Source organism: Ambystoma mexicanum, chromosome 10 (assembly GCF_040938575.1).
Source record: "Ambystoma mexicanum isolate Mex_15411 chromosome 10, UKY_AmexF1_1, whole genome shotgun sequence".
NCBI classification, from domain to species: Eukaryota; Metazoa; Chordata; class Amphibia; order Caudata; family Ambystomatidae; genus Ambystoma; species Ambystoma mexicanum.
The window spans coordinates 548,614,650-548,686,738 of record NC_090932.1 but is presented as its reverse complement, the minus strand read 5'-3'; positions in this window follow the sequence as shown (position 1 = coordinate 548,686,738).

Sequence of the window (72,089 nt, the reverse complement as noted above, 5' to 3'; positions counted from 1 at the left end):
TCGTGACAAAGCCCCAGGGAGTGACAGACTCCCCCCCGGAATTTTATAAGGCTTATAGCACCACTTTGGCTCCCTTGCGCTATGAGGTGTTTGTGTTGAGGCTAATGATAAAGGCAAGCTCCCGGCTAGCATGAGAGACACCCTGATCGTGCCTATCCCCAAATCTGGCAAACCTATGGACAAGTGTAACTCATACCGCCCCCTGGCTATGTTAAATTAGCATGTTAAAATCCTTACCACTGTGTTAGCAGCTCGCCTGCGCAAATGAATTGCCTCCCTGATGCACTCAGAACAAATCGGGTTCGTCCTAGAATGCAGCACTGCCCTAAATCTCCATAGGCTACAGCACATCATTGACCAGACCGATTACTGCAGTGAGAGCTAAGTAGTGCATCATTAGACGCAATTAAAGCCTTCAACTCGGTCTATTGGGAATGGCTGCTTGCCTCACTGCAGAGCTTCGGGTTGGAGGAGAGCTTCATTCGCTGTGTTAGGCTGTTATATACCTCTCCAAATGCATGGGTAAAATTAGGTAGACAGATTTCCAGAGTAGGGGACATACGTTGTGCGAGCCGCCAGTGGTGCCTGTTGTCACCCATGCTATATATATTAGCACTTGAACCTCTCGCAGTATACTTGCGCCATTATTTATTTGCGCGCACTTGACAAAATAAGTAAAAGCAGCGATAATGTAATTAAATGCTAAAAGTTCTGCAGTAGTACGGCCTCTCTTGGAAGCCACGTGTTTTGGAAAGCTGTACAATCTTAACCCTGCATTGTAGTAACTGCTGTGTGAAACTCCTCTCCAGATACTGCTTATTCGTACTAGTACTGAAAAGTCCAAGGTATAATGAGACCGAGCTTCGGCGCTCGCCTCAATTTCATAAGTTGGCAGCTTTCGGAGAGTTTAATCTATAGGCCAAGCGTATTTTATGCAAACACTGTTTTGTCAATGTTGAACGCTACTCGACAACAGAGCGTTTATTGGCTGTACATGGTGTCGCAACACTGCAGTTAAAGCTCATCCTATTGCCAATGCCAAGAGGTTCCATGTTGTTCGGGAGACTTGTACAAACATTGCGTTTTTGTTAGCATAACTTTGCAGTCTAAGGCTTGGCTTTTTATTTTTTTGGGGGTGTGGTGGCAGACCTCGCCACCCTTACGTCGTGCGCTGTGTTGTGGGTGGCGCTTGGCACATGCCCTGCAGTGTCATGGCCCTGGATGGATGTCCCAACTGGGAGTGGTGTGACGCCTGAAGTCACCTTGCGAGCCTTCCTAGAGCCTGTACCTTGTTTGTAAACCGTTGTAAACCTGTCGGCATACTTCGGGCAAGAGCGTTGAGACCAGCTAGAGATGGCGTGGTGCAATGTAAAATGTCTTATTTTCTGGCAAAGATGCAAATAAGGAGTATGGTGCTGCCCCTTTAAGGGACTAGTACGCGGCGGAGGGACATTGCACTCTGCTGCGTGCCCTATTAATAAAAGGGGCGTTCCCGGCTGCGGCAGTGCGACCGGGGAGCCCGAGCCTGACGCATGTCTCTGGGTGAGTCTTTGGTACTGCGGGGGACCGGGGCTCATGGAACAACGCAGTGGGGGCCAGGGATTCCCCCACAACAGTGGCGACGAGGCCAGTGACATGCCCGGACACGTCAGTGATTTTCTTGAATAATTTTTCGATCGAATGAGGGAAGGATCTCTCGTTCCACGCTTGGGGTAGGGACAGCCCACGCGGCAGTGGCCATTTTTTCCCTCATACACTGACGCTTCACAGAGCTCCGGAGGGGCCTGTGAGTGCCATCCAGGCACAATATTTGGATACATGGATAGCGGACCGCTATCCCTACATGGACATACCTGGAATTTCCATTTTAGTGTGATTTTCGAGGTATAAATCACAGAGTGAAGGTGAGGCACTGGGGGAGACTGGCTGTTCTGGAACCTCTACCCTAGGCCTCACTGGCTCAATTCTTTGGACACTCCTAAATACTGGACAATCTGGTGACTGGCCACTGGACTACTGCTAATGCTGGAAATTGGTGAGTGCTGTGTGCACTGGTGTAGGACTGGTTCAGGAGTTTTGAAGATCACAGAGGCCTGGAGGCCTGTGATCCTGGTTGGGAAGGTGGAAAATCAAGGTGGCTGTGAGGAGAAGAATCAAGCTGGGTGAGTTGTGCCCCCTACACAATACTGAAGGGGTGCTTGATCCAGCAAACCAGGACGGGCGCAGGCTGTCCCACAACAGCAAGGAGTACCCCCACCTCCAACAATGGCCCAGATGAGGGCCCGGCGGCTCTCCCCCATACCCGAGTTTGGCGTGTCTGGCACTCCATCTAGTCTGGGGCCCAGGTGGAGGCGGTGGGTTGATCGCCTTGACATGTACTTTTGGGCAACTATGGAGACCAGTGATGACAGCAAGCTGGCCACGTTGCTGTATGCCGCAGGACCACCTGTACATGAGATTTTTGACTCTCTCCAGCCCACAGACACCACGTATGCCGCAGCAAAGACAGCCCTGCACAACTACTACCTTCCACTGGCTAATGCGGACTACGAGAGGTTCGTCATGATGTCCACTAAACAGAAAGAGGATGAGACTCTCGACATATTTCATGGTCGGCTCAGGAGACGCTCAGTGGCATGCGCATGGGACAACGCCGATGACATGGTCAGAAATCAGCTCATCCAAGGGTGCTCCGCAGGCAAGTTGAGGAGACAGGTGCTGAGAGAACCCGAGATCACCCTTCCTCGCATCTTGGAGCTGGGCCGCTGCCAGGAGATTTCAGAGGTATGTGCATCAAGGTTGGAAGTGTGGTCCCGCGCTGCCAAGTCAGAAGAGGTCTGCTCTGTGGGTCGTGGCAGCAGGGGTGCCCGGAGACCGGCTGGCAATTTCCGTGACAGGGGCAGTAAGCAGGGAGAGGCATGCCAGAAGTGTGGGTATGACCAAGGGATTGGTCGCCTGGCTGGAGATCCAGTGAGACTTCACATCGATGAGTCGGTGCAGCCAATTGCCCTCAAACACAGTAGGGTGCCATTACATCTGAGGGAGTTGGTGGACAAAGAGCTGGATAACTTGGTAAACCTTGACATCATCAAGGAGATTGAAGGTCCAACGCCCTGGGTGTCCCCGATTGTGGTTGCCAAGAAACCCAAGCAACCCGATTCGGTAAGAATCTGTGTGGACATGAGGCTTCCCAACAAAGCGATCAGGAGGGAACGCCACCTCACACCAATTATTGATGATATCATTGCAGAGCTGCAGGGAGTTTGCTTCTTTTCGAAGCTCGATCTCAGGGCTGGATATCACCAGGTCCTGCTGCATCCAGAGATGTGATATATTACGACTTTCACGACCCACAGGGGTCTGTATCGATGCAAGCGACTCAGCTTCAGGGTTTCCTCCATAGCTGAGGTATTTCAAAACGTTATCAGAGGGGCTCTGGCGGACCTAGAGGGTATGCTGAACATCAGTGATGACATCCTGGTGTTCGCCAAGTCAGAAGTGGACCACCTGCAGAGACTGGCGAAAACTTTTGAGAGGCTTCAATCATTGGGCCTGACACTCCACCGCGAGAAATGTGAGTTCCTAAGGACGAACGTAGTGTTCTTTGGATTCATATTGCCAGTAAATGTGGGCTCGCTATTAGACTATGTGCACTATTTACCACTCTAAAAGCTTTAGAAATGGGTCGGCAGCAAGTGATATCTTGCCCTCAAACTTCCCACAAAGTTCTGTTCTGTAATAAAGCAACGTCAATCCAAGGAGTCCATCAGTGTAATGATTCACGTTCAACGAGGGTGGGGTGTCTCCAGACCCCAGGAAAGTAAAAGACATCAAGGAAGCGAAACCCCTAGAAAATGTGTCCGAAGTGAGAAGTTTCCTGGGAATGGTCACCTATTGTGGCCGCTTTATCAAAAATCTGGCATCAAGGTCTGAGCCACTACGAGCCCTCACCAAAAAAGTGACTGTGTGGCAGTGGGGACCGTTAGAACCGGCTGCTTTCGAGGACATTAAAAGCCCCCTCACAGAGGAAGACACAATGGCCTTCTTCAACCCAGCTCTGCAGTCTGAAATCGTCATGACGCCAGCCCATTTGGCCTGGGAGCAGTACGAACACAAGTGGGGCAAGACTCCAGCGTCCGCCCCGTGGGCTACGCCAGCAAGGCTCTGTCAGAGACAGAGCAACAGTATTCTCAGCTAGAGCGAGCGGCGCTGGCCGTTCTCTGGGGGTGCAGGCATTTCCGCCTGTACATCCTGGGAAGGCCAGTGACTGTTTTGACGGACCACAAGTCCCTGCTGCCGATCCTGGCTCGCTCATCCTCAAAACCACCAGCGAGGATTGAGAGGTGGATGCTGGCCCTGTTGGAGTATGGGGTCTCGTTGGTGTATCGCCCTGGTGCCAACAATGCAGCCGACTCGCCATCCAAGAAGTCGCCAAGACTGGGACACTGACGGCTGTGCGGAAGAGGCCAGTGATCACATACAGCTGATGGTTGAGGCGGCCACCCCGAATGCACTGCCACTCGAAGAACTGGAAGTGGCGGCTGCCAACGACAAGTGCTTCTACATCCTCAGAGCGGCACTGCAGCAAGGGTCGTGGAAGAGTTTCTTGGAGTCGCTGGCTGGGCGTACACAGGAAGCGAAGATAGTGCTCGAGCAGCTGTGGAGAGTGCAGGTGGAGCTGTCGTTCTCAGAGAAGGGATTAGTGCTGAGAGGTGATTGGATCGTGGTCCCGCAGACCACAGTCCAGGAGGTGATCGGCCTGGCACACCAAGGCCATCAAGGGGCTGCAAAGACCAAATCCCGGCTACGCTTAAAGGTGTGGTTCCCCGAACTCGAGAAACGGGTGGATGAATATGTAAACTCATGTGTGTGGTGCCAGGCAGCGTCGCCCGCCCAGAGGGAACCTGCCATCGAAGCAATGCCCCGCGGCACGCGTCCCTGGGAGGTTGTCCACGCTGACTTTGGGTCCACGTCACAGGGAACGCACTTCCTGGTGGTGGTGGATGAGTACTCCAGATACCCGGAGGTGGAGTTCATCCAGTCAGTGGCCTTTGAACACGACGATGGAAAAGGTGTTTGCGGCTCATGGTCTCCCCACAGTACTCTGCTCTGACAATGGGGCTCCATTCCAAGGAGAACGGTTTGGTGCCCTGATGGAAGGCTATGGTGTGCATCATAGGAAGATCACCCCCCTGTGGCCAAGAGCCAATGGAGAGGCCCAAAGGATGATGTGCACGTTAAACAATGTCTTCCGGATTGCGCAAGGTCAAGGACATTGCTTGGAGAGGGCCCTCTACCAGTTCTTGCGGGTCTATCGAACAACCCTGCACACCTCAACGGGGGTGGCCCTGGCCCTAGCCCTTTTCAAGCGGTGCCCGAGAGGGTTGCTGCCGGATGTGGGGGAGAAGGAGCCGGGAGTCATCGACACTCAACAAGTGGAGATGGTGCGGCAACTACAGACTGAGCAAGAGAACGAAAGGAGGGGTCTCCGTCCTCAACAACTTGTGCCCGGGGACGAGGTGCTAATAAGAAACAGACACCCCCGGGGGAAACTGTTGCTAACATATGAACCAGAGCCGCTGGACGTGATAACAGTCAAGGGTTCCATGGTGACTACGTCAGACGGCCGAGCTTCGGTTACAAGGAACGTCAGTTTCTTCAAGAAACTGGGGGAGCCCAGGACCGAGGCGCCCATGGACCAGGACCTTGCGGACATACCCGATGAGGGTGGGGGTTCAGAGCCCCTCCCTTAGTCTCCCATGATGGCAGGACTCCCACCCCCAAGGCTTGCAGGAGCTAGCCCCTGAGGACAGGGCGAGGGAAACCTGCTTGTTTCAGTAACTTTGTTTTGGAGCCATAACGGAGTCTGACCCGGACAGGTCTGCCCAGTGGAGGAGGGGGTGGCTGTGAATAAAGGGGCTCATTGGGGAACTAGTTGTTTGGGTTAAGGGTGTTAGTGTGTTGTAGAGTTTAACCGTAGTCATGCCAAGTGTTGTTTTATTTGTTGTCCTCATGGAAAAGGGGGAGTGAGGTGCTGCGCCTTTAAGGGACTAGCATGCGGCGGAGTGATGTTGCACTCCGCCGCGTGTCCTATAAATAAAAGAGGCATTCCCAGCCGCAGCAGTGTGACCGGGGAGCCCGAGTCTGACGCATGTCTCCGTGCAAGTCTTTGGTACTGCGGGAGCCCGGGGCTCTCGGAACAATGCAGTGGGGGTCAGGGATTCACCCACAACAAGGAGTGTATATATGGGCATATGTTTATTTATCTGAAGGTAATTGTTCAGGTTTTCTTTGTAAACTGCACTGGTCACCTGGCTACCCCATGATCTCGGGCCCAGGTCCCTTCCGCACTGTCCCCCCATCCCCGCAACCCTTGCATTTTGGGTCTGTAGCTGTAACCCGTTCCCCTACCTGCACTTTGGACACCTGCTGTATGTATTTACCCTTACACCTGCCGGCCGCACTTTTTGATATTGTTCTCATGTACTGCACTTTTCCCCCACCCCTCTCCACTGCACTTTCGCGATCTCAATGTCACTTGGCCTAGTAAAATCGTTGTCTCTGTCCTCCCTCTGTTCCCCCTCCCTTGCCTCGTCGCCTTGAAACACTTGTGTATAGGCGCATTATAAATCCCATATTATATCATATCAATAATGATCCTCTCGCTGCACCCATCCTCTCGCTGCACCCATCACGAGCTGCACTCCGGGATGACAGGCGACCTGGTGCCTCGCTCCGATGCAGGCAGCAGTGTCACGCCTAGCCTAGGTATCTATTGTTGACACCAAAATGAAGGCCCTGGGCTTTTACGCACAAAATGTACAGTCCACTTGAGCTCCTTATGAATGGTGCAAATAGTATACAGCCTCTGGCCCAGGCAACCACATCTGTTTATTGATAGAGCAGGAGGCTTAGGCGAGTAATATGTAGTTCATAATTGACTGCAGCTCCATCAACTGACCAATCATCTCAGACCCACCGACCTGCAGACTTCTGTTAACGAATGTGTGCCACACCCGTAAATTCGATTTTTAAAACACCACGGTGGTACTCTGAAACTGCTGGCAAACTTCACTGGTGCACAAGAGCAAGCGCCTATATGTAGTCTGGCTCTGACATTTGGTGCAACGTTTATTCCAAACGTGCAAAGTAGCACTGGCTGAGGCTCTGTCCCATATAAGTGCGCTCAGATTAGCCCAAAATATGGCATTGCACGTTCACCACACATATTATTTTCAAAGTAAGATCCTAGAGGCCCTGGCCTAAAAATGAGAACAATGTGCTACATAATACATAAAACACCATCACATAAAACTGCACGTGCATTAAGTGGCACTTTGCTGCGTGTGCAATAGCAACAGTTGTGTTAGCCAAAAAAAACGTGTGCATAGAGGACTCAAACCACTGTGTGCCCTTCGGTGGCACGGCGCCAAGTGTCGTGTTCACTGAGCATCCACCCAGCCCAGCCAGCACAGAGCGCACAATATGGGAAAAATGGAAATTCACCCCAGGATCAAGTCAGAGAACGTATGATTCTGGCTCAAACAGTTGCACAAAACCTTTCTCGGTCATTTTGGAAAGTTACACACGTTCACATTCCTCAACCCATGTGTGCCCTTCCCCATCCATCCCACTACTAGCCTGTGCCAGCAGTTGCTGCAGCGGCAAACGTGACATGGAGAAGCAGCTGTGTGATGGGCTGGTTGTGGGCCGATCTAGGTCTAGAACTGAAAATGGAAATTCACCCCAGGATCAAGTCAGAGAACGTATGATTCTGGCTCAAACAGTTGCACAAAACCTTTCTCGGTCATTTTGGAAAGTTACACACGTTCACATTCCTCAACCCATGTGTGCCCTTCCCCATCCATCCCACTACTAGCCTGTGCCAGCAGTTGCTGCAGCGGCAAACGTGACATGGAGAAGGAGATGTGTGATGGGCTGGTTGTGGGCTGATCTAGGTCTAGAACTGAACTGGCCCAGGCCGCCCACACTGCGGGCGGCTCCCGCCGGCCCCGGGGCCGGCATTATGGGACCAAGATTTATTGGGCCCTGGTACTTATTTTTTTACAAACTAAGCACTGAGGACAGGAGGTTTTGGAACCTAGATAACCTAAACCAGCGAACGGGCTGCCTAAGGGACAATTCCTGGGCTACCTAAAAGTTAAAAGAATTGCAGGTGTCAGTTAGCAAGGGTGGCCGGCCGAGCCAGAAGAGACAGAACTCCTGCTTGAAGATGGCTGGAGGCCTGTCTCCAGACTGTATGGCTGCCTACTAAATGGGTCAAACACACACAACCCGAACCTGAAGACGCTATGGGAATCAGATATAGGTGCCATGATTACTGACCATCAATGGGCACTTGTATTGCATTTTCCTAAGAAAGTCTTCCGGTATGCCAGATTTAGAATGCTCCAGATCAACGTGCTCCATCGCACGTACATGACCCCCAATAGAGCGTCCAAATTTAACACAGATAGGTATTCGTCCTCTCCATGGTGCAAACCTGATGAGGCAGACCTAATCCACATGTTATTGAAATGTTCCAAAGTGCAAGCTTTCTGGTCCCGTATCGAACACGCCTGTAGGGCGGCCGGTATTGCAAGATATAGCTGGAGTCTGATGGAGTGCCTGCTTGGAGCATACTCCTGAAGAAGGGAAATCAGACATATCACCAGGTTCATGGATTTAGCCTGCATCCTTGCTAAGCAACGCATCGCCATGTCCTGGAAACAAACAAAAGGGCCGCAATACAAACTGTGGTATCTTGAACTTGAGACTTGGTGCAACGCTGCGAAAAAAGCATGGGCTGGTTCATTACAAGGCCTTGATGAACTTCAAGCGGGAATTTATGATTCTTGGAAAGCACTTGTCTTTGATATGTTCCACCCCTCTGACGGCAAACCGTGATGAACACCTACCGAATGTTATGTTTCTCTTGTTGATAGGATTGAGAGCGGCCTCTACCCCTCCAAACCCCTTTTGTATCATTAACTCGTACTCCCTGATCACCCACTCTTATGTGCCCGCACCACGCCTCTGCTTCCACTTTAGCGTCATTTTTGTTTCATCCTGAATGAGAGCCCAGTTGTTAAGCACAGAAAGTCTGACTTATGTTTGGTTTGCTCCTCCTTCCCTATATCCCCTTGGTACCATAAGTACTGATCGGTTATCTAGCAATGTTTATCTATATGTACACTGAAATTTTCATCCATCAATGTTAACCACTGATTTTCTATCAGTTACATCAAATGCCAATCAATAAACAAAGTTTAAAATAAATAAACTATAATGTCCCCCACTCGTAGCAGCATGGTGCGACTGCTTGGCACCAGTTGGGTTAGTTTGGTTGGAAGTGGGACAGGGGGTGGGGTGAACATAGTCAACGTTCAGGTGAATGTGAAGGAAGCGGTGGGGGGTTAAGGGAGGAGATGGGGAGAAAATGTTATAAAATGCACATTGTGAAGGGAACATAATTTGAGGTTGCATGGAGGGACACGCTAACAGAGGTAGACAAGGCAATAGATACAGGATGACACTCACCTGGACAGGCGGCTCCACTATTAAGATACTAAGCTGGAACATTCAGGCCTGGGGTCCCCAATAAAGGTTCAGAAGGTCATTTCATATGTTAACAGGCTGGGGGTAAAGATTGTATACCTTCAAGAAACCCATATGCTTTGTCACCAGGTCCATCACGTGGCTCCAGGTTGGCGTGATCAGAAGTACTATGTGTCATACTCCACTAGAGCGTGCAGAGTGATGATACTAATACATTGCACCATTTCATTTTTGCACCACTAAACTAAGTGATTGTTATGCTTGAACTAAAATGGCGCTAGTGCGCAGTGCATTCTGGGAGCGCTCGGAGCCATGATGGATATTTACTTCATGCCGCAGTGAAAAGCTGCACACATTTTGCTGAGTGTTAGATTCACGGTGCTGAGGAAAACATGCTTTCCAAACCTGGTATGTGGTCAAGGACATTTCTGCTGGGAAAGCTAACTTTGTTATGGTTTGTTATGAGTGTGTTTTTTAGAGGAGGGAGGCACTCTGCTCCTTGAGGGTGGCTGTCGATTGACCCAGCTGGCAACCAACGGCTGCTCATCAATGCGCAAGTGCCATTTCCAGAAGGTTCGAGAATCGCCACCCCTTTTCGGAGTGTGCATATATGCGGGGCCCCGGGGGTGGTCAGGTGAGACTTCAGCCGAAGGAGGACGCTTACGTCCGGCATTCCTGTGAGCTGTGGTGCTCTCGGCCTGGCTGTTCCCGGAGTCTTCCAGCCGCTTCTGGGCGAGATGAGGAATCCAGTTACGCTCACGGTGATGTATTTCCTTTTGAATTCTTTGCTTCTTCTGTGATTTATGTCTATATTACTTCTGTGAGTTATTTCTATGTTATTACTCGTTGCTTTTAAACTTTGAATAAATAGCCATATAAATGCTGATTATCTTCTAAGAGTGTGTGGTTGCGAATTATTGCGTCTTTCTGCGTTCAAAGTATTGGCTCTATATTTGCATTGGTGATTTATGAGTTTCCGTGCACTTTGGGGAGAGCAATACAGTGATGAACAAGGCAGGTTCGTATATGTGCACAGGAACTTGGGTAACCATGAGGTTCTCTTGCTCAACGTATATGGATCCAACACAGATGACCCAGATTTTTACACAGCTATGTTTAGTAAGTGTGTCAAATACCCAACAGCACTGGTGCTCTGTGGGGGGGATTTTAATACTATATTGGAGCCGCTGCTAGATCACACTTCTTCAGCGGCCAGGTCTATGACCAATGCAGCTCGCACTATTCAGGCACAAACTGAGGAACTGGGACTTGAAGATGTGTGGCTTGCATTGAACGCAGCACACCGTGGGTACACATTCTACTCCTCGGTACATGACATGCACTCACGCATTGCTCTATGGCTTGTGACACACAGGATGCGGAACTGGGTTTTGGATTGTCAGATATTCCCCAGAACATTGTCAGACCATTCCCTGATGTTGTTAACCATACATGTGCCCGGGCATGCAGAGATGAGAACACGATGGCGATTAAACCAACCGCCATAGAAGATAGGGTAGTCAGGTTAAATATGAAGGAAAACATCACATCCTACTTTGAAAATAATTAGGGTTCAGTCACTACACAGGCTGCGTTATGGCAAGCATTTAAGGTGTATATCAGGGGCATTGCCATCTCTACAGAGCATGGGGTGTTACGGGATAGTAGAAGAGAATTGAAGAGGTGTGAGTCCACACTATCACAACTGCAGCAGAAATATGCAGCTGACCCATCCCTGTCGACCAGACTAGACATTAAGACAACCCTAGATAAACACTGCGACATAGCGAACAGTGAATTGCACTATTTTGATAGGCCAGCAGCCGCATGAAGGTATGGGAGGCAGATAGACCGGGTAAACTGTTAGCACGTACAGTAAGGTACACAGGGGTAGTCCTTATATCCCTTGTATGATGCAACCTGATGGCTCTGCGGCAAATCTAGACACTGGCGTAAATGCAGTGTTCTATGATTTCTACGCAGCACTATACACCCCGAAAGGGGAGACTATAGCCACAGAAATCGATGACTATCTGGCAGGGATCCCCACGACTCTCTTATCAGCTGATGTGCAAATGTCACTGGAAGAACCCATCAATATAAGTCAGGTTAAAAAAACCTATTAAAGATCTTCCGAAGGGGAAGGCACCGGGATCGGACTGGCTAGGCACCGAATTCTACAAAGAATTAATGGACGAACTCGCCCCCCGCCTGCTGCAGGTCTGGGTGGAAGCAAAGGAAACTGGGACTCTACCTGAGTCGATCCGCAAAGCCATCATTATTTTGCTACTTAAACCGTACAAGGCTGCAAATGATTGCGGGTCATACAGGCCCTTGTCATTAATAAACAAACATCAACGTTAAAATATTTGCGAAAATCCTAGCTTCGCGACTAACCGCATTGATGCCACACATGGTGCATGAGGATCAGGCAGGCTTTATACCCGGGAGGTCAACGGCGTTAAATATATGCCGGATGTATGATATCATAGCACAAATACCACAGGACAGCCAGGGTGTGGCAGTGGCCCTGGACATGCAAAAAGCATTTGATATAGTATCCTGGCCCTTCCTATTCAGGGTACTAAACAACTACGGATTTGGGCCTAATTTCAGGAAATGGGTGAGAGTGTTGTATTCGGAACCATATGCAAGAGTATATGCTAATAGCGTGCTATTCTCCATATTGCAGCTGAAGCAGGGCACCAGACAGGGGTGCCCACTGTCACCCTACTGTTCGCCTTAATCATAGCACCATTAGCAGACCTGATCTGAGCTCATTTTAGTAAGGCTGGCATTCATATAAACAGCCGACCTGAACTCATCACATTATATGCAGATGATATAATGCTATACGTGAGGGACCTGGAACGCCATACGCAAAGCATACTAGCTACGGTGATAGACTTAGGTAGACATTCTGGCCTACACCTAAACAGCAGTAAATTGGAAATATTTCCATTGACAGAAGGCACACAGGAACAGATGGACACTTTGGCCTTTATTGGTCACCCTCGAGCATTAGATACCTGGGGATAGAAATAACACATACCCCTGCTTCGACCAGAACCCTCAATTACGATAGCCATATGACAAAAATAGCTACCAAACTGGAAAGGTGGACGCGAGAGATTATAGAATTTTCAGGAGGGATTTAACCCATGACACGCAATTTGAAAACACAAATTGAGACGATATTCATAAAAAACAAGGCTATTGCCTGGATTTGAAAAAGGCATAAGAATATGCCGAAACACATGTCATCATAAAGGGCGAGAACATTGTAATACTAACACAAAATTATACTTCGAGCAAGGCTCAACTAATCTGCAGTTTCAGTGATCTTTCTTGTGTAATGTCTTTGTGTGAAGAAACCCCACTTTGTAATGTGGTGGTGCAGCGGTAATGGAATTACTGCTGCATTCCGATGTTTTTACCCACACCGCTGTACTTTTAATGAGCGCATCTCTCTCTTCTGGAGGGAGTTGGTTAAGCGCTGCCAAGGTCATACATTTCAAATGGTCTATACAAGTCGATAGGATGACTGCAAACTGAGTTTGGTAGTAGTTTGCCATCATTTCTCTTTCCTTCTTCTTTACTGCATAGGAGGCAAACAGCGGGGCTCCCCCTTGTCCACGAGGCAGCAGTAGCACCGGAAGACATCACTGCTGCAATGGGCACACAGCATACAGAGCGGTAAGCTCATTTGGGTTTGTTATAATCGGGCAGGGCTTCCCAGCAGAAACAAAGCAAAAAATGGCCATAGCATTCATCGAGATATGCTTTTACATTTACAGCGAGAGGCGCTCACTGTTTCCCTGCGCGGCCTATCTGGCCATGCTTGTTCTTGGGCCCATCCACTATACCAAGATGGTCACCTGAAACACAAGCACTTGAGTGCATTGGGTATCCAGGCAACCAGTCCAGTGATTTGCTGCAGCGCTCATCTAGTTGGCCTGCTGGGGAGCTGGCGGGCAAATGCCGGCTCCCTCCAAAGGCCCTCGCCCAAGGCCCCTGTTTGGACCTGTCCGTAGCTGAGGGAGCACCCCCGCCGGCGCTCAAGCACCACACCCACAGCCCATCCCTCTTTCAGCCACCTCAATGGCACTATCCATCACCCCAATCTTTTCTAACTGTTACTCTATCAACTACCCCTCCTCTCTCACAAAGTCTGAAAGAAAAAAGTTTTAAAAAGATCTCTTGGTCTCTAATCCTGGCCTACCTATTGCTGACACCTACGTTAGTGCTACTTCCATGCAAACTATCACCGATATCCTCTTCTCTGTCCCTTCCCCTGACCTATGAAGCTCTCATCTGATCACTACCCTCTCCCCCTTCTCCTCTTCAACCATTAATGGTGGGGCCAGATGGGAAATACTCTTGGCGTACTTCTCATCCTTTAGGTGCATCATTAAAGTCTATCACAATGGCACTGTCATGACCCAGGGTTCTCAACCCAATCTTTTTCTCTTCTGCCGGCTCTCATCAAGTTACTACCTTCTCTGGCTACTCCCCCTTCCTCTCTCTCTCTGCACTTCCGAGACTTCATCAATTGCAAGACAAGTCATGTTGTTTATGCAGTCATTTGTACCTGTGGCAAGCACCATCCGTCAATTGAGGATTAGAATTAGGGAACATCTTGCCAGCCTTAGAATGACTGAGCCCAAATCACCATTGGCTCTCCATTGGCAACTTGAACACCAACTTGATAATAAATCAACTTAAGATTCATTGGGCTTATGAAAGCCTCCAGAGGCACTAGAGGAGGCAATTTGCAATTAAGACTCAGACAAGTGGAAGCTAAACTCATATGCCTCCTTCGATGTACCACACAGGGTCTCAATATGTATCATGACATTCATTTGTTTCTTTAATACAAATTTGTGGCCATTGCGGATTTGATCACCCTGTTTTCTCACATGCAACAAACGCAGTTCCAATTGTGTTACTTGGCATTTCTTGTTCAGGACACTCTTTATGTAATTATTTTGAGGATACAAGTACATATCGATTATGCTCCACTCTATAGTTCTATTTATGGCAGCATCTGCCATATTACATTCATAAATATAATTATTTCTACCTATCTCTTATAGATCTCTATTTTGATCAGTGTGCATTCCAATTATTGGATTATTATTATTAGTACAATGAGTACTTTTAACTTTCCGTCTGCAACTATGGGTTAACATCACGCAATATTATTTAGTTCATTGCACTGATTTCAATTGCAACAGCGGTAACATAAACCCTGCATTATTGACATGACGCATTACACGTAGTACACATGACGTCATCATGTCACCAACGTCACTTCCGTGAAGCACGGTCCCTCTGAAATTTACTATTCGTGCCCAGACGAGTTTGGCAAGCATGTTTTGTCGCTGGGATGTAAAACATCTTTCACCCCATTAAGGGTAAGTCTCAATTCTTAATACTATAATCAGCCTCCTCTCACATGAGGCATCAGGGATTGGCCCATTTATATTTCAATTTCTTTTCAGGTAATTGACTTGTTCTATATTTAACTGAAGTCCAGTGCTCATTACGGAAAACAATCTGCTACGATACCGTTCTGGGAATTCCTCATTCTCCACCACAGGGCATAAGGTACTTTACACACCTTTCATTTCCATATTGGGGGGTTACTCTCATATTTACTAAACAGCCCTACTCACTCTAGACTTTCAATTTTTTTATTTTTCGTACAGAATTGCCTGTGATCTTAGGAATACGTTGACTTCGCCCCTTGCAATTTAACAATTTATTTGTCAAGTATATGTCCAGAACACCCAGGTACCTATCTGGTCAACACACTTCTCTTTCCTTATCTTACACTTATGGATTTTTTGATTTTTTCTTTTTACTTGTGGAAGAATATTAGTTCAACAATAATTTTTGACCAATTTCTGTTTGTATTATCTTCCAGTCTATCACCCCATTATAGGGATTACTGGCCACGGTAAGACAGGCTATCTTTTCTTCTTTTTTCTTTACCACCTCATCACTAAAATGTGTTGAGCTCATCACTTGCTCCAATCTGCCAATCACGTTGGGTGTGATACTTTAACTTTGTACATGATCTTTTCTTCTTCCTTATGTTTACTTAATTTACCACGATTCAATGTTGCATCTCACAGTACCTGGGTGTACTCTGCGGGATAACAGGGTGTTCTTTTCAGTAATATTCTGCCCCTCTATCTGATTGATATGCTCACCCATATATTTGACCATGACATTGCAGTATCATAATTTCGCCATCATTTTTTCTAAATAATTGCTTTCTTTTTCATGCAACATTGCCCTGAATCGAATCACAATCAATTTGTGCTCCAATCGAATCTCTGGTATGGTTGTTTTTTGGTGTTGTTTTGTACTTTTTATATTATCTGCGTTTGTGGGGATATCTCCACCTTACTGTTCTGATTTACCAATGAATTTATTGACAATTATTGATAGTTTTTGATTACATTGGTTATATTTGTTTTCTGATTCCTTGTATCTTGTTTATTTACAACAATTGCTCAATGATTGCATGTTCTTCTGTGATGGTTTTAACATGTTGTGCATGACATACAGCCTTGAGAACGACCATAGTGTCGAAACAAGTGTCGGCTGTCCTTTACTTTGATTAAAAAACTGTTTTTCATGCCAATTCATTTTGTACTCTCATTTGAAATTCTATACCAAACATAATAATTGATTGAGCGCAACTGATCATCCCTCCCCCATTTTCAATTTACAGTTCCCAATTATCCAACCCATGTGGATGGGCTGGAGGGAACCTATTATCAAATCCACCAATTCTGCCGGTTATTCAGTCTTGGTGCACCTCCAATGATGTCTATCTTAATGCCAGTAAGACAGAGAACCTGCCTATCGGGAGACCTGCTCCCTGTTTCCCTCATGCACTCTGGCCGCCCTCTATGGGCTCACCTCCCACTCCTTCCACAGAGACCAGAAACCTCAGGGTCATCTTCGACTCCTCTTTCTCCTTTATTCCTCACATCTTGGACCTTGCCAAGAAGCTCCACTTTCAATTTACCTCCTTATAGGCATTCTTCCTTTCCTCACCTTCCCCAGCAGCGTAATGTCTCTAAAGCCCTGGTTCTCTCCAGGCTAGATTACTGTAACAACCTCTTCCTCAACCTGCCTCTTTTCTCTCTCAGTCCTCTTCAACTAATCCAGAATAGGGCTGTGTGACACATCCTTGGCATCAAGCCCTGGGACCATATCTCTCCAGCTCTAAAAATCTCTCCACTGGCTTTCGGTTGATGCAAGGATCAAATTCAAGACCCTCTGCATCATCCACAAGGCTGTCTGGTGCCTGGGTCCATGATACTTGCAACTCTCTCTTACTAAATACTCTTCTTCCAGATATCCTTCGATCCTCTGGCTCCAACTCTCTGCTGATCAAATGCTTCTCCAAGCAGAGAGCTGAGGGCAGATCTCTCTCCTCAGCTGGCTTCCTCCTGTGGAACAGTCTCTCTCTTTCTTTCCATCTTGAACCAGACCACCTCAAGTTCTGCTAACAACTCAAGACATTTCTCTTCTCCTTCCCCCTCCCATGCTAACCATCCCCTCGGTCACAGAGATTGGCGGCCTGGTCCCTTAAGAACCAAATAGGGTCCTAGGATTCTGCCCAATTGCCCCCAGCAACCGCCTGCACTGCCCACAAGGCCCACACCCGCCCGTCAGGTGGTTTTGCCTGTGCCCCGCACCTACCTGTTGGCTGGTAGACCTCCCCCTTCTCCTGGGATGTATCTGCCCATACACTTGCCTGTTGCCTCCCCAACATGCACCTCTGGCACTTCCCACTCTAGGGGACTCTAATAGCACTTACCTGCATTCCCCAGCTTTTTTTTCCTTTTTCCTTTCACTGCACTTGCACGCTATGAATGTCACAAGGCCTAGTAGGACGGCTGTTTCTTCCTATTTTTTCATTGTTATTTCCATTGTTTATTTTTCTCCCTTGATCCCTTCCCTTGTGCCTAGTGGTGCTTTGAAACCCTGCCTTGTATAAGCACCTTATAAATGTCCAATAAATGGTAATCATGCCTTTATCCCCTTTGGATCCTGCTACCCTGATCATTCCTGCAGCATTTTACAAAATTCCAAGATGTTAATGGTCACAATTTAGCCGCTAATAAGTTGTTTGCTTCATTACCTTTGGAGTAATATATTTGCTTTGTGTATAGGAAGACTGTGGCTGTAGTGTCTGTTAGATAGGATTCTAGTGGGATCTGACCCAAGTCTCTTCTGGTACTGTTGTCTTTTATGTTCTGGGTCACATTTTGTAACCACCTCCTCCACAATCCTCCACTGTCGCCCCCTAGCTTTGTTAAGGATTGCTGCCCTATTAGTAATTTCACCCTTTAGAGCTGTCTTCACTGCATCCCATAGGACCTCTAGTCACAATTCAGTGCGATCATTCTCAGTAAAGTAATTATTCATAGTCTTCACAATATGGAGCCTCATCTCAGGACCTCTAAGGACAAAGTCGCTAACTCGCCATTGTGTATTTTTTGGCTTGCAATAGATATTGATTTCTAAATCCAATATTACTGGTGCATGTTCGATCAGCAAGGTTTTTGGAATCAGCGTAGAAGATATCATGAACATTTCAATTCTAGAGAAGCCCTTGCGGACTGCAGAACTGTGATGAAAAAACAATTAAATTTGCCAGCCAATATGATTTCTCCTTCGCAAACTGCCCCAGCTTCGGAATTAGGCCATCAAAAAAGCTTCCTGATTTCCATTTGGCGCATACATGACTATGAGGGTGACCCATTGATCTCCAAACCACCCTTTCAACATCAACAATCTGCCCTCCTGTCCTTCATAGGTTACCAGTTTTTGGAAGGGAATCCTTTTCCTTACGATTATAACTACACCCCTCTTCTTTTCTCCACTACAGGGCAGCACATTCCTTATGCACCAGTCTCTTATCTTTTGAAAACAAGTGGGCCTCTTGGAGAAACTCCATTTAAAGATCCATTGTTGGTAACCTGCAGAAAAACCAAATGCCACTTAGTACGCAAGTTGAGGCCTCCCACGTTCATAGAAATCAGTCTGAAAGCATTCATGTTATCGTCTAACAATATAGGTATTGGGTTTAGGTAGGGTGCTCGGTTCCCTCTTTCATGCTTTTAAGTGAGTCTTGGTCGGACCAGGTGTCAAAATAAAATATGTGAGAAAATCAACTCTCATATGTCAAAACAAACAGAAAAGAAAAGGAAGTGAAAGAAGAAAAACCTTAATGAATTCTAATAACCACAAACAGAAGAGAAGCATTATATTGGAATGAGGTCATTCCAATCAGGGGGTGGGGGTTACACGTTCTATTCACTCCAGAGGGCCTAGTTCCCTGCGATCAGGGAACCCAACCCGAGCTTGCCTGTATGTCTCTCCCACTCTTTAGGTCCCCTTCATCTGTGGTTACTGTTGTGCTGTGATCTGTACCCATTAGGCTCTCTCCCACCGTCTAGGTCTCCACCTAGCAGGGGGTACTGTTTCTACTGCTGTGTGTCACCTGTCTGCTCCTCATGTGTGTTTCTTTCGGTGTGTCCCCCCACCCTTTCTGCTGCATATCCTGTGTGGCGCTAGTCTGTGCATCTCTCCACTATCTATCTCACTCCGTCCTCCTACATTCCTCCTTGCTCCCTCTATGGTGCGCTCTGTTTCTCTCATCTTCTCTAACTGCTATTCTATCTCCTATCCTATCCCTCTAACTATGTCTGGACAAGGGACATCCTGGTCTCCAACCCAGGCCTCCCTATCGCCGATACCTATATCAGTGCTTCCTCCAGACAGACTCTCAAAGACATCCTCTTTGTCGTTCCCTCACCAGACCTATGGACCCCTCATATGGTCTTGGCTCTCTCTTGTATCTCTTTCTCTCCCATCAATGGTGGCTCTCGGTGCCAGGGTCTCTTGGCCTCCTTCCACTCCTCCAAGATCATCATTAATGTCTATTTGAATGGCACTGTCATGGTCCAGGGCCTTCAGCCCAATCTCATCCTTTCGATAGGCGTCTCTCGCATCTTATCAACTTCCTTCCAATTCTGCTACTCCTCCTAGCCCTTCTCAGGCTCCTCTGCCACCTCCTTCTTCTACCACCTCTCTGGCAGCTTTCTCTTCCTCTCTGGCTACTATGCCACCTCCTGCTTCCACCTCTGCCCAGTCTCTGGCCCCTCTATCTCCTCCACTAGGTGTACCTCAGGCCTGTAACCCATCCCAGAAGTCTTTCAAATTTGGCAACCTGCTCCACTTCGCTACTCTTAACTCTCGCTCTGCTGTCAAACACTCCTCTGGCATCTGCTACCTCCTAGAAGAACTTGACCTGGATGTCCTCGCTCTCACCGAGATATGGTTCACGGCCAGCTCTGTCACAAGTTTTGACACTCTGCTCCCTGATGGCAACAAGATCCTCTCCAAACCCAGAACCAACTGACTCAGAGATGGAGTAGCCCTGATCTTTCCGGATTGGGTCCTTGCTCCTGTCATTTCTACGCAGGCCTACTTCTCATTTGAATACCTGGTCTGCAGGCTCTCTATCTCTGATGGTCTCCTTCTGACTGTGGCCACCATCTACAGGCCACCTGGCCAGTTTGCCCTCTTCCTCTCAGAGTGGGTTGACCTCTCCTCTTCTCTCCTTGCCTCAACTTCTTCTCCTCTGAGATCTCAGCATTCATCTGGATGCTCCTAATCCATCCTCTGGGCTCTTCCACAACCTCTGCGACACTCTCTCTCTTTCCATTCTACCCTCTGGTCCGACACACTCTGCGGTCACACCCTGGATGTTCGCATCTCTTCAGACATCCCCCCTCTCTAACCCTCTCAGGAGTGCCTCTCTCTTGGACTGACCACTTTCTGCTCTCCTCTCACCTGAAACTCTGTCCCTCAGGCTAAGCCTACCCCAGTACTGCCACCTATCTTCTCGGTCATTCGGCCCATGAAGCGTGTGTCAGTGGATGCCTTTGGCGCTATTTTCTCTGCTCTTCGTATGTCTTTGGATGGCTCACACCCTGACACAGCCCTCTCTAACCTTCATATTTCCATCCCTTAAACTCTGAATGTCCTTGCCCCTGTCATGAGAATCCATATGAAGCCTATCTCCAAGTGCAACTCTTGGTATGACTCCGACCTCGCCCCCTGAAACATAAGTGCAGGATGGCTGAGAGGAAGTGGGGGGACTTCTGTTGCATCCTCTGACAAACTGGCCTGCCACTGCTCCAAAGGCAATACAGACTCTCTGTCCGGTCAAAGAAGAGAGCCCACATCCAAGCCCGTATCTCTGCGGCCTCAAAAAACACGACCAAACTCTTTAAAATCTGCAAGGAGCTTGCCAATCCTTCTGCAGTCTCCACCTCTCCTGTCCTTTCTCAGGCCCTCTGTACAGCTCTGGTTTATCACTTCACTACTAAAACTCAGGACATCTTGGTCTCGTTCTCTTCTACTCCTGCTACCTCTCTTGGCTCCCCCTCTGGCCGCCTCTGGCTCTCCTCCTCCTTTCTCCTATTTCTCTCCGACAACACCCGACAATGTTTCTAGACAAGTCAATCTATGAAAGTGTTGTCCCAACAGGTGCTTCCCGGCTCCTTCAGAACCATCAAGGATCACATTGACACCCTCGCCCCAGCCTTGGCCAATTTCTGTAATCACTCTTTCACCACTGGATCCTTCCCCTCTCTCCCCAAGCACGCCCTTGTGCACCCCCTCCTTAAAATGCCTTCTGTCGAACCTACCTGCCTGTTGGGGGCTGCTCCGGATCACCGGGCAGCCCCGTGTTCGGGTCGGGTGGCACCCGACAACATACACACTTCGGCGGCGCCCATGCCGCATACTCAGGGGTGGAGGTTCTGCCCACCCCGCTCCAGAGCACCGGAGCTCCGCACACGTGGCCAGGCCCACCTGGCCACCGCGGCCCCGGCTCTGGGGGCACCCAGGCCGGGGTCGCATCCCCAACCCGCCTCACATGGCTGGGGGACCCACAGGGACGGCGTTGCCCGGCAGGGGCACCGTCCGGACGGCGTTGCCCGGCAGGGGCACCGTCCTCAAGCTGGGCCCCGTCCATGGGCCCAGCCCCAATAGCGCAGCACCAGTCTGGTGCAGCAGGAACGACGCTGGAGCCAGAATGGGAGTGACTGGCGAGCCGGAAGCGGCTCGCCTCTTTTATTATGTTGGTTGCATGGCTACCGCCACGTGACCCATTACAACATCCTGGGAGCTACCATGCTCCCAGGAGGGGTTCACATGCAACACCACTCCATTTTTTAATAAACAACAAAACAAAACACATCCCGCTAATTACCCACTACTACTCCTACAACCACTCTACTAATACACCCTTTATTAACCTGGGTGAGTGGTTTCACTATTGCTGAACGCCGCCCTTGTGAATCCCCCCTGGCACCATTTAAAGCATGGCCACAATATGCAGGATCACAGCTTCCCACCGCCACTTGAATGGGCCGTTTTAAGCACGTCCAGGGTCTGCAGGATCCCAGTCTTCATGGGGGTGGCTGCTGAGTCCACATTAAGCAACTGCGGGTCTGCAGGAGACCAGTCCGACATCATCCATGGGCAGCTATTCAGTACAGTTCAGTTCACAACTTAGGGCCGGCAAAGCCGCACCTGGGAAAACCCAGGGGCCACCTCGGCCAAGTCCACAGTCCTAGGTGCTGCTGCCCTGGCACCCAGCCGCCCGTGCCACTCCCTCCGGGCACACATTGCTCGCCTGGGCCACACCCCTTTCCTTTGTTTGGCGGCCGTGGGTTCTTCTCTCCGCTCTTCAATCTCCCGATTTGCGAGTGGGGGAGGGGCAGCCACCTCACCCCCGCCGCCTTTGCGGGCCGACCTGATGGGCCTACCTCAGCCGTTTGCCAGACCCCTTGTGCGGCGAGGGGCATCCCCCTCTCATCGCGGCTGGTGCCGCCCAGTTCTCTCCCCCTGGGGCCACGGCACCTCCTCATTGCCTTCACAGGCCCAGTCGGATCTGGGCCCGCATCCTCATTTCTTCTTCTTCCGTGCGGCGATGTATGCCGCTCTCTGTGGCCGCGGCCGCCTCCATGGTGGGGAGAGGCAAAGCAACCTCGCTGCGCGGCTCCAGCAGCTCCCACTACGGTTCGGCCACTGTTGTCGGCCGACATTCAGGCGCGGGGCAGGCAGCTCTCTTGCCCGCTCCTCGTGGCGAGCACCCCAATGTTCTTGCGGGCCCAGTTGTTATTGGGCCCGCCTCCTTTCTTTTCTTGCGGCCGAGGCTACAGGGGATGCCTCCCCTCAGGCGAGGGGGGGGTTCACCCTCCGATGTGCGGCAGACGCCGCCCCCAGATCTCCTCCCCAGCGGTGGGGGACGCAGCACCATCCTCGCTGCCTCTGCGGGCCCCGTTAGAGTTGGGCCCGCCCTTTTCTTTTTTGTTGTGCGCCGTGCACCGCCGGTGTTCCTTCCCGCGGCTCGCGGGTGGGGGAGGGGCAGCGCCTCTGCCGGCATGTTCCCGGCGGGGGAAGAGGCAGCCCTGCGTTCTTCACTGTGGCGCGGGCCGCACACTTCTCCCCCCTCCGTTCCCGTGGCGGGGCACACCAACATACGCGGCCGATGCCGTGGGCACTCTCTCCCCCGCAGGGGAAGCACCTCATCCCTGCACCTGATGGTGGGGGAAGATCCTCTTCCTCTTTGGCGGGCCCTGTCGGAGATGGGCCCGCCTCCGTCCATGCGGCACAGCCGCCGACCTGTTCCGTCTCCCTCGGGGGACGGGGCGGGCAGCTTGCCAGCCTTCTTTTGCGCGGGCCCAGCTGGTGTCGGGCCCTCCATCCTATGTTTGCCACTCCTCTCCTCCGCGGCTTGCGGGTGGGGGAGGGGCAGCACCTCTTCTGTGGCCGACGCCACAGAAACCTCTCTCCTCCACGGGGAAACGGGGAAAACCGCCTCCGCTCCTCCACGTCGCGGGCCCAGATGGAGATGGGCCCGCACCATATCTTCTTCGGGGCACGCGGGGCCCCATCCCATCCTCGTCGCCATTGTTGGGGGCTGCTCCGGATCACCGGGCAGCCCCGTGTTCGGGTCGGGTGGCACCCGACAACATACACACTTCGGCTACGCCCATGCCGCCTACTCAGGGGTGGGGGTTCTGCCCACCCCGCTCCAGAGCACCGGAGCTCCGCACACGTGGCCAGGCCCACCTGGCCACCGCGGCCCCAGCTCTGGGGGCACCCAGGCCGGGGTCGCATCCCCAACCCGCCTCACATGGCTGGGGGACCCACAGGGACGGCATTGCCCGGCAGGGGCACCGTCCAGACGGCGTTGCCCGGCAGGGGCACGTCCTCAAGCTGGGCCCCGTCCGTGGGCCCAGCCCCAACAGCGCAGCACCAGTCTGGTGCAGCAGGAACGACGCTGGAGCCAGAATGGAAGTGACTGGCGAGCCGGAAGCGGCTTGCCTCTTTTATTATGTTGGTTGCGTGGCTACCGCCACGTGACCCATTACAACATCCTGGGAGCTACCATGCTCCCAGGAGGGGTTCACATGCAACACTGTCCAGCAAACTATCGCCCAATCTCTATCACTTCTTTCCTGGGCAAAATCTTGGAAAAGCTGGCCATTTCCCAGCATACTCTCCACACTGAATCTGTTGGTTATCTTCATGACCTCCAGAGGCATGGAATCTGCTCTCCTGAACACCCATGAAGATCTGCTCATTAAGCTCGATTCTAGCCTTCTGTCCTCATACTCCTTGACCTTTCCTCTGCCTTTGACATGTCAATCAGGCCATCCTGATCAAACGACTCAGTGAGAACCTGGGCATCACGGATCAGGCCCTGGAGTGGTTGACCTCCTTTCACCTGGACCAACACTCCCAGGTCCAGCTTGGGTCCTTTGTCTCCACCACCTTTCTATCCACATGTGGCATTCCCCAGGGCTCAATCCTCTTGCTGTGGATCTTCAATGTCTACATTGCACCTTTGCCCCACCTGATCTCTACCTTCTACACTAACTTTCAGTGTTATGCGAATGACACTCAGCTATCTTTCAGGCTCCCTTCAGCCTCCTCTTCTCTCTCGCTCATTCCTGACTGTCTATCCACGATTCAGGATTGGTGCGCCTCCAATGATCTCTGCCTTAATGCCAGTAAGACTGAGATCCTTCTCTTTGGGACCCCTGCTCTCGCTTTCCCTCTCTAACTCTGGCTGCCCTCTTTGGGCCCTCTATCTCTACCTTCCTGTCAGGCTAACAAAGATTTGGAATTCAATGGAGTTACATTGCAAATAAATGCAGGAGGGATTGGATTATCCTTAATATACGTACTGCGCAGTATATGACCATTAAAATTACAGAAGACTTAGAAAAGATGGAAGATGATATTAAAAAACTTGTACCTCTTGATACTTACAAAAATAATTAGAGGATATAACAAAAGAGATAACAGATTTGAAAGAATTCTGTACCAAAGATCGAATCGCTAGAATGAAGAAAGACCTGTTAGTTTTCCCATGAGAAAGCATTTTGGTATACTAAAGATGAGTATGATCACTTTTCTAATCAACAAGGAGCGCCCAATAAACAACGACAGGTCATATTTGGGAACATTTCCTATAGTTCAGGAAGTTCGAGCGATGATGGCTCCTATAATCAGAGAGGACAAAAAACCTTTAGGAATCGAGGGAGATCCCAGAGAGGCAGTGGACGGAGTACACGCTAAAGAAGGGGTGGATTTGTGATTAATCAGTTTAACACTGGTCCTCCCCTTCCACAACAACAGTAGCCTTCTTCCTCTTCTTTTTTAGAAAAGCGTGCACCTCCAGAAAGCTGCGATTATGCCAAAAGGCGGACACGCAGCAACCAACCTTATTAGTGAACCTATCATCATATGTTCCTAATGTAGAGGAGGTAGCTGTACTAGATAAAGGACTAGGTTTTGTGCCAACAGCACATCATGACAAGTTCCAAATTCGAGTGGAGATTGAACAATTGCTCCAGAAGAGACATCTGCAACAATTTTTCCATAATAAAGATTACGATGCTCAATCAAACGAGAGCGGTTTATCTAACCGGTATTCGTGTTGCCCTCCAGTGGCAAGCCATCGTTTTTGCCAAAAGGCTGTGGCATGATTTACACCAATTGGAACAAAGAACTGTACCTGGTGTCTTCCAAAACCTTAGTAATCTGGGAAGGAGTGCTGTGAAAAGTTTATCTAATAACAAGGAGGTGGTCATATGTAAGGCCGATAAGGGTGGAGCAGTGGTCATGTTGGATAGACAGGCATATATTACAGAATGTGACCGGCAGTTAGACGATACCTCGTGTTACCAGAAAATTTCTGAAGATCCAACCAGAAAGCATTTTACCTTGAGCCAGGACAAAGTGGACAAGGCATTAGCTAGAGAGTGGATTTGTAAGCAATAGCATGAGTATTTGCTGGTTCAGAGACCCACGGTTCTCACATTTTACATCCTCCCTAAAATCCATGAGTCTCTGTTGAATCCCACGGGCTGCCCAATTGTGTCTGGCAATGGATCACTGCTTGAGCCTATTTCTAAGTTCACTGATCGATATCTTAAACCGTTTGTCAAAACTATGTTTTCATACGTACAGGATACGACCGAAATAATCAACATGGTTGAAGGTATGCAATTCGACCATACTAAACAATTGTTGATTAGGTTAGGTATTGTGTTGTTATACACTTGCATATCACAAAGAGACACTTTGAGCGTATTGGAAGAAGTGTTATTTTCCAAAAGAGTAGATGGTAATACTCCCAATAGTTTTATACTATGGTGCGCAGAATTAGCGCTTACTGAAAATGATTTCAGTTTCAATGGGAAATTGTACCATCAGATTCATGGAACGGCGATGGGGTCACCTTTAGCACGTTCAGCTACCAATTTATATGTAGAATCTTTTGAAGTACAAACAATATATAACTCTATGAATCCGTTCTTCCATCTGATAGCGTTATGGAGACATTTTTTTGATGAAATTTTGGTTGTGTGGGATGCTCTATGGTGTCTTTCCAAGATTTTATGGACTGGATCAATCAGCAGAACCGGTACCTGAAGTTTACCTCCACACGGAGCAATAGTGAGGTTAATTTCGTAGACATTGCGATATGGCCAGATAAATCCAATAACATCCTAAAGGTAAGACCTTTTCATAAACCGACAGATCGAAACTCGCTTCTCTCCTTTGACAGTTGCCATCCTCGGCATACCAGAGAAAATGTGCCCTTTGGGCAATTTTTACGATTAAAAAGAAGCAGTACGCTGAATAGCACCTTTTTTTGTCCGAAGCTGAATCTCTAAGTTTAAAGCTGAGGACAAGAAAATACCCTAAAGCAATAGTCAAACAAGCTTTGAAGAGATCGATTAACAATAATCGAGAAGCACTCCTAGAGTATAAGGCTAAGTCCTCAGAGAGTGCTGGGATTGTGTTTGTGAGCACGTTCACACCATTGTCTAATGAGATCACCAAGATCATTAAGAAAAATTGGCATGTTTTACAGGGTGGAGAATGCCCTTTGGAAGCGCCATAGTGTGCATTTAAAAGAGCTGCCAACTTGAAAGAGCTATTAACGAAGAATGATATTTCTCTAAAATGTGACCAACAGAGAAGTGTGACAGAACTGTGGGGCATCCCATGGTTAACAGGACATTCCCCTTCTGGGCTAAGCACTAATTGTAAGTTTACCAGCCGAACTACTGAAGTAGACATAGGTTTGAAAAAACGCTGGACTCCACAACAATTTTACAATTGCAAGTCATTTAATGTTATCTATGCAATCTGGTGCCCGTGTCCGAAGATTTATATCGGCATGACGGAGCGTAAAGTGAAGTTGAGAATTAGCTAACATAGGAGTTGCATTAAGAATAAAGTGTTGACAGCCCCGCTTGCTAACCATTTCCTAACAATGGATCATGGAAATGATGCCCTGAAATGGACGGTACTACTACAAATGACAACCATGTATAATGAGGAACCATTGGCAAAGGAACTATGCAAGAAAGAACAGTGGCTGATTTTCCTGTCTAATTTGTCAGTGACTGGCCTTAATGAATTAGTGGATTGGCATAATTTATTATAACATAAGTGGAACCCAAATATAATAATAAGCTGGTGAGTTTTGTGACATTATACTGGTCCTTAAAGAGCCATTTTCGAGCAAATACAGCAGGTAATCATTATATGACCAGAGAGGTGAAAATACATTTATTACAAGCAACCAGAGTTACTGTTGTATTATAACCTTTGGTACTGGAGCTGCTGTCAAACTACGGGTTTGTTTACCTGCAGTATGAACAAAAGGACGTTGTGCCGGTTGCAGGTCGGAAGGTATGGTCATTTGTTTTGCTGGTCCATGCATTGTTAGCTTCATTGCCTATTCGCATTTAGATGATGTGCCATGTATTTTTAGCCTCATCGTCTTATTTCATGGCCATATTCGAATCTAGATGGCATTCTATGTACTATAGCCCCCCTACCTCACTTGAACTTAGATGGTGCTTTATGTATCTTAGTATCATTGTCATACTTCGAACCTAGACAGTGTTCTATGCATCTCAGCCAGGTGTTAAACACTGCCTGCCTAGCCCCACTGCTATACTTCATTTAGGTGACACCATAAAGCACCCACCTTAAACTCAGAGGCCACGTTCCTAGTCCTAGTTCCTAGAAACTAAGTGTTGCTTAGGGCGTTCAGCAAAACTACTTAACTCCAAACCAGTTGAAATCTGGAGCACTTCAATTGTATTGTGGAACCTCTAACCCAGGTTCACAATATAAATGCATACTGTGCCAATTGGCGTCAACTAAGTCTATTCCCCAGCATCCCATTATCCTTAACACTGCATAGTATGTATCCACCTACTAATAGCCTGTCTATCTGCGTCCTCATCTTCCTAAACATTATAATTCAGATTAAGATGGCTCCACATTCACCTAATATGCCCTCTCCAACCTTGTTTAACAACCAGGCACCATACTCAGACATAAACAACCCTCAGTTGCTAGCTACCAGTCTCCCTCGCACTACCACAGACAGAAACTTAGGACTTAGAGCTAGACTGGCTAAAATACTATGAGCCTCTCGCTCGCTCACTGCCTACTTCACAAAATTCTAAAGAGCAGCCGCCTCGATCTAGTTCTTCCACAAAAACTCTGAATCCACCCTACAACCTCATCCCCAACCCACCTCACAACCTCCCCAGTCAGGGCACTCGCGAATCAACACAGGACAAACGACACAGGACTACTACTAAAAACACAGATAGCCCTAAAATCAAGGGAGCCCTGATTAACGCAAGATCGCTAGTAGCTCATGCCACAGAAATTGCCGACCTGATCCTTAAAGAAGATCTTGACTTTCTTGCTATTACTGAGACTTGGCTACACCCTGCAGCAGGCCCCATGCTCATTCTAGCAGTCCCAGATAACTACTCTATCCTGAGGCAAGATCGCCCCAATTCCAGAGGAGGGGGTGTCGCCATTATACACAAATGTAGTCTGTCCATGAGACTAGCAATTTCCACTAATGTCCTCTCATGTGAAACACTATCAGTCAAAGTCCCACTCACTAATACCCAAACCCTCAATATCCACTTGATCTACCGCCCGCCAGGCCCCATTGGCACTTTTGATGAAGACCTTAACACCATTCTATCCAGCAATCTCAAAAGTTCTTCCCAAGTTCTCACCCTGGGAGACTTTAACTTGGGCTACAATGACCCGGCAGATCAAACAGCCAGCACCATAGTTAGCACCCTCACTGAACTAGGCTTTGCGCAAAGAAGCACGGCACCCACTCACTCGAAAGGTAGAATATTTGACTGAGTGGCCAACCATAATTGCCTAGCGAATATCACAAATATTTCACCACTAGTCTGGACCGACCACTACGTGGTATCGTTCTTGTTGTCTACTGACAGACCCCCACCTTCGCCCATCACTACGGCCCCTCCTACTCTCACCAGAAACAAGAAGAACATTACACTAGAAAGACTCATCCCGAATTTACTCCCCACACTCAACTCACTCCCCGATAACCTGGAACCAGAGATCCTGGTTGAAGAATATAACAAGGTCATGATTACCTCGTTGGACCTCATCGCCCCACTCAAACTCAGACCTAGCAAACCTAAAACGCACCTTAACAAATGGTACACACCATTCCTTAAAAACTTAAGGCAGCAAAAAAGAAACTGCAAGGCCATCTGGAAAAAATCCCCTACAGCCGCAAACAAACTTAAACTTTCCAAACTAGCCGCATTGTACAAAAAAGAAATCTACCTGGCCAAACGAACCTCCTTTGACTCTCGCATATCCCAAGCTAAATCTAATATGAAAGAACTCTTCTCTATACTTAAAGAAGTAGAAACCCCCATACTACCCCTTGATACCTGCACCAAAGATAAAAACTGGTGCTCCGACATTCAAAATGCCTTGGCAAATAAGATTGTGACCCTTCAAAGCAAATTCTCTAGTAAAAAAGCTACATTAAAAGACATTCCCCCTTCCAAAACCCCGGACAAGATCACGGCCAAAGATCCCATCCGTTTCAAATTCTATAAAGTCAATACCCTTGATGTAGAAAAAATTATCCTGTCCTTGAAACCATCCAATTGTCAGAGAGATCTATGCCCAGAACAGCTCGTTAAAGACGCCGCTAGCGACCTCTCCCCTTTCATCACTAAACTGATCAATGCCTCCTTCACCACCAGCTCTATCCCCGCCAACCTAAAACAATCCTAGGTACTTCCATTGCTAAAAAAACCAACTCTCGACCCAGCCATACCCACAAATTACCGACGCATAACAACTGTTCCCTTCTTACTAAAAATCCTAGACAAGGTTGCTTATGTACAAATACAGAAGCACCTGGAAGAACACCACCTCTTAGGATCCAGACAATAAGGGTTCCGTCCTCAACACAAGGCTGAAACTGCACTCATTGACCTGAAAGCCCAGATTGATACACTTAGGCACAAGGGGCAAGCTGCCCTACTCCTCCTCCTTGACTTATTGGCAGCCTTCGATTTGGTCGACCATTCCGTCTTATGATCACACCTCCACACAGCAGCTCATTTCTCTCCAGAGGCCATCACCTAGATTACCTCATTCCTCAACGGAAGAACTATGAGGGTCTTTTCGCCTACTGCTGCTGCAGACCCCATACCCATCACTTGTGGTGTCCCACAGGGCTCCTGCGTCTCCCCCACACTGTACAACATATTTACCAAGCCCCTTTTTGATGATTTGGATCATCTTGGTATCACCTACACTAACTACGCAGATGATACCCAGATCCTCCTTCTGCTTTCTGGAGATTATGGAAAGGATTTGGCCTTGCTAAATAGGGTGTATATCATCATTCAGGCATGGATGGCCACTCACGGACTATGCCTGAATGATGAGAAAACAGAGATCATCATCCTGGGTACCACGTCCAGTTTAAAGAAACTCAGCCCGGCCTACAACTCCTTCATGATAGATGGGAACAACATCAAAGTTGGACAGGAGGTCAAAACACTGGGATTCTATTTGGACTCTAACTTCTCCTTCAAAAGACAACTTAGCTCATTGGCATCCTCATCTGCATACACATGCAAATTAATCCGCACTGCCAAACCTTTTCTGTCAGACATTAGTTGCCTCACACTTGCTATAGCCCTTATATTATCCCGCCTTGATTATTGTAACGCCCTTTACCTGGGAACTTCCAAGGCCACCACCAACAAACTACAAACCCTCCAGAATAACGCCCTGAGAGCAGCCCTAGGCATCTCCAGAAGAGAGAACATCTCAGGTTTTAGCCAACAGAACAACTGACTCTCCACCAGAGATAAAATTCTACTAAAAACGGCTTCACTTACCTACAAATCTCTTAACAATGCCGCCCCGATCTACCTGATTAATAGATTCCATAGACAAGCCTCTTCGAGACCCCTCAGAACTGCATACAAAGACTGCCTCTCTGTCCCAAACTTCAAACTTGCCACCATAGGAGGCAACAGCTTCTCAGTAAAAGCAGCCAAACTATGGAATTCCTTGCCGCCCAACCTTAGAGTAGATATGCCATACCTGAATTTCCGTTCCAAGGTAGTCTCATGGTTGAAATCCAAGAACCACCGGGATAGCTAAGTCTTAAGGCTATCCCTTCATGCCATCAGCACATATTGTAACTACGTGTGTCCACTTGTGTATATATCCCCATTGTCTACTTTTATTATTTGTATCTGTAACTAAGCTTCGCATATTCTTGTAGTACTGCGCCCTGATACCCTTGGGTACATCTGCGCATTATAAATAATAAAACAAACAAAACAAACAAACCTGGATGGTCCAAGAGGTTATTGCACCACTGGTGCAAACTGTGGGCTTCTTGGAAAAAACGCCAATCGTGATAGGCACAGGGATTTGTTATAAATCTGAGTGCACACACAGAAACGCAGCAGATGTCAGGTGACAGGTGACAGGTGCCGTTGTGCGTGGAAGACGGAGATGTGAGTCCGTAATAACTCGTATTCAAGTAAATTGCTAACAGCTACTTTGTAGGAATGGATTAACAAGCTGTAGAATGCGTAGACACCTGAATAATACTAGGAGTGATTTGTTATATTTATACAAATTTTAATTAATTTAGGGCATATATCATGATTATATTTTGCAGTAGTCTGTTTTCTCGACCCGCGGATGCAGAGATTCTCCGAAACATATTGTGTGTATAGACGCAACTACAGAACCGCCAGTTTCAGGTGACCGTGACGGTTGTTTGGGCGGTGTATACCGACGACTGAGGAACGGAGAGGTAAATAATGTTATTTTTGTTGAATATGGTTCCTCACATTAATTTTCCCGCTTGCTACAATAATGACCATAAGTTGGCGAGACACTCAACCAGCTCCAAGAAGGTGTTTAATAATGGACGAGGTCGCTGTAGATAGTATTGATGCATAGTTATACAAAACACAAGTGCAGAGGTTACCAGACAGGGTACGGTCTCGATAGCACCGGCCTGAGATGATACGAGGCTGTTGAACTGTGTGTTCTCAATTATTCGTTGTCAATTTACAACTGCAGTGTACAGAGCAGTGTTGTTTACAATTACCTGATCTTTGGGCTGTTGCTGTGTGTGTTTTAGAGAGATGTGTGCTCTCAACCGTTCAGTGTCAGGATTCAATAGCAGTGTACAGTATAATGCAGGTCATAATAACCTTGACCATCGGGCTGTTTTTTTTTTTATGACATGCTAGATGAATGATGACCATGCGGTTCTTTCTACCCTCCCATTGTTATTTGTGTTACCCCTCCAGATCTTGGTCTACTGAAAAGACACTCACATCTGACCGTTGAAAGAATTTAAAGTATAATTATTACGGTAAGCTAACCATGGGTTAATTTATGCGCCCTTAAAGTTAAGTTGTGTAAGTTAAGCAGTATTAATGACAGCTGCATATCTGTGTTTTCTCTTCTAGTATTTGGACGTAAAACGCTGCAATAGAGGTTTCAACTCCTGCTACCTCAAGAGAGTGTGCATTAGGATTTGTAATCGTTTGTCCCCTGAAGAAGTTCTTGGTGATGATGTGTGAATTAATGAAGAACGAAACATGTTGGGTTTATAGTAACACTGGATTAGTTAGCAGTGTATGTAATAAAGTATTAAGTTTAAGAAGAAGCTTTTTTGCGTGAAAGGATTCACCCACTTGTCTCTACACATGAGAGGGTGAAGTTACCATCATTAGTAGTGGTTCTTTATCCGCTAACCAATGTAGTTTATGAGTTTTTGCACATTAGTGGCTGTCTACAGCCATTACGTATTTGATCTGTTTGCACAATTGTTTTTTTATTGTTGTTTGTGATATTTTGTATGGTATTTTTTACTCTAATTGGGATTTGGATATTTGTGATGAAATTTTATGTGTTTTTATTCTATTGTGTTAAAAATGTTTTTGAATACAATATGTATTACATTTATCATATGATAATGTTTCGCAGTTCTTTATTTGTTATATAAACTGAAAGCATTGGGTCCTGGATAGGAGGAGAAAACACAGTGACAAAAGGGTTCTGTAGTCTTCGAGTGTCCATTGTTCTGTTTGGGGTTGAATCCTTGTGTCATAAAATTGCCCCACGTCTCTTTATTAGTTGTTGGCGAAAAACCTTGATGTCATCTTCGACTCTGCTCTCTCCTTCTGTCCTCACATCACGAACCTTGCCAAGAAGGCCCACAAACAGCTGCACCTCCTCAGAGGTATTCTTCCCTTTCTCACTTTCACCCAGAAGCTCACTGTCTCCAGAGCCCTAGTTCTCTCTAGGCTTGACTACTGCCTTGCTCTACTCTCCGCCCTCTGCAACTAATCCAGAACAGGACTGCGAGAATTAGCCTTGGCCTCAAGCCCCAGGACGTATCTCTGAAGCCCTGAAATCTCTCCGCTGGCTGACGGTGGCTGCAAGGATCAAGTTCAAGACCCTCTGCATCGTCCATAAGGCTTTCTGGGGCCAAGGCCGGGGCCTGCCCTACATCCAACGTTCTCTTCCAAAATACCTTCCTTCTCGAGCCCTTCGCTCAGCTACCTATAACTCGCTGAGGGTCAGATGCTTCTTGAGGCAGAGAGTATGGGTAGATCGCACTCCATTGCAGGTGCCATGCTCTGGAATGGCCTCCCTGCCTCTCTCAAACTTGAGCCGGACCACCTGAAGCTCCGGAAGCAGCTCAAGACCTTCCTTTTTTCCTCTGCTTTTTCTCACTCTCTCTCCCCCCTGCTGAAATATTTGTCTCCTGTGCCGACTGGTTGCTTGGCTACCCTCAGAGTCTACTGGGTGCCAGGTTCCTCCATAATCAGTCTCCCCTGCACTGCCTGCGGGCCTACCGCGCACTTAGGGGCTGTAACTGTTACTCACAGTCCCTTGCCTCCTTTCCTTTTCCCAGAGCCGCGCTGCCCTGGCTGCACTTACTCAGAGCAACACTGCCCTGATTGCACTTCCCCTGTCCTTTTCCCTTGCACTTCTACCTGCTCCCTTCCCCCTGCACTTTATGCCATCGCACTTGCATGATCTGAATGATGCAAGGCCTAGTAAGATCACTTGTCTTGTCATCCCTCTGTCTTCCATCCTTTGGGCCTCATTACGACCCTGGCGGTAATCGCCCGTCATTACCGCCATGGCGTAATGAGCGTTTACGCCGTGGGACGATGGCGTAAAGAGCGCCACATCACGACCCATCGCGCACGAGCATTACGCCATGGCGGTAATGCAATTAACGCCATGGCGGAAAAGGCCCCTACCGGCATCGCTAAGCGAGCAAGGTGCCCTTCCGCCAGCGTAAGTAGCGGCCACCGTAATTTACGGCCACCGTAATTAGCGGCGGCCGTAAAAGGCCAAACCGGAAATAGCGTCATCGCGCCGGAACGGGAAGCAGCCCGTCGGCCATCTTTAAAAACACAATCCATCGCCATCCTACCAAACAACACCAGACCCAACCCTGACACCTGTCCCAACCAAACACCCACCCATCCAAGTTCCCGAAAATGCCAAAATCCGTGAAAAAGGCATGTGACCACCAGCGCCAGGAGCGATTCAGCCGGGAGGAACTCTGCATGCTAGCGGAGACCCTGCAGGACAACGCAGGTGTTGTTTTCTCCCCTGAAATGACCAGGACAGCAATCGGGAAGAAGAAGGCCATCTGGGCCCTGGTGGCTGAGCGCGTCAGCGCGGTGGGGACCGTACCCCGCACCCCACAGCAGTGCCGGAAGCGCTGGGATGACCTGCGCATACGGGTCAGAGCCGTCATCTCGGCAAACCGCAACCTTGCCCAGGGAACCGGTGGAGGGTCGGAATCCCCCCTGAAACTCCAACCGTGGGAGGAGATCTGTGCTACCACCATCGGCATGGAATCCATCGAAGGCGTTGGAGGGATGGAAAGGGGAGCCCCGACATCAGGCGATGAAGGTAGGTGCCTCATACAAGACATGCCATAGTCACAGCAGTCCAATCATGTGTAGCACAAGGTTGCCCTAGAGTGTAAATGCAACACAAATCAATACTGCCCATAGCCACATGCGAGCACCACCCTGCATACACTGCTGGCACCCGCATACCTGCATCCACATACCACACCAAAAGGAGACAACCTGCATGGCACTGCCTGAAATCTGCCTCATCCACTGGCCAAAATAATGTCAACCATTGTCATTCAAAAGTCCGTAGACCCATCAATAACGCCCTCCCACCTTTGCTCCACCACAGGCACAGAATCACACCCAGAGGACCAGGACACCCCTGCGCCGAAGAGAGCGAAGTCCAACAACAACCTCCCTGCACCCTCAACCTCAGCTGCAGTGAGGCAGACCCCACGACAAGCAGGTCCCACTGCAGGCATACCGGAGGTCCCACCGGCAAGCACCCCTGTTGGCAGCAGGCCAGCAGCAGCTGCTCCACCTCCACCGACATTGCCTGCCACAGAAGGCAGGGGGTCAGCGGCCAGCAGCAACATCGGGGAGACAGCTGCAACAGCTGCTTGTTCTGACTCGGACATGGAGCAGGAGGTCAGAAGCCCCACTGACCAACTACATTCCCCCTGTTTCTCAGACGCCAGCCCCCATGAGGGCGACACACAGGGGCACACTGAGGCAGAGGAGTGGCCTTCCACCCCATGCCCTGTCCACACTCCACAGGAGGGGACCAGCCCCTCCATCACTCCACCTGCACTGGCCATGGGCCAGCACGGCCAGCCGTCCCTCGAGGACATCACTCAACGGCAGCATCAACTGTCCGCAATGCTGGATGAGCATGCCGCGGAATGTGTGGGGGCTAGGTTTAGCATTGAACAGGCCACGGAGACACTAAGGGCGGAAGTGGCGCAGAGCACTGCCACCCTGAGGGATGCCATGCAGGCCATGTCCAGGGACATCTGTGCCGAACTTGCGGGCTTGCGTCGTGCGGTCACTGACCTCACCCACACAGTACAGGAGCTGCATGCACAGGGGCAGCCAGGGACATCCTCCACTGCCAGTTCTGCGCAGAGCAGCCCCGTGCGCCGTTCCGGACGCAACCTGCGCTCCACAGCGAGGGGTGCCCCGGGGGCCGGGAGAGGGGGCTTGTGACGGCCTGTGGACACTGTCACAGGCATCTGTTGACAGCTACATGGGGTGTGTTGGGGTGTGCAGGGGGGAGGTGGGAGGTGGGAGGGGGTGTGTTGGGGTGTGCAGGGGGGAGGTGGGAGGTGGGAGGGGGTGTGTTGGGGTGTGCAGGGGGGAGGTGGGAGGGGGTGTGTTGGGGTGTGCAGGGGGGAGGTGGGAGGTGGGAGGGGGTGTGTTGGGGTGTGCAGGGGGGAGGTGGGAGGTGGGAGGGGGTGTGTTGGGGTGTGCAGGGGGGAGGTGGGAGGTGGGAGGGGGTGTGTTGGGGTGTGCAGGGGGGAGGTGGGAGGGGGTGTGTTGGGGTGTGCAGGGGGGAGGTGGGAGGGGGTGTGACACGACAGTTCATAGTTCCAATACACTTTTTTCTTTCAAAAAAAGAAATGTGTGGACATTTTCATTGCGTATGTGTGCTTTATTGGTGTACAGTCCACAGTGTGCATGTCCCAGAGACACACAGTGCCCCAAGTGCAGTCTCCATGCGATAAACACCAGCCGTGTGTGCTAGAAGCAGTGGTCGATGATACTTTGGCGCATGGCACGCCCCTCCTGTGCATCGCCTCCTCCATGTGGTGGCGCCCCATCTGCACCCTCCTCATCCTCATCGTCAGGTGGTTTCAGTTCTGCGTCAGGGGGCAGGGGCACATTCCGTCTGACGCACATATTGTGCAGCATGACACATGCCATGACGATCTTTGCCACCTTCTCATGGCCATACAGGAGTGCCCCACCAGACCTGCTGAGGCTTCGGAACCGTGCCTTCAGGAGGCCGAATGTCTGCTCTATGACCACACGAGTACGTGTATGTGCACGGTTGAAGTCCTCCTCGTGCTGGTTCTGCGGGTTCCGGACTGGCGTGAGGAGCCACCTCTTCAGGGGATAGGCTGCATCACCTGTATGTAGGCGAGAATGTATGTGTCAGTCATGTTGTCTGATCAGGAACATGATGTTCCACCATGGCTGGCATGGAACTGTTACCTTGGCTCACTTCTACATGCACTAATTGATTCACACTATGCAACCAGTATATGCTCATTGCTGCCATGGCCTGTTTTGCATGCCATCACCCTATGTATGCAGAGGGGTTTTGTGCATTGTGAGTGCCCTTCCTCTGTATCCGTTCTCTGTGTTACTCACAGCCAGGTGGAGTATGCATCATCCCCCCCCCCTTTCTGCCAGGTGGAGTATGCATCATCCCCCCCCCTTTCTGCCAGGTGGAGTATGCATCTTCCCCCCCCCCTTTCTGCCAGGTGGAGTATGCATCATCCCCCCCCCCCCCTTTCTGCCAGGTGGAGTATGCATCTTCCCCCCCCCCCTTTCTGCCAGGTGGAGTATGCATCACCCCCCCCCTTTCTGCCAGGTGGAGTATGCACTGGTACGTCATTCCCATGCCCACTTCCATGACATTGCACTCACCGAGTAGCCAGGATCTTGGGCCTGCATGTCGCTCCATGTAGCGTGGTATTGTGGAGTTCCTCAGGACCAGTGAATCATGGGTTGATCCGGGGAATCGGGCACAACAATGTGTGATGATCTTGTTGGAGTCACAGACCATTTGCACGTTGATAGAGTGGAACTGTTTCCGGTTGCGGTACGGTACCTCCATGGCACGTGGAACCACCAATTCCACATGGGTGCAGTCGATGGCACCAATGCAACCGGGTATGCTGGCTAGTGCATGGAAACCCACTTTGGTGTTTGCAATCTCCTGGGCAGTCCGTGGTAATGAGATGTGGTCGTCTGTGTGCTTGAGGAGGGCATCGAGCACTTGGATGAGTGTTCGTGAGAATAATGGTTGTGAAATGCCATGCAGGTGCCCCACTGTGTGCTGGTAGGTGCCTGTGGCCAGGAAGTGGAGTACAGCCACTACCTTCAGTAGGGGGGGGGTGGCGGTTGGACTTTCTATCATGCTGACGATGTCGTCGTGTGTCATGTCTACGATGGCGGTGATGGTGTCCCGGTCCAAACGGTACAGGGTGTGGATCTGCTCAGCAGTGAGGTTGTTTGGATTGGCTCTGATGCGTGGGATTGGGGGCTGCCTGCGTGGTGGCACTGGCTGTGCTGGTGGGGCTTGCTGGGCCTGCCTTGCCCTCCTTCTCCTCCTGCGTCTCCTCTGTGCTGCCTGTTGTTGTTGTTGTTGCTGTTGTAGTAGCACATGCATTGCTATCAGGTCCTCCAGCCCCAACATTGCTAGTCGTATTGGCATCATTGTGGAGTGTGACTGGGTGTGGGTAGGGGTGGGGTGTGCTCTTTTTGTACTCCCCTGAGTCTGTATTGCCTTCACCTGTGCTGTTTCTGTGCACCTGTGGCAGCTGCATTCACTTGAATTGGCCCTTTACGGTTGGTTCGCGATGGCGTTATTTGCACCATGGCGGTAAGGTACTTAGCGGCCTCGGTGATGGCGTTAGGTGCATGTCCGCTTGGGTCGGCATTTGCGTACCTTTCCGCCATGGCGCTAAGTACGGTGTGGGCGGTCGCGTGCGCGCACCCTTAGCGCAGTTAGCGGCAGCGTTAACTACGATGCCGCTATTGGCATCGTAGTTTACGGTCAGGAGTCATGATCGGACCTGGCGGAAAACGATGGCGGTAACCATTTACCGCCATCGTTTTTCACTTACCGCCAGGGTCGTAATGAGGCCCTTTGTCTTGTCGCGCCTAGAAACACTTGTGTACAGGCGCGTTATACATGACATATCATACACCCATGCTTTCTCTTCAGACTGTGCCCAAGAACTCAACCCCCAGAACGGATATATTTTAGGGTTGAGTATGTGAGGACTATTCCATGGAGATCCCAATGTGCATTGTAGCTCAAATTGGGCTCTCTCAATCTCCCTCCACCATCATAGACTCCTCATCTTGTCTTGATTGTGCTCTCTTGTTGCTGTAGGTGCTGGTTTCACCACCAAACAATCTTGGTTTCATCTTGCCACCTGTTCTTCAGCCTCCAATTCCGATGCTATGGAATATTGCCAGCCCTCATATGAAAAGATGAGCTTGCAGAGGCACCTCCAACTATATATATATATATATATATATATATATATATATATATATATTAATTTTTTTAAAACTTTTCTTTATTGGCATGAGGCAAGAACAGGCAAACAGTACGGTGGAGAAGTAGATAACATTGCAAGTACATGAATGGTATTACATACAAGGGTTTTCAGGAAATGACCGGTAGCGGCTCGCTCATCTCAGCGTATTTCGGGGAATAGCAAGGTCTAAATGTCTGGCGGGGGGGGAGGAAAGCAGTTCAATATCCTCTTTACTGTTCAGGTAGCTGCAAAAATCAGACCATACATTTCTGGGACAAGAGGTCATGGGGAGGGTGTTAACCTCCAACTATATTTGACTTTGTGGACACAGAGCCAAGACGAGATTACATTTATTGTTTTCTTCTCTTGGTGAGTGTAAGTTGAAAGAGATCCTAAATAATAGGATCTTTGAGTCTTGGAATTGTATTGAGCCCAAATGTCTGCTGGATTTCATTATCTCCTCTTTTGTTTGATAGAAATGCACTATGTGAATACATTGGAGACAAGTCCTTCTTCTGCTGAAAAAAGGAGAACACTCTGTAAGGCCTATCCAGAATCATGTAGGTGTCCTCTGATAGCTTCAATATATGTCGGAAATGGTCTTATGTATACTTCCCTAGGTTTCCGTCTTGAATCTGGGGTGGCACCCCTCTCAGTTTTATGTTATTCCGTCGAGATCAGCTCTCTGTCTTCCTGTTTAGTGATCAACATCTCTAGCTGTTCTTCTGTTGAGTCCACTTTTCCTGTTAGCACAACATGTTTATGCAACTCTATTATTGATCTGATAAGGTTCTCGGCGCTGCCTTCGATTTCTTCTAGGAGCAGATGCAAGTCATGTTTTGTGGCTATGGCATCCAAATTGTCTCTTTCTGACTCTACATGTATTTGTCCTTCTAGTGACTGGTGTTTCTTCATTATTTCTTGCATTTGTCAGAGAGAGTTGATATCCTCAGGCTTTGCTTTGGGCTTAGACATAGCCACGGCATGAGGGTCTAGAGTAGGGCACAAGCTGCTTATAGCCCTCAAATACCAATGAGGGGGCAGCGATGCAAACTATAGACGACTCTAGCTGCAGTGCCTTTGTTTTACACCCTTGCGCTGACCCCGGCGAATAGAGAATTCCTGACTTAGTTCTAATTAGAGATTTGTTGGGGGTAGTGGCATCTTCATCCAAGACTTCCAGGCAGACTTATGCTCCACCTTCATGCACAAGACGGTGTTCAGAAGAGTGAGCCCCTGGTATGCTGATCCAAAAGCAAATAACTCTGCAGAAGTCCAGGCAAATTGGCTCCTCAGGGACCCTCGATGAGAAAGGCCAGCAGACAGTGCTCCGGTCTGGTTGTCGGCACCAGGAGAAGAGCAGCCTCTATGGTCAGATGCAAAGCTTGGTGTAGGGTCTTACCTTCAGTGTTGGTCTCAGACTCAGCCTCCATCTAGGGCCTCTTTATCCTTGGAGTCGTTGGATCGCACCATTTGCCGGGAGAGACCTGGACCCGGGTTAAAAGATTTTTTGATTTTTAATTTGTTTTATTGATTTTCAGCATTAATCATAGTACATCATCGCAACATAACCATCTTAGTCGATGACATGCTCTAAAATTTCCCCCATTGCGAGTAGTTCCATTGACAGTAATAGGAATGTGCCTCTTAATGTCATTATGTTTTCCAAACTCGTGCATAACAGCACATAAACAAACAGTAAACAAAACAATAGAGCTCTTTGAACCTACCCATCAGCAGGTCCTTGGGTACCATAGGAGGGAGTCATAGTAGTGACACGAGTGGGGATGTCTACCCCAGGACGGGTCACCATAAATCAGTTATAGGCGTATTTCTATCTTATGTCAACTACAGTGTATTATCTTCTTTGCTCAGGGCGGTTTGTCATGGGAGGGTGGAAACATCAGTACATTCAAGTCTCTCCATGTGACACATGCATCTGACTGCTCACCTTCCTCAGTCCCGTGTGTCCCCAGCCCACGTTTTTGTTTCAGCAAGACACCAGCGTTCTAATTCCTTTTACCACTGGTTATACTGGGGACCCTGTTTACTTTTCCAAGACATAGCAATACATCTCATAGCCAAAACACATCCCAGATCCATACATTTGATCACATGCCTACTTTTTGCATGCCTGGTGTATATTCCCAGAAGACATTCCAGTGGGTTCCAGTCAAACCTAACAACCCCCGCTCACCTCTATGCCTGTTCAATGCGACACCATAACGTCTGCACCCTCGTGCATTCCCTAAGCATATGTATCAAATTTGCCCTCTCTTCATGGCACCAAGGGCATTCGGGCACCAATTCTTTAAGAGTGCCACTCTACTGGGAGCCCTGTACGTACGGTGCAGTACATTAGGTTGGAGAAGGCGTACCTGCACATTTCTAGACACATTTGTAATGAAAGACAAAGCCTGTTCCCATTGTGTTTCCGTTATCTATGAAGGGATATCCCTCTCCCATTTGCCCTTCAGCCTTTCATGTGTTGTGCTGGACTTGCTGTTAGGCAGAATCCTTTGCAGTGCCCTTAGGGAACACTACACACAATTAAGACCACAAGTGGTAGTACAATTTCACCTTTGGTACAAGCCCGTACTACACAGAAAAAGTGGTAGCAATGGCTGAGCAGCCAGACTTATCTCAAGAGCAAATGAGCAGTAGTAGAGATTACACAAAGGACTACAATTACTGTGACTCAAGCAAACACTGACTCAAGGTTTCTGGTTAAAGAGTAAAGGTACATTTATTTTTAGACCATCTGTTCACAAAACACTTCACTTCTATTAAATTAAAACCACACTTCAAATATACTACACACAACCAATTCCCCTTGTGCAGATCAATTCAAGGTAAGTACCTTTGGATTTGACAGACCGGTGTTGTGAAACAAAGATGTTACAGTGGATTAATACGCAATCACTTTTTGACAGTAATGACAGTTCGGTCTTACCAAAGAAAGGCGTACCCGCGTGAAGAAATGTTACCGTAGTCAAACACATTTAGCACATGAATTAACACAAGAGAATAGGGGATAAAAATCATAGGCAATACTTTTGTCAAGACAGATAGAATCTGAGGACACTTTCTAAAACGTAGATAAAAGTCAATAGGCCTGCGCCAGTGTCAAATGGGACAGGGTCCTGGTGTTGAGGATCACAAGGTTAGAACAGTTCACGATTCGAGATTTCCAGAAGTACTTGGATATTGTCACAAGGGAAGCAAAAGTTATAAGAGGGAAGGAAGACAAGGATGAGCCTTGGGTGAGGAGAAAGGGTTCACCCCAATTCCTCGAAGTTGGACACAGTACCTTATTTGTTTGATCAAAAGCTGGTACTACGCCAGTTGTTCCTGGTAGTTCCTGCAGACTCACGGTTCCTGGAGCTTCAGTCGTGGGGACAAGAAGGAGGACGTCTGGAGCGATCTGCACTACCCAGGGATGGGGCCAGCAGCAGCGAAGCAACAGTGAATAAAAGGTGCGCTCCTTTAAAACAGGAGAGGCTCTTCAGATGGCTATCCGGACCACTACAGCTGTGTGCAGCTATTTCGACCAAGAAGAGGATCCTCTGGCTGTGGAAGGTGAGCTGGTTGATCCCACCAGGCTCAAGGGAAGAAGACTCTGGACTGGATCTTCTCTTGTCGTTGAAGGGTAGATAGCTCAGAACTGCAACAGGGCTTCGCTGGGCCTCGGGAGTTGCAGCAGCCGTCTTCTTCTCCGCTTCTCTTCGGTGCTTTGCAGTTCCAGTAGCGACTCTGACTTCCAGCCCAAGAATCCTGCCTTTTATGCCAAAATTACCCATTCACACAGGCTGGCTGTCAATCACTCAGCAGGGGGGTTGTCCGGCCTGGACAACCACCTTAGCCAATCAACATTAAGTGCGACTTGGGGTGTATTGGGTCTGCAGTTTAAATGACTACATAAAGTAAATGGCAACTTTACCTGTTTCTGGGGGACAGTAGTCAGTCCCAGAAAAATTGAGTCAGTGGGAAGACTTAGAGACAACCCTGTGTCACTGCACTGAAGGTGCAGTGTAACACCCACAAAAGGTTGGGCTCATGGAGTGGTGTGGCTCCAGACCCCAAGATCACACAAACAGTAGAAATATACATGGCAAAATTCACGTAAGAGTGGGAAAAAGGTTTACACTCTTACCAGGTGGAGAAAAAAAAAAAACAGAAATCCAGCAAATCTGCTGAAGGACTCACTAGGTAAGGGAACTTAGCCATAAATGAGAATTCTCCCTAACACTTGCCCAGAAGACATTCACAGATACTAGATGTCGGCCTACAGCCATCTTCCAGATCATACAACAGGGATAAAAGTACTTCCTCTTACGGTTCAGCCGGCCATCCCTGCTACTTTTGCATAGCCACCTGCCACACCTTCATATATTGTAAGAATTGGCCACCAGGCAGTCCCTCATTCTGCATCAGGCTGTCCAACTCCCTAAATTTCCTGTTGGCAAACATGTCCCCCCATATGTATATGCCATGCTTTTCCCAAGTTCTGGCCACCCTTAGGTCCGCCAGATTTCAGCAAGTATCCGCTATGATAGGGGCATTTCGTGAGTAGCAGTGTATCACGCGTACCATCTTCACCACCCTAGCCCAAATCTTCCTACCCAGTTTCACTATCAAGCATTGGGAACCCATGCAAGGTCCAGGAACCCACAATATTTCCTTGAGTTTGGTTGGTTTTGCTACCGACTGTAATAGGTTGGTTTCAGCAGTGACACGTCCAATATCCACAGTGTCACATATCACAATTGGGCAGCCAAATAATATAGTTCTAAGTTTGGGAGCTGCACCCTGCCCACCTGGAACGGTAAGTATAGGGTATTAAGTACAATTCTGCGGTGACCCCTTCCCCACAGAAAATCCCGGATTAGAACCTTGGCTCTATATAATAATGTACATCTGCGAATGTGTTCGGCTGTCTTGGGAGAATAATATTTTTTGTTATAGAGACCCTACCCATAAGTGAAAGTGGCAAACCAGACCCGAATTTCCTTATCCATCCATTATCCTAATCATATTATGCCGGTGTGTACCCTGTGGCACATGTGCTATCTGGACCCCTAGGTATTTAAATGTGATTGTTTCCCACTTCAGTCCCAGGTCCGGTAAATCCTCTGTAGCTTCCCATTGAAGTCCAGCCAGCAGTAAAAGACATGATTTCTGCCTACTAAACGTAATCCCTGACTGTTTTGCAAAGTTGTCTAAGACATCTAGTATTATGGGGAGATTGTGGGTTGGCTCACATAAATATAACAAAACGTCATCCGCATATAGCGATATAAGGTGTCTTGTACCTCCCACGTCCCACTCCCCGTTGAGAGTGGCAGCACTGACGGGTCCCCCTTTGAATGTTACATACCTCTGATATGCATTTCCCAGATTTAACCCTAGCCACAGGGCTGGTCTAAAGCAATTTAACCCACTTAATGAATGGTTCCTCGAACCCAAACTCCTTCAGTGCTGCATACATCCATTCCCAAAACACTGAGTCAAATGCCTTAACTCCTTAAGTGCCAGGCTATTATGCAAGTCTATGCAAAAAGGACAAGCATACTCGTCCTTAGTACTTAAGGTTGATGGTATCCTGTGACGTTATCACTAGGTGTGATTGTCGATTGTTAGTCTGATCTATTACGTGCTGTACCCTATGCAGGTTAGAGGCGATGCTACGGCAAAGTACGAATCTCGTCTGGCCAGTGTGTATGATGGTGTTTATAGATCTGCGCACGCAGCCCGCCAGTATAGTTATAAGTATTTTAGCATTGTAATTCAAAATGGCCACCGGGCGATAGGGGTCACAGCTCTCCATGGGCTTCCCTGGTTTAGGTATGGGTATCGCCATCGTCTCTCGCACACCCAGTGGTAGAAAACCTTTTCCATACGCCTCCTCATAGACCCTTAGGAGCGGCATTGCTAATATTGAGCTATGGGTCTTGTAAAATTCTGACGGCAATCCGTCACTCCCCGGGGCCTTACCGGCAGCTAGTGCTGTTATTGCCTCCCTCACCTCTTCCAAGGAAATTGATTTATCCAAATCCTTGACCTGCTCTTTTGTTAGTTGCAGAAGTCGTATCTGGTTAAGAGCATCCTCAATCTCCCCCTGTGGTATCTGCGTGTCATGCCTATACAACTGAGAGTAAAACACGGCAAAGATGTTGCTTATAGCCGTTTGGGACCTCCACGGGGCACCACTCATCTAGCAGCAGCGTGGGCAACACTCTGGGTTCTTCCTGTTTACATAACCATGCTAGCATCCTACTCGTCTTATCCCCCTCAGCATGCATCTGTGCCATCCGTGCTTCATAATCAATCCTACTATGTAGATCATATGGAGATGAGTAGTAAGAGTACCCCTTAGCTCTCAGGTGTAGTTCCCTCCAGACATCTATAAGAGCAAGCTCGGACAAAGCTACGTTCAATGCTTCAGTGGCCAGGAGGAACCTCCCAAAGGGGGTATGAATCTATCCAGGAGTACATCTCGTCTCAGTGCTAGCACACTGCTAAGTGAGCGTACAATATGCCGGAATCACATTGATAGGGAAGTAGGAATTTACAATACACGCTTCCCTCTGGCCCAAGTAACCACACAGGATCACATATCTCCCATCTTTATGTGTCACCACTTCCGATACCTGTATGGAAACTGCTGCATCACCCATATAAGGACACCTGTAGCAAATTGTGAGAACGTTGAGCCATATAGCGTCCCCCCCAATCTTGACAAAGCTGTTCTTGTCCCTCCGGTAGCAGGTGGGTCTCCTGTCTAGTTGCCACTTCAATTCACATTCCTCTCAGCCCCTGCTCGTAATGACAATCAAACAGGCAGTTCCTTCCGGCCTCTGGTGTCCTCTTCATCTCCATTCCCCAAATAATTGTGTTCGAGCCACATATTTGCTGCCACAGGGATCTCAAGGAAATGTGTTTTCCCTCTGTACACAGTCTTCAGCCTGGCCGGGTATATTAGCATATACTTTATTCCAAGCCGTCAGAGCTGTGCTTTGATGGGCACAAATGAGTTCCAATTCTGTTGCACCATGGGTGTATAGTCTGAATATATGCTATCTTGGCATTGCCTCTTTGTATAATCCCACCATCCCTGCAAAACTGAAGAACAAGTTACTTACCAACTGGTAACATTCTTTCGACTGGATGTTCCTCCAACGTATTCCACATCTTTGACATGTAATGTCCACAGCTGTGCTGCTTCGGACATCTTTCGGCAGAGGGTGTCCTGCGTCGATGCCGTCGGTTGGATGTCCCTCGAAGGCCTCCGTCGAGGGTGAGCCCGTAGCCTCGGTTTATGTTTTTTTCCTCCATAACGTGTAATATGCTCGTACACAATGACTGCTTGACTGCATTTAGCCTTGCGGGAATGCAAGCTGCAATAGAATAGGATATTCTTCAGATGGGTAGGCTGGGAGGGCGATGTGGAATACGTTGGAGGAACTTCCATTCGAAAGAACGTTACCAGTTGGTAAGTAACTTGTTCTTCGAATGGATTGTGTTCTCCAACGTATTCCACATCTTTGACAGACTCCCAAAGCAGTATCAGTGAATGGAGGAGGAAAAGAATTTAGTATACCCAATCAGATGGCAGAATAAAGCATTGCTTTACCAAAGGCCATATCCTGACCATGAAGCATATCCAGGGAGTAATGCTTGACAAAGGTGTGGATGGTAGACCACGTTGCTGCGTCACAAATATTCTTAATAGGAACCCCTCGCTGCAGGGCTGTGGATGTAGTCACGCCCCCTAGTGGAGTGGGCTCTCAACCCCTCCAGAGGGTTCTTTTCCGCCAATCTGTAACATTCAGTAATGGTGAGGATAATCCACCTGGTCAAGGTCTGTTTAGTAACAGCCTGGCCTAATCGGTGTCCAGTGTATCCTACACAAAGCTGGTCGTCCACACAGACCATGGACATCCTAGAGATATAAAAGCTCAAAGCTCTCCTAGGGTCCAACCTATGAAGTCTCTCCTCTTCCTTACAAGGATGACAGGGAGGATAGAAAGCAGGAAGTACCACTTTCATGGCTCAGATGAAACTCAGACACTACCTTAGGTAGGAAGGACGGACGTACCCTCATAACAACCCTATCCTTGTGGAACGCAGTAAAGGCGGCTTAGATGAAAGTGCCTGCTATTCACTCACTGTACGAGCAGATGTAACTGCAACCAAGAAAACCGTCTTGAAAGACAACAATCTCAAAGGACAAGAGTACAGAGGTTCAAACGGAGCACCCATCAGGAATTTCAAGACGAAATTCAGATCCCAAACCGCCACCTGAAACAGGGACGGCGGGAACACATTTGTGAGTCCTTTTAGAAATTGGGAAATCAAAGGAATCTTAAAATTCTTGAGGCGAGCGCTTGAAAATAGACAACGCTGCCAGGTAACCTTTAATGGTACCCACTTGAAGAGCTCTCTGGGCCAAAGAAATCAAAAAAGAAAGAACCATCAGAATGGAACAATGAAAAGGATCGACATTGTTTCCTCTGCACCAGTCGCAAAACTTACGCCAACGGCAACAGTACAGGGATTTGGTTGCCGGCTGTCTGGCCGAAAGCAACACCTCCAGCACGTCCTCCGGGAGGTTCCAATCCTTATATCTCAACCTTTCAGCAACCAAGCGTGAAGTGTGAGAGTCCTGACCTCTGGATGGAGAACCCGACCCCCCTCACGCAAGAGAAGATCCTCTTTGTGGGGAAGATGGCGTGGAGGGCAGATGGACATTTCTAGAAGGTCTGGGTACCACGCTCTCCTGGCCCAATCGGGAGCAATGAGGATCATGTGGGATCTGAACCTTTGCAAGCTCCTTAGCACCTGAGGAATGACGGGGACCGGAAGAAATGCATACAGAAGTGGGAATGACCAATCTACGACGAATGGGTCCCCCTAAGGCTCCTCTCGGAGGAAATTCCATTGAGCAAAATCTCTCACACTTCCAGTTGGCACCGGTTGCAAACAGATCTCCAGAAGGACTTCCTGAGCCAACTCACACTCGTGGGAGACTATGCTCTGCCTGCTCAGAGCGTCCGCTGCCGCATTCTCCTCTCCGGCTGGATGAACTGCTGTGAGTGAGATTCCATGCTGTATCAGCTGCATTGCCTCTCTGCATAGCGGGAGTGACCCTACCACCCCTTTTGTGTTGCGGTAATGTATAGCCATTGTGTTGTCCGTCATGATCAGGACACTCTTACCCCGCACAGACGGCAGAAAAGCCTTCAGGGCCAGCCTGATATCCCTCAGCTCCAACAGGTTGATGTGGAGTTTGGACTCCGACCGAGACCAACGATCGCTGGCACTCAGATCGTTCGCATGAGCTCCCCATCCTGTGAGGGAAGCATCTGTCACCACCGTCACCTCCGGCCACGGTTGCCAAAACGGCTCCCCCTTCATCAGATTCCCTTCGCTGGCCCACCACACAAGATCCTGTGAGACCGACAGTGGAATCTGAACGGAATCCGACATCTTGCCTGAGAATTGCGACCACTGCATTTTGAGAACCCATTGAAGGGATCTCATGCTCAGTCTGGCCTATGGCACCAGAAAAATGCAGGATGCCATGAGGCCGAGCAACCTTAAGAATTGGAAAGCCGGAAGACTCTGGGCACGTTGAAATTTGTTGACCATCTGTACAATGTGATGAGACCTCAACTTCCCCAAGGACGTGTCCAACACAGCCCCGATGTACAGGAGCTGTTGGGAAGGTGTCATATGCAACTTCTTGAAATTGAGGGAGAAGCCCAGCTTGTGAAGGAAGTGGCAGGTGAGATGGAGATGATTCAAAGCTTGTTCTGGAGAACGCGCCCGGACCAACCAATCATACAGGTAGGGGTAGACGTGAACCCCCCCCTCTCCTGAGATACGCTGCCACCACCACCATTAGCTTGGTGAAGACCCTTGGGCGGAGGTCAATCTGAATGGCAGGACCTGAAACTAAAAGTGCGAGGTGCCAGCCGCAAACCTCAGGTATTTTCTGTGCTTTGGATGGATCAGCACATTAAAATAAGCATTCAGTAGGTCCAGAGACACCAAACAATTCTGAAGTCGAAGGGTCTGAAGGACCTGAGAAAGAGTGACCATCTTGAACTTGTCCTTCCTGAGGAACTTGTTCAACCAACGCAAGTCCAGGATGGGTCTCAATCCCACGTCTTTCTTTCGAATAAAAAAATATGGAGAATACCATCCCTTGTTCCTCTCCGCCACAGGCACCAGCTCTATAGCGCCTTTCTCCAGCAGGGTCAAGAACCACCAAACTCTCCAGAGTGGGGTGACTAGATAGGTAGCTGGGGTCGCTACCGGATGGGCAGTATTTCTTAGTCAACGAGTTGTTGACCGCCGGAAGAGACTCCGGGGTCTGCACAAGGAGCGGATCCGGAAGCTTCAAAGAGAGATTCCCCGGGTGATTGGCTTGAGTCCGCTGTAGGAAGAGAAGGCAGTAGCCTTCGGCTATTGTATCCAGAACCCACGCATCCGGACTAATAGCTCGCCATTCCTCGAGCTGCTGAGACAGTCTGCCCCCAACCGGCGAACAATGGAACACAGCCTCATAGCTGTTTTGGAGCGGCTGTGGCAGCACCTGAAGGCAAAGAGGCTGCTGCCTGAGTGGCTTTGGCACCTCTACTACCCTGTCCACCACGGGTACCCTTACAGTGACCCCTTTGATCGTTCTACCAAAAGAGGAGTAGTAATGAAAGGAACCCCCCCTCCACTGTTGTCGAAAAGGCGGAGGTTGACGCACAGCTGCGCCCAAAGATTTAACAGCAACTTTGGAGGTCTGCAACCCCTCAAGGCTCTTGCTGCCAAACAAATGAGCACCATCAAAGGGTATGTTCAGAAGATGGGCATGCACATCCGGAGCAAAACCCGACTTCCGCAGCCAAGCAAACCTGCGTATCATGGTGCTCGCAGCCATGGACATGCATGGTGCCCTTTCCGCCATGTCCAACCCAGACTGAAAAGATTCATACATGGCATCCTTGCCATCCTGCACAAGAGCAAGGAACCCATCCCTTTAATCCCCCTTGGGAATATGCTCAGCCGCTAGAGGGACACAATTCCACAGAGTGTGTGAAAATCTTGCCAAGGCACAGGTGGAGTTGGCCGACTTCAGTGCCATACTCCCAGCAGAAAATACCTTGCGTGCCCAACCATCGAAGCGCTTGTCGTCCCTATCAGGAGGGATGGTGGGGGAGATATGTTGCCTGCCTCAAGGTGGCCATAGCAGTGAACCACCAAACTCTCCAGAGTGGGGTGACTAGATAGGTAGCTGGGGTCGCTACCGGATGGGCAGTATTTCTTAGTCAACGAGTTGTTGACCGCTGGAAGAGACTCCGGGGTCTGCCAAGGAGCCGCCACCATTTTTTGGAATGCCAAATGAAAAAGCAAATCTGGGTCAGTGGACGGACACTGATCCAAAATATCAGTCAGGTCATCCTGATCGAATGCAAACGGAGGACCGGACCACCCGAGATATTCTGTAACTCTAGACATCAACCTCCTATAGGAGGATTCAGCATGAGCCCCAGGCTCCGGCCTACCAAACTCCACCTCCGGAGATGTGTCAAGGCCACTGGCATCATGCAAAGATTGACGCAACTCCTCCAACTGACTGTCTTCAGAAAAGACCATTTCAGGAGCCTCATTAGTCCCAACAGGCTCCAACTCCATATCTGACCTCGCCTCATAAATATCATGCAGAGAATGAAAGAACTCCTTCCTAGGGACAGGAGCGGCCCTGGAGTCCACAACAGGCCTCACAGTCTTGGATAAAGCCTTTCTCAGAGGATCAACAGTGCCAGGGGCCTCCCCAGGCAAATACCGGCCACATTGCCCCGAGGGCGTCGAGGGCGCCGATGGCTTCGGCGTCGACTTCGACAAAGGTGCCAAAGGCTCTGAGGGCCAGATCCAAGGCAAAACTCTGACAGCCGCACTCAACGGGCACAGTGGCAACGTGTGGATGCCGACCTCGAGCCCTTTCCAGATTTCTCTGGTTTCGCTGGGGACGAAGGCCGAGACCTGGACCTGGCACGTCTCTGGAGATCCACCGCAGCCTTGTCCGAACAGGACCTCAAGGGTTCCCGATGTTTATCGCGCAGAGGGACCAGGCCCAAAGGCGCGCGAGCATCGAACCGAGACCGTTCCTTGCCGGCTTCTACCAAAGGCGCGGACTGAACTGTGCCCTGGGATTGAAAAATCACCAGCCTTTACTCCCTGAATGCCTCGCATTCTTCAGGAGTCGAGGATTTAGTGGGACAAGCCACTTTCCTCCTGGAGCCATCATCCGACGAGGACGGGGAAGGCGACCGGTGACACCACTTCCGGGAGTGCTGAGACGAGAAGGACGAGTGGCGACACCCACTCCGGGACCTGGGATTCATTCCAACGAGGAGAGACACACCTCGAATCTTCTGTGGAAATACCAGTAGGTTTTTGGGATTTACAAGGTTTAGAAACCCGACCTACCTGCAACTTCCCTTTACGCTCCCACAAGGCCTTGGCAGTGAATGAATGGCACTTCAAGCAGTCATCGGTATCATGACTTTCGCCCAGACACCACAAGCAGATGCGGTGTGGGTCCATAATCGACATTTTGGATTTACAGTCCCGGCATGTCTTAAATCCAGACCGCGGAGTCGGAGGGGTAGAAGATGAAGACATTTTCTTCTAAGAAGATAACACGAGGCGCGCTGATTTCTTGAAGCAAACACGTTTGTGGAAACAAACTGAACTGAGGCTACAGGCGCCGTGCGTTGTATTTATAACATCCGGTGACGTCACCCTTGACGGAGGCCTTAGAGGGACATCCACCCAACGCCATCGACGCTGGACACCCTCTGCCGAAAAAAATTCCGAAGCAGCATAGCTGTGAACATTACATGTCAAAGATGTGGAATACGTTGGAGGACACAATCCATTCAAAGTATCACTTCTCTGTCTCTAAAGTTTAGGGTCGTGGCAATGACTGGTCTAGGATATGAGCCAGGTGGTGGTTTCTTCTGGAGGGACCTATGTGCTCTTTCCACTGCGAACCGCTGTGGCAATTTCCCCAGGCCAATCTCTTGCAGTAGCAGGTTCTCAACATATCCCATTGGGTCCCGGCCCTCTGTGTCTTCAGGCAGCCCTAGCACCCTTATATTGTTTCTACGAGACCTACATCTGCGTCCTCCGCTTGAGATTCCAGTATGGCATTTTGTGACTCCAGCACTTTCTTTCAACACTGTGAAATCTCTGGTGGCTGTAGCCGTGTCCTTCAGGGTTACCTCCGCTGTTGTGACGCACTCAGCAAGCAAGTATACATCTTGTCCAAGAAACTGCATGTCTATGCTCACAGCGACAATTTTCCCCTCCAGCGAGGATCTCAAGTATGCAATAGCAGCCAACACCTTGTACTCCTCTGGGTCCCCCTGTGACACTGCCACCTCAATCTGTGACAATCTAGCCGAGGGTGTCACGTCCCGAGCCTTCGCTTGCCCCCAAAAGAGTCCATTATCGAACCTTTCTGTTTATTTTTAGTAGGGGACATGTCAGGCACGTATTGTGTTCTGCCTTCACGTCCTGCCAATTGTCTCTTGCGAGATTATATGATCTGCATTTCCTGTACCTCCAGTCCTGTGGCATTTCCAGAGGGCAAAGTGTGGGTTTTTGCTCCAGCGCAACCAGCAGTGTATTTAAGGGTCCGGAGGAGCTGTGCATATATGTCTTCGCTCCAGCATGGCTCTTACTTTGATGCCATGCCTTCCTTACACTACTCGTAAAACAGACACAAGTGTTAACAGTTCAAGGGTTTTTGTTAAACTGTAAAATAGGTGGGATAAATGCCTAATCTAAACCTAAATCTAAGATGGGAGCAAGCTACGACCATCACATAGTAATCATACAGTCCTAGTGGATTCTAGTCAAATAAAAAGGACCAATACTAAAAAAAGAACTATTGCCAATTATTACCACTATGTTACAAAAGAGTGTGAGATAATATTCACAAGAAAAGTATCAGGGCCTTCTGTTAACCTTTACGTTGGGTGATTAGCCTTCAAACTTGGATCCCTCTCAGCCAGGCTCCAATCCTTCTCTCAGTTGTCAGCCTCCCTCAGTAGGGCTCAAACCAACCAGAGCACTTGCCAATTTAAACAGAGACTTCCGAAGGGCGATCTTGTCTCGCTGAGTCACTGTTAGCCTACGGCAAGCGAGGTCTTCAAACAATCACATTTCGTACAGAGTTCCCCTCCGCTGGGCGCAAACGACTGTTTTACAATATCAAAACCTCAGCAATATGTCAAGGACTTTCGATTGTACAGAGGTTTTGGCTTGACCCTTGTATGACCACCTTATACCGGCCTTCCCTATAGACACTTGGTACTTGTAGTGTCTTGACTCACAATGTTCAACACAATATCTTTGTTCAGGAGAGGGGAACCAGCCAGAGACCTTCGACTGAGCGCCCCGATGGCGCCAGACCGCTCTATCTCTGGTACCAAGTTTGTTCACAAAAGACCACTTGTCTATTTATCTTCTTAATGTTGCCACTGCAACCTTGAGCTTAACACAGTCTGTGTGACTATCAGGTTTTTCCGACTCAGCGGCTGTGCTGAACTTGTTGCCGGTTCCTTTGCCGCTGGAGTCATGGACGGTACCACAATGGCAACCACGTCTCCCCACCCTGGCTATCAGTGTGGCAGGGTGCCATGTACTGCTGACATCCATTACACCATTTGCCAGCTGCGATTCCCGGTTTTATGTTGCTTTCATCTGAGGCTTTGCGGGTCTGGGTTGAAAAGGGCAAGGGCAACTCCCTCCTTGACGTCCTTTCATGTCCCGCCGCCTTTCTCCTCTGTTTGAACTAAAACCTGGGATGGCTGCTTCCTCGTGCGTTCGGCCTGGCCCGGAGAGTGCTCTTGTGCTCCGCCTTTTATCCCTATGGGGAAGGGAAAGGGTAGTCAGGTGTGTGTAGTTGTCGGCAATTGCCCGACTCTGCCTGACCCTTGTGTTGGGACATGTCAGGTAAACGATTCGGGTATTAGTCATTTGTCATTCACCCTGTGAGAAAGTTTTGGTGTTGGAAAGAGGGGGGGGGAGTTTCTAAATATCCTACTGGGCAAGATGGAGAAAAGGTGTCATAAGGAAGGGGATACTGGTCCACTCCCAGGAACTGGATCCAATAGCGATGGCTGTGTCCTGGCCACCTGGATGACAGATCCCCGAGGACTAGCGGGTGCGACACCGTCAGATTTCTCACAGTAGTAAAACAAATATGCAACAGCACACTAGTGCCCATTTAACACAACCAGGGCCCTGCTTAATATTTTGCTATTGAATCTTCTTCAGACAGGTCAGTTTGAAGGTTCTGCTGTGTCCACCCTCACATTGGGCTCCATGTTAGCGTTAGACTGTGGGTACCGGTGCTCACCAGTATCTATTGCTGTACTAGGCCTAGCAGGTCAGGGAGCGCCTACAATCACTGCTGTCTTTATCGTGCCTCTGTGTATCCGGGGGTCTGGAGCCACTAGCACCCTCCGGTCTGCTTTACCTGCCTACTGTAATCCGCAGAGCTTCCTCTCGATATCGCCTGCTCCTAAGACACCCGCAGTATGCGCCCAATCTTTCTGCAGTTGTCTCTGTGTCTGCCATTGTCACAGCCACCCAGAGGCCCCTTCTGCACGTCCAGCGCAGTACCTCGTGTCTCGCCGCTGCAGTCGCAGCTCGTCCCAATCAGCAGCATACACTATTGCAGTCTCCCTCTCCCGGCCCACTCACTGCACCGCTCACTCACTGCTCTCGCACCACCGCTGCTGTACCTCCTTCCTGCGATCACTACATATATTTACACCACCGCACGGGAGAGGTGGGGTTGGGGGGGAGCAAGCTTCCAGCTCAAGCATGTTGTTCAGTCTGGGTCGCCCCAACGATTCGGTTCCTTTTCAACGTTCGCCATGCTACTCCATTCCTTGACGTGGGTCTGGTCCAGCTGCCATCCTAGGTCCTGTCATGTGGATCTTCTACACGGTCTCCCAGGCTATGGGGACTCTGTTTCTTCAAACAAAGCAGGATGCAGCACAGTCCTGAGTATACGCCACCAGTAGATTATTTCAGATGTTGCAGAAAATGCCTTTACAATTTGTAGAGTCTCAATGGGAGCTCATGCAGGTCATGTCTGCACTAGATAAACTCAGGCAACGCCCCCCCCCCCCCAGGCCGAACCTGGGTAAAAAGTTAGGTGCAGTCAGATATCATCCTTAAAGGGCCAAATGGGTGGGAGTTAATTGGCAGGATTCACATAGTTAGTCTCAGTACCTCATGTTAATGTTAAAGTAGCCCGTTGTGTGCTGTCGTGCGAAGCTATGTGTGGTTTGTTTTGTTGTTGCAGTGTAGTGAAGTGTGTGCAGTTTGTTGTGCTTTAGGGTTGTGGTTGTGTTTGTTTAGAGTTTGAGAGGTGTATGCAGAGGGTTGAGATTGTTAGTGGGTTGGTTATTGGCCTCGCTATCTAGGGGTGATATGTGTTACATTTCCACGTTCATTCTAGGTGTGGCTCATGAATATTTCTACATTTCTATCTAGATCCGGCACTGGCTAATATTCACAATCCTGTCTATATTTGACGCATGCCAATATTCACTGTTATATCCAGCAGTGGCACTGACCTACCTTCAAAACCTGTGTAGCTGTGAATCAAGCTAGCATTCACAATTCTATCTAAATATGGCATTGTTAATATTCCCAATGCAGTTTAGATGTGGCAATGGCTAATATTCGCTATTCTATCTAGATGTGGCACCAGCTAATTTTCATAATCCTGTCTAGATGTGGTGCAGATTAATGTTCACGATTCTATCTGAGTGTGGTGTTTGCTAACATTCACAATTGTTTCAAGATGCGACGCAGGCAAATGTTCACCATTCTAACTATATGTGGTACTTGCAATCATTCACAATTCTGTCTGGGCTCGGCACAGGCTAATGTTCATGATTCTATCTAAATGTGGTACTTGCTAATATTCACAATTCTATCTAAGTATGGCGCTTGTTAATGTTCATGGAGTGGGTGAGGTTTTTGGATAGTGTTGGGCATATATGTTAATTTCTGTCCTCATGGGGTTGTTGCTTGTGTTCTATTCCAGCTAGCATTGTCTCTCTTGTTGTATGATATGATATGATATGATATGATATTTTATTTATATCGTGCTCATACACAGGTGTTTCAGAGCGCGACTGGGCAATGGAGGGTAACAGGGGAGAACAAAACAACGATCTTACTAGGCCCAGTGACATTGAGAACGTGCAAATGCATAGGAGAGGGGGAGGGGAAAAGTGCATGGGGGGGAGAAAGTGGAAAGTGCAGAGCAAAGGAAAGACAAGATAAATAATAATAAAATAAATAAATAATAAAATCAGCAAAAGTGGTAGGGCAGCCAAGTGGCAAGTGTTGGATTTAAGGTAGTAGGCAAGGTGGGTCTGATAAGTGCAGGACTGGGCAAAAAAGGAGGGGGGGGGCTGTATGGGTACAGATACAGACCCCAGTTCAACGGGTGGTCCGGAGGCAGTGCGGTAGGGTGGCAGGGTGAGCAGGAACCTGAAACCAGAGGACACAGGGTGTCTAGATGCACGATGCCAAGAGAGAGCAGATCAGCAGGGGAGAGGAGGGGCGAAAGCAGAAGCGAAGAGGAAGGTCTTGAGGTGCTTCCGGAACCTGAGATGGTTTTCCTCAAGTTTTAGAGTGGCAGGGAGGCTGTTCCATACGGAGGCCCCAGCCGAAGACAGAGATCTACCCCCAGCTAGTTTCTTAGAAAAACGACTGACCCAGAGGGAGTTAGAGGAAGCGGAGCAAAGAGCTCGAGGGGGGAGGTATTTACGTAGGGGTTTCCCTTAGTCGGTTCTGGGTGTTGTCTGTGCCATCATATATTCTGTCAATCAGTTTTTTTATGTTTCCTGTTTGATTGTTTAGTTGTTTCACTTTGGTTCTGAGGTGTTGAAGAGCCAGGTTTTTTAAAGTTTTCTAAATTTTAGGTGGTCTTTGGTGTTTCTTATTTCTTTTGGGATGTTGTTCCAAGTTTTTGTGGCCAGGTGGGAGAAAGAGTAGCCTCCTAGTTTTCTCTTGACGTATGGTTTAGGCTCCAAGCGGATTTCATTGCTTGATCTGAGGAGTCTCGTTGGCTTGTAGATTGTTATTTTCTTTTGTAGGAATTCAGTTCCCTGTCCGCAGATTGCCCTGAGTTATGTGCATTGTTTTGAACGTGATACAATGTTTGATTGGGAGCCAATGTAGTATTTCTAGTGCTGGAGTGATGTGGTCTCTTCTGAAAAGTTTGAGGAGGAGTCTGGCCGCTGCATTTTGTATGCTTTATAGTTCCTTCAGGAGGTATTCTGGCATCTCGATGTAGAGGTTGTTTGCGTAGTCGATTCTTGACATGATGAGGGCGAGGATTGTCAATGTTTTGTGGGTGAAGAAGAGGAAAGGTAGGATTCTTTTTGTTGTATGAAGGAGGAAGAAACATTTCTTGATTATTGCGTTCACTTGAGGTTCTAAGGTTAGGGTGTTGCCCATTAGGACTCCCAGATGTATTACTATCTTAGATGGTGTGGGCGTGGTTCCCATTTCCGTCGTCCAGAGAACGTAGGTGTTGTTCTCTTGGTTTTTGGATATAATCATGACTTCTGTCTTTCCTGGGTTGATTTTCAGATTTTTGCAGTTCATCCAGTCAAATACTTCTTTTAGACATTCTATTAGGGTTGAGTGATCGGCTTTAGTATCTTCGATTTTGTAGATAATTTGAGTGTCGCCTGCGTAGTTGTAGCATGTAATTTTGCATTTTTTGAAGATCCTGATTACTGGAGTCTGGTAGATGTTGAAGTATAGTGGTGATACTGAGGATCCTTGTGGTACTCCACAGTCGTTAAATCGTGGAGCAGATTTGAAGGGTTTTATCCATACAGTATCTGTTCTGTCTGCTAGGAATGATTTAATCCAGATTAGTGCCATGTCCGTTATACCTATATCTTCTAATCTTTTGGTTAGGGTGTCATGGCTTACTGTGTCAAAGGCTGCCGAGAGGTCAAGCAGAATCAGAGCCGAGGTTGTGTTGGAGTCTGCGTTTGTTTTTAGGTCGTCCCAGGTGGATAGTAATGCCAATTCTGTTCCTCTTGCGGGTCTGAAACCGACTTGTACTTGGTCAAGCAAGTGTTTTTTTTTCTACATGTTCTTGGGTTAATTTGTATAGTATGTTTCTAGGAGTTTTGCTGGGTAGGGATGTTTGAAATCGGTCTATAGTTGGAGAGGTCTTCCACGTCGCCACTTGCATTTTTCAAAAGCAGCTTATTATATGCTGATTTGAAGGATCATGGTACAGTTCCTGTTGTGAGTGACAGATTTAAGAGCTTTCTGTAGTATTCTGATGGCGTTCCTTGTGTGAGGATTGATTTGTAGATGTCAGGAGGGCAGGGGTCCATTGGTGATCCTGCTTTCTTTCTGTGTTTTACCAGCTTGACGAATGCCTCTGCTGATATTTCAGGGAGGTTTTGGAGTTTGTGCTGTGGCTCCTTGTCAGGTCCGATTAGTTGAGTGTTAGGGTTGGTTGGTCTGTTTTGTATGATTTGTCGTATGTTGTTGATTTTGTTCTTGAAATGGTCTGCCAAGTCTTTGCATCGTTTCTCTGGGGGGGTTGGAGTGTTATCACAAGCAAGTGGGTTTCTCATTTCTTTTATGATGTTGAACATTTCTTTTTGTGTGTTGGTGGCATTGGTGATTCTGTCATCATAATGCCTTCTCTTTGCCTTTTGAATTTCCTTCTTGTATGATCGGATTTGTTTCTGGAACTGGATTTTCTTATCTTGTTTGTATTCTTTCCTGCATTGCAATTGCAGCTTCTTGTTCTTTTTCATGGTGCTTAGTAGTGGGGTGAACCATTTTGCCATTGCTCTTTTTTTTGAGGGGGTAAATGGTTTTTCCGGGGCGATGTTTTCGATTCTACCAGCAATACATTTGTGTAGTAGCTCCACATTTCCGTCTAGGTCTGCCTTCTCCAGATCTGCTGCTGAAGATTTGGTCATCTCCAATTGTTCCATTAGGTTGCTTGCTTTGATGGTTTTCCAGTTTCTTTTTGTGGTGGTTGTGAGCATGAGGGGCTGGATGCTGCATTGAGTTGGTAGTGTGATCACGAATGGGATGATGAGATGGTCGCTCCAAAGTATTTGTATTGGTGGTGCCGTGGTGATATGTTTTTTCTTGGCAAAGATTGCGCCAAAGGTGTGTCCTGCTGAGTGTGTTGCCCCTTTGACCAACTGTTGTAATTTCATGGTTGTTAGCTGCCCGATTAGTGAGTTTTGAGAGTTGGTGTGTTTTTCTTCAAACCAAATGTTGAAGTCCTCCAGGATAATTAGATGTTCATGCTCAATGGCTATGTTGGTGATGGTTTTATGAAGTTGTCGACAACGGTTGCATCATATGTCGGTGGTCTGTAAACCAGTATGAATTTGATGTTTGTTTTTGGGTTCGCAGATAGGTGTATGACCATGGTTTCGAGTTGATGATGTTAAGAGGTTCATCTGTTTTTACTTTCAGGTGTTCTTTGAATGCTATTGCAAGGCCTCCTTCTTTTTTATTTTTTCTGTTTACCTGAAGGCATTTGAAGTTGGTGGGGAGGCATCTTTGGAGTATGATTTTGTAGTTGTCACCCAGCCATGTTTCTGTGATGAATAGGATGTCAATACCGTTGTCCCAGAAAAGGTCAAAGATCTCTGTTCAGTGTTTTGACATAGATTTTGTGTTTATTAGGTTGCAGTGGAGTTTAAAGGTGTAGTTTGGTTTGTGCTTTATTGTCAGCGTTCTTTTCTGACTTGTGTTAATGTTTCCTTTCAGGTCGATCTTTAGTTGAAATGTTGATACAGTTTTGTCTGTGTCGTGGGAGAGCTCTTCTAGGTCCAGTCTTGGGTTTTTGTTTTCATCAGGCTTCTCTTCTAAATTTTGTGGCTGTCGAGCGGAAAGTCCTCTTGTTTTTCTGATGTAAGAGGTTAGGGCGTCAATTATTTTCTTGTTATTTCTAGCTTTGTCCGTTCTTCTTCTGCGTGGCTGTGTTTTGTTGTTGGTGGTTCTCAATTTGCCGTTGGGTTGGCTGGTTCTGGTGAGTGGATATTTGCGAAGTATGGGGTTAGGTAAAGGGATTTCTCTCTTCTCTTAGCGCTGGTTCTGTTGTCGTTCCCGTCTGTGGGAGTGTATTCTGCAGTTGTGAGTCTTTGGTGGTGTTCAGATGGGTCTGTTCTTTCTGCTCTTTGTCTTTCCTTTGGTCCAGTTCATCTGTGGAGCTGCTCTGCTTCTCCAGGCAGATATGGTTGCCATCTTAAGCAGGTGTGCAGCTCAGTCCTGCCGCACTTCTCACTGGATTCGAAGCCTCCAGAATCTTGATGGGACACCCCCCCCCCCATTAGTTCTTAGGTGAATGGGGAACACAGGAGAAATATGCCTTTATATTTCTTACATTGAGAAGGATCTTTGGAGAGGGTCTGGGATTTTCTGGGGAGGGAGGCCTTCAAAACCCCTGGTCTCACGGAGTTAACAGAGAGCAAATCCACTCGCTCTGCCGGTCAGCCACACCACCCTGGTTCAATCAATTTTAGATATCTGTCCAAAAAAGACTGAATGATAAACTTAAAAGTTGTTTCGATAAATATTGAGGAATTCCAAATGCAACACTGATGGCACCGCAAATCGTAGAAGCACATTTGTTATGGTACCCCAGCCAAGAGTGCCAGAAGGAATTAAAACAATAATCAGTGGTTGGGATGAAAATAATTTAAGCAAAGTACAAAGCATAAAGACAAAAAGAAAACGCTGATGGGAAATGAATGGCGTAACAAATACAATTCCGGCCCTCTCAGGGGAGGGAAGGGTGGTACTGGGCACATATTGGTTTTCGAGGGACGGGGCAGTGAAGACCAGCTCTGGCTCACCAGGGCAAGGGGATTTTCAAGAAAGACATACTGGAATGTGTACAATGATCAATGTAATTACTGTAAAGAGTTTGGACATTGGTAATCTGAATGCCCTAATCGACTGACTAGTCTGCAAGGCAGAATCAACCGAATTAGTCTTTCTCCCAGACTTTTTGTCCACTCCCATCATCAACTATGTTGAACTCCCAATAAGACAGCAAGGGGGGCCTTAAGATTGTTGACCCTTTAATACCATTTGATCTGTTTGCCGCTTATGATAATTGTGCTGTAAGTGGCAAAAAAAAAAAGTTACTCACCGTAGTGACTAACGTACTCCTAGTCCACAGTCCCCTTTCCTCCATACTACATGGGCGTCCCTCCATAGGAACTGCACCGGAACATTTTATCCCACAAAAAGTGCATTTCTCCTTTAAATTTAGGATACGCAGGGGGGCGGGCGTGAGCATGCTCTGCTGACCCTGCCCTTTGGTGCTTCACTTCAGTCCCCCTTTGACGCCTCGGTCAGTAACACATACCTAATATTATCAGGGGGAGGATTGTGGGTCAGATGGAGGAAAGGGGACTATGGACTACATTAGTCACTACGTTGAGTAACTTTTAATTATACGCCCTGTGCCCTTTCCTCCATACTGCATGGGCGAATAGGCAGGCGCGAATACCATCATCAACTTTTATTTGGCTTTAAAAACCATCAAGTACAAACACATCATAAGAAACATAATTCAAATATAAAAACATAATTTCTAAAAAGACAATATATATGGTGCAATTACTTCACAGATTTTTTAAAAAGATCTAAAATTTGCATATCATTTTTACAGGATTTAAGAACTATTTAGCATGTTTCCAGGTCAGTAATTGAGGAGAGCATCAAAAGTTGGACCGTTGCCACACCGACGATTGTGACTCAATCGATTTTATGTCATATAATCTCTAATTTTCAGAATGTTTAATCTGTATATCCAAGCCCTGTGCATATAATGGGCAGTTGCAAATACTACGTAGGGCATTACAGAATGCATGTATAAATTCAGTGCATTCCTTAAATTCCTGCTGTTTTGAAGATTGGACGCAGATAAAAACAGAGTTTGAGGAACATTGCACAAATCAGAAGAAAATTAGTTATTGGTTCATCTTTCGCCCCGCAGAGCGGACATTCTCCTGTCTCATTGCTTCACCACGATTTTATAAATAACGCCATGGCAATATTCCTAGCCTGAATCGAACATACGTTGCTCTTTCAAACGGGGGATTAATTAGATCTCGCTAACATTCAAATCCTGCCCCTGTTTTGTGCAGTAGATAATCTGGGCCCAATTTTAACCTATTTGCTGCTTCCACCAGATCTCTTGATCTTATATCAGCAGCTTTGATTAGTCTGTAGCGAGTTGAACCATTCACACTCAGGGGGATCTCCCATGCTTCACTGTCACCTAGATCTGTAAGACTGTCTTTTACATGTTTCACCCACCCAAGGCTTTTTCCTCCGTACAAAGACATAAGGTGACCAAAGGCCTCCGTTTCTCTAGGCCCTCTGTGCGGCACAGTCTCACCCATTAGCACCCAGTGTGGGGGGAACAGCCAATCAGGTTCCTTGGATTGCGGGCTGAAACTGCTAATCTCAGTTTGTGTTCCATGGAGGCTGCTCCGCCTGCCCACAGCGCCACCCTCCCCTTCCTTATATTACATTTTTGTATGTCCCCCCACCCCACTTACCTGTTTTCTTTGGCGGCCCTCTGCCGCCGCCACGTGTCTGCTCCTGATCCGTGGCCACCATGGAAATGGAAGAGGGGCTCCGTATGGATCCCCGTCTTCCATATCCATGGCTGCCATCTTGGGACAGTATTTTCATTCATTGCACAGGACGTGCGCAGCGTCCCGTTCAATGAATTAAAATGGCCTTTTTTTTAAACACCCAGTGTTACCCTTTGGTAACCCGGGGTGCTAATGGCCTTAACACCCGGTCTGGCATGTTTGATGTTGCAGAGGGACCTTATTGAGACTGGCCGTACAGTGTCTGGTGAAGCAAATTGAAGCGATCCGCTGGGACAGCTACAGAGGAATTGGAGGAGGCGTGGAGCTCCCGTGATATCTCCGACCCCCATCTATAAATAAGTGCCTTCCTGATAATAAGAGATCCCATCTGGATTGATTTGGACAGTGCCGTGAGAGCAGAAAATATGCAGGACAAGTGATACTTGTTCATGGATCAAAGGCGCTCCACCTGTAGATCTGTAGCTTTTGGAGTGGATTGATGCAGAAATGCCTGTAAGTGTGGTCACCTGAACTAACGTTGGTAAGGTGACAGAAAGGAGTGGAACGTTCATAACGGGAAATCACAGAGACGACTCCCGATTGAAGCTGGGTATATATGATATGGCATTTATAACGCGCCTATACACAAGTGTTTCAAGGCGCAATGAGGCAAGGGAGGGGAACAAAGGGAAGACAGACAACGGTCCTACTAGGCCAGGTGTCATTCAGATCGTGCAAGTGCGTGGGAAGGGGGCAGGGACAGTGCAGTACATGGGAAAATATAATAACAATAAGTAAAGTAACGGCCAGCATGTGGCAAGTACGTGGGTAAGTGCCGACATCAGCTGTCTAGGGCTGGTAGGGGGACTGTAGGGATACAGAAACAGTCCATGCGGGGGTTGCCAGGTGGACAGTGCAGGTGTGTGATGCTGGCGGGGGAGGGACCTGGGCCCGAGATCACAGGGTGTTCAGGTAGCCAGTGCAGTTCCGGTTACAGCAAGGAGGTCAGCAGAGGAGACGAGGGGAAAAAGCAGAAGCAAAGAGAAAGGTTTTGAGGTGCTTCCGGAACCGGAGATGGTTCTCCTAAAGTTTCAGGGAGGCAGGGAGGCTGTTCCAGAGGGAGGCACTAGCCGAGAAAAGGGATCTACCACCAACTCGTTGCTTGGAGAAGCGACTGACCTTGAGGGAGTTGGAGGCGGATGAGCGAAGAGCTTGAGAAGGAAGATATTTAGGAAGACAGAGTTGAAGGTATTGAGGCCCAAGGCCCCAGAAGGCCTTGTGGACGACGCAGAGGGTTTTGAACTTAATCCTCACAGCCACTGGGAGCCAGTGCTGATTTCAGTCCTGCAGAGATACGATCCCTGGGCTTGAGGCCAAGGGCAAGTCTTGCAGTCCTGTTCTGAATGAGTTGCAGAGGGCAGAGAGTAGAAGAAAGCAGATTTAGAAAGAGGCTATTGCAATAGTCCAGCCTGGAGAGAACCAGAACTCTGGAGACAGTGAGCTTCTGGGGGAAGGAGAGGAAAGGAAGAATACCTCTGAGGAGGTGCAGCTGGTAATGTGACTTCTTAGAGACGTCAGAGATGTGAGGAGAGAAGGAGAGTGTGGAGTTGAAGATGACCCATGGTTTTTAGCCTTGCAGGTGGGAGCAGGAAGAGGGCCAAGAGAGGTCGGCCAGAGCACTACAGGAAAGGAGGGGGCGGGTGTGCTGATGAGGAGAATCTCAGTTTTACTGGCATGAGGGCAGAGGTCATTGGCAGCACACTACTCCTGGATAGCAGACAGTCAGAGATGAGGGAAGGAGAGGAGGAGGCCGAGTGTAGCCTGAAAATGAGCTCGGTGTCATCCGCATAGCATTGAAAGTTGGGGCAGAGAGAGGCGATGCGGTAGGCAAGGAGTGCCAGGTATTGGTTGAACAGCCAGGGAGAGAGGTTAGACCCCTGCGAGACAGCACAAGTAGAGAAGAAGATAGCGGAGAGGAAGGACCCAAGTTGGACCTGGAAGGGTCAGTCAGAAAGGAAAGAAGTCAGCCAGGCAAGAGCCTGACCAGTGATACCCAGGTTATCACAGAGACGGTTGAGCAGGATGGCATGGTTGACAGTGTCAAAGGCTGAAGAGAGATCAATCAGGATGAGTATGCAAGGGGTGTTAGAGTCAAGGTTGGAGAGCAGGTCTTCACGGATGTTCAGGAGAGAAGTTTCCGTGCTTCTGGCAGCTCTGAAGCCAGACTGATGGTCATGAAGACAACCAACAGATTCAGTGTGGAGATTAAGCTGGGAGATAGCCAGTTTCTCCAGGAGCTTGCCCAGGAAGGGAGTGATGGAGATTGGGCAATAGTTTGCCATGCAGGAGGGGTCGGCAGAGGGTTTCTTAAGAAGAGGGTGTACAAGGGAGTGCTTCAGGGGGGAAGGGAAGACTCCAGTGGCGAAGGAGTGATTGCAGAAATCAGCCAGAGCAGGAGCCAGGGAGTCGATGTGGTCCTTAATCGTTTTGGAGGAACAGGGGTGAACCTGTTTTGACGATACTTTCATAGATCGGACTTGTCTAGAAACCTCCTCTGAATAGAACAGGGGAAAGGCAGAGAAGGAGGGAGGAGAGGTGGCTGCAGAAGGGCCAGAGGAAGAGCAGGGAGTAGAGGGGGGGGTAGGACGAGAGTGAGGACAGGATGTCCTGAGTTTTAGAGAGGAAGTGAGAAGCCAGTGCCCTGCAGAGGGCCTCGGAAGGGACAGGAGAGGTAGAGACTGCAGCAGGATTGGCCAGTTCCTTGCAGATTTTAAAGAGTTCAGCCGAGTTGTTAAATGCCGCAGAGATGCGGGCTTGCATATGGGCTCTCTTCTTGGTAAGTACAGAGAGCCGGTATTGCCTTTGGAGCAGGCGGCAGGCTAGTTTGTCAGAGGATGTACATAAAGCACGCCATTTCCTCTTGGCTACCCTGTAGTTGCGTTTTAGGGTGAGGAGGTCTGAGTCGTACCAGGAGTTGCACTTGGCTTTGGGCTTCAAGCGGATCCTCATGACAGGGGCAAGAGCATCAATGGGTCGGATGACCGAGAAAGTGGGTGGCAGTGACGGAAGTGGCTTGGCCTGAGCGGTAGCAGGGGTGAGGTGGGAGGAGAGGAGAAAGTGGGTACGCAGGTGAAAATGGGAAAGTGTTCTTCTGATGGCAGTGAGGGATTTGGTTGACAATGCATCCAGGGAAATACATTAGACACAATAGCACCTGAAGCAGAAATATCCATTGATAACCAGGAAACACCCCAGTAAGCATGTTGGGACCTGCATGTTACATGGTGGTGAAGAAAACGTTTTGGGACAAAAAAAGGGCGGTTGCTGGATTTTTCAACAGTAGGGGGGACTTGGGCATTGAGGTGGTGGAGTGGCAGAGCACGACAGCTGACAGGAAGGGGAGGTGAATGATGTGTAAAAGCTGGTGTATCCAATACCCTGCAAGCCCTGTACCTATGCGACTGGTGATAAAAATTGGAAGTGAAGCAGAAGAAGAGGTAACTTACATTTGACAGGCACTGGAGTGGGTGCCCTATAACTACAGGTGAATGGTATCAATCCAGGTTGAATACAAATGATTATAAATGTTGGACATTAACGCCACTCAAAGCTGTGACATATGAAACGCTATTGTGAAAGCCTGAGAGGATTGTTGTGGAATCACTTCAGCACCACCAGGAGTGAGAGTCTACAGTTTGTTGGGGCCTAATGCCAAAATCAAAAGACAAGAGTACCCAGGCTAAACTGAAGCAACTTCAGGTGCAGCAGGAGGGGTTGCTTGAGAGGTGCTGGAAACAGAGTGGGGAATCGCACCCAGACCCAAATAAAAAGGGCATTGCAGAGGAAGAGAAAAGTGATATCACGGAACTCAGTGAAATGGCGTTTAGCAAAGAGGACCACAAAGAATGCCTGAAAGAGATGGAAGGGAGGCTTACAGATCATTTGCAGCAGCAATTCTCTTCACTGAGGGAGGAACTGAGATCCTCCTTGACGGAAGTCAAGGGGAATTAAAAGAGCTGGGCGGAAGAGTGGATGTTACAGAGCAAGGCCTGACAGAGACATTGGAAGAGGTCCGACAAAATAGTGAACTTCTGGAACATTTGGTGAGAGTCTCACATAACTTAGAATTGCAAACTGAAGATTTGGAAAACGGATCAAGAAGATCCAACATTCGTATGAATGGGTTGAGTGAGACAACTGTAGATATAGATTTGAAAGTCACAGTACAACAATGTTTCAGTAGTTTGCTAACTGAAACTCCGTCTGAGAATTTAGGAATTGATCAGATTCGTAGGGTGGGCCAGAGAAGGCTAGATGTAGGTGCTAGACCCAGGGATGTTGTGGCGGCTATATCTTCATATTCTGTGAAAGAAAGTATTCTACGAGCAGCGAGACCAGCTGGAGAAGTCGCGATCAACAGGATGCAAATTCAGTTGTACCAAGACTTGGCGCTGATGACGCTTCAGAAACGACGAGATATGGGCCAAGTAACACAGGCTTTGAAAGCGAAACAGATTTTGTATAAATGGACCTTCCCATTTGCACTGATATTTTCTCTGAAAGGGGTGCAACATGGCATAACCATGTGTTCTGAAGGATTGGCATTACTCAACATTGAGGAGGAAGTGGGGCACGGAGAGAGACTAGCTGGGTTTTCAGCTCAACAAGGATTGCGACAATGGTATTGGTCTGTGGTAAAAGGGAAGAAGAAGGGAAGTGGAAGAAATTTGAAGGGCCCTTGAGGCACAGGACAAGGTGAAGGGGTGGAAGGGAGTGGTGAAGACATCTCTTGAAGGTAGGTGTGCATACAGAATCATGGAAGAGAGGGGGTTTAACATTAATTGCTGGAATATAGAACGGTCCAGCTGGAGGGCTGGCAGAGGGTGTCTTGGAATGCAAGGGAGGTGGTAGGATTCCTTCCCGGAGGGCGCATCCCCAGGCTTTATATCGGGCCTTAGCTTGGGAGTTTACTCCCAAAGATGTCATAGGATTGTGGGCCTGGGAAGGGGGGTTGGATGGGGAGGGATGGGTGTAGGGAGGATTAAAGGGGGTGGGGGTACCGGACAGAGGGAAAGACCTATACTGATAATAGGGGAAGTGTTTGCAGTCAAACGTGCATCTAATTGTATGAGTTACTTTCAAGGTTATATCATATAATGTTAGAGGGTTGAATTCCCTGGCGAAGCGGAAAACAGTTGAAGCTATATTCAAAAGAGAGAAAGTGGATATCATAATGTTACAAGAAACACACATTAGAAAGGAAGATAAGTTAGTGGGGAGATTTTGTATGTTTGATAGACTATACCAATCCAATGCAGTGGGGGAAGACTTTGGGGTCATGATAGAACTTAGAGATTCCTTGAAGGCAACAGTGTTGCGGCATAAAGCGGACCTGGTGGGTAGATATTTGTTTGTTCAGTTGCAGATGGAATACAAATTGATCACCCTAGCAACAATGTATTCATCGAACACGGGCCAAGGGACATATATACAGGAGGTTGTAAGTAAGTTGGAAGATTTTGCACGTGGTCTAATAATACTCACAGGGGATTTTAATATGGCTTGGGATCCCTAAGTAGATAGGAGTGCAAGTGGGGGGAAAGGGATAGTTCAACCTTCATGGGTGCTGAAGAGAAGCTTTGAGGGATGTGTGGAGGACAAGAAGAGAAGACGAGAAGGGATAGATGTGCTTTTCACATATATATCACTCCCTCTGAAGATTAGATTATGTGTCGGTAACAGCGAAATTGCTGGGAGAAGTGAAAGATCTATAGCTTTGTCGGATCATGCGCCCCCTTACGGTCTGGTTTAGAGATACGGGCCTGCGGGTAGGGCTGTGGGCGTGGACGTTCACTAGAAAACTATTGTATGATGAAGGAATGGCTGAGAATATACGACAAAATTGAAGAATATTTTTCCATTAAAACGACTCAATTCCTGTCGCATGAGAGTACACAGGATGCTTTTTTACATTTTTTATTTGAGTTATTTGCAATTTCAAGAACGTAAATAGGAAGCATTACAAAACATTAGCAAAAAAAATACATGTACAGTGGTTCGCATGCATGTGAGACATCATCACCTCCCGGACAAGAAAACATTTACTTTAATCTAGATAACTTTATGCCCCCGCCCACCGCTCCTCCCTCCCTGGAACATTACATCCTTGTTGATCTATAAGAATGTATGTCTTTCAAATGAAGAGAAGGAACTTGTTTGAGGTACAATATGTCATCTCTGATAATCGCACTTGATGCCGTTTGTTTAGGCATAGAGTTTTCTGGGTCACGATGCTTGTCAGTTTTATGGGAACAGGTTTGAATGTTCTCCTCAGGGGAAAGGGAACAGCCTTACAAAATAACACATTTCACTCATTAGTCCCCGGCACATACTTACAGACGAAGTCTCCCCACAATATGTCACATTGGGTTGATGTCCCATGCAGGGCCGCAGTGATTTTTTCCATAACGCAAATGTTTGATGTTATATTTATCCATTCGAACTTGCTCGGTAGGTGTACAGACTTCCACTTGATAACGAAGGCAGCACGGGCTGCTAATAAGAGATGGGCCGCTAAGCCTTTGACGCTCTTTCTTTTGTCTTCACACTGTTCGAATCCGAAGAGAAGCGGTAAGGGGTCTGCGGCCCTTTGGATTGATATGATATGATATGGCATTTGTAACGCGCCTATACACAAGTGTTTCAAGGTGCGACGAGGCAGGGAGGGAGGAACAGGGGGGAAGACAGACAACGATCCTACTAGGCCAGGTGTCATTTAGATCGTGCAAGTGCAGGGGTAGGGGGAAGGGAAAAAGTGCAAGGGGAAGGAGAGAGGGGGAAGTGCTGAACAGGGTAAGTAGAATAAAAAATAAAATAAATAAATAGGGCCAGCTGGTGGCAAGTGCAAGGTAAGTGCAGACAAGTGCTGGGAGGGGGGGCTGTAGGGATGCAGAGACAGTCCCGCAGTGCAGGGGTTGCCAGGGAGGCAGTGCAAGTGGAGAGTGGCTGGGCCAAGGACCGAGGTCGGTGAGAGTGGCCCAGGTGCAGGTTCAGTGCAGTTTCAGTGAAGAATTTAGCAGGGGAGAGGGAGAGAGAAAGCAGAAGCAAAGAGGAAGGTTTGAGGTGCTTCCAGAACCGAAGATGGTTCTCCTCAAGTTTCAGGGAGGCAGGAAGGCTGTTCCAGAGAGAGGCCCCTGCTGCAGAGAGAGATCTACCCCCAGCTCGTTGCTTCGAGAAGCGGCTGACCCTGAGGGAGTTGGAGACAGATGAGCGAAGGGCTCGGGAAGGAAGATATTTAGGAAGAGAGAGTTGAAGGTATTTAGGCCCCAGGCCCCAGACGGCCTTGTGGACAATGTAGAGGGTTTTGATCTTAATCCTCGCAGCCACAGGGAGCCAGTGTAGAGATTTCAGTCCTGGAGAGATACGGTCCCTGGGCTTGAAGCCAAGGACAAGTCTTGCAGTCCTGTTCTGGATGAGTTGCAGAGGGCAGAGAGTGGAGGCAGGCAGATTAAGATAGAGGCTGTTACAGTAGTCCAGCTTCGAGAGAACCAGGGCTCTGGAGACAGTGAGCTTCTGGGGCAAGGAGAGGAAGGGAAGAATACCTCTGAGGAGGTGCAGCTGGTAGTGTGACTTCTTAGAGACGTCAGATATATGAGGAGAGAAGGAGATTGTGGAGTCGAAGATGACCCCGAGGTTTAACGGATTCCATTGAGATCCTTAATCCATCCCAAGACTTCATTCCAATAGACTTTGATTCTGGGGCAGTCCCACCACATGTGCCAGTAGTCTGCTATCCCACCACACTTGGGCCAACACATCGGGCTTAGTGACTGAAACATTCTAGAGAGCCTGAGGGGGTCGTAATGCCACCTGTGTAGTAATTTAATTGCATGAAGTTTGTATTGGCTAGCTATAGAAACCTGAGGGGCGGACCTGCACATCTTTCCCCACATGATCGGGTCAATTTCTTCACCAAGATCTTTCTCCCATCTATTCTTCAGGTATAACGTGGAACCTCCTCCCGCTTCAATCAATTCCCTGTACATTGCAGATATTAGACCTTTCATTTCTGTTCTACAGTTTAGCTGCTTCTCGAAGGGGGTGAGGTCCCTATCCACTTTATCTTTCCATTCAGCCCTTGTCAGAACTCCCTTGATCTGCAAGAAGTGGAAGACAGGGAGCGGGCCCAACCCGAGGTCTTCCCCCAGTTCCACAATCATAACAAAGGACCCATTTTTCCACAACTGACCCACCCTCTCAAGGCCCGCCTCAAACCAAGGTTGGAATCTATCCAGGTTAGTAATATTTTCCCTGACACCAGGAGACCATAGGTGGCTCAGGGGGGACGGCCAAGAAGTAATTTTCTGCATACCCTTTCTCTCTCTCCATATTTCCCAAATGATGCCTAATATCGGGTGATCTCTCAATCTTCGCACAAGTTTGTTTCTCAGGACCCATAGTCACTCGGAGACCGTTGCTGGGGAAAGATAGTGATTGTCAATCGCAACCCATTGAGGTTCCTTACAGTTGCGCAGATGGGGGAATCACAATTCGGAGCTGGGCAGCCTTATAGTATTTTTTCAAGTCTGGTAATCCCATCCCTCCCTTCTCTTTGGGTAGTGTTAAAGTGTCATAGGCTACTCTTGCCCTTTTGC